The 71,909-nt window shown below is 33.8% G+C and overlaps 6 protein-coding genes and 1 long non-coding RNA gene across 10 annotated transcripts; 6 read left to right on the top strand and 1 right to left on the bottom strand.

Moving 5' to 3' along the window:
• Positions 1-4,713: 4,713 nt before the first annotated feature.
• Positions 4,714-18,619, top strand: LOC101219823. 2 transcript variants are annotated; one of them, XM_031881877.1, is made up of 4 exons: positions 4,714-5,019; positions 17,208-17,315; positions 17,905-17,969; positions 18,119-18,619. In XM_031881877.1, exons 1-4 carry the CDS (start codon positions 4,729-4,731, stop codon positions 18,264-18,266), a joined length of 612 nt encoding a protein of 203 aa, XP_031737737.1. In that variant the 5' UTR covers positions 4,714-4,728; the 3' UTR covers positions 18,267-18,619. The 2 variants fall into 2 exon arrangements, with proteins under 2 accessions (XP_031737737.1, XP_031737738.1); XM_031881878.1 differs by having other exon boundaries at positions 17,905-17,964.
• Positions 18,620-19,140: 521 nt separating this feature from the next.
• On the bottom strand, positions 19,141-22,567 carry LOC101219582. The gene is made up of 9 exons (XM_004145633.3): positions 22,318-22,567; positions 21,772-21,803; positions 21,477-21,561; positions 20,945-21,154; positions 20,393-20,515; positions 20,254-20,311; positions 20,085-20,158; positions 19,526-19,614; positions 19,141-19,437 (listed from the first exon to the last, which is right to left on the bottom strand). Exons 1-9 carry the CDS (start codon positions 22,420-22,422, stop codon positions 19,368-19,370), a joined length of 846 nt encoding a protein of 281 aa, XP_004145681.1. The 5' UTR covers positions 22,423-22,567; the 3' UTR covers positions 19,141-19,367.
• A 4,286-nt stretch (positions 22,568-26,853) lies between these two features.
• On the top strand, positions 26,854-27,854 carry LOC101220058. The gene has a single exon (XM_011653272.2). It carries the CDS (start codon positions 27,039-27,041, stop codon positions 27,429-27,431), a length of 393 nt encoding a protein of 130 aa, XP_011651574.1. The 5' UTR covers positions 26,854-27,038; the 3' UTR covers positions 27,432-27,854.
• Positions 27,855-29,787: 1,933 nt separating this feature from the next.
• On the top strand, positions 29,788-30,783 carry LOC116402507. Its single transcript, XR_004214905.1, has 2 exons — positions 29,788-29,887; positions 30,430-30,783. It is a non-coding gene; the product is annotated as an uncharacterized LOC116402507 (long non-coding RNA).
• A 2,291-nt stretch (positions 30,784-33,074) lies between these two features.
• LOC101220297 (alpha/beta hydrolase domain-containing protein 17B) lies at positions 33,075-37,635 on the top strand. 3 transcript variants are annotated; one of them, XM_031881873.1, is made up of 6 exons: positions 33,075-33,922; positions 34,542-34,578; positions 34,683-34,919; positions 35,001-35,048; positions 35,744-36,266; positions 37,268-37,635. In XM_031881873.1, the coding sequence occupies exons 1-5, from the start codon at positions 33,621-33,623 to the stop codon at positions 36,224-36,226; spliced, it is 1,107 nt and encodes a 368-aa protein (XP_031737733.1). In that variant the 5' UTR covers positions 33,075-33,620; the 3' UTR covers positions 36,227-36,266; positions 37,268-37,635. The 3 variants fall into 3 exon arrangements, 2 of the variants coding, with proteins under 2 accessions (XP_031737733.1, XP_011651575.1); XR_969030.2 differs by having other exon boundaries at positions 33,078-33,922; positions 35,744-36,285; XM_011653273.2 differs by lacking the exon at positions 37,268-37,635 and having other exon boundaries at positions 33,077-33,922; positions 35,744-36,456.
• Positions 37,636-49,877: 12,242 nt separating this feature from the next.
• LOC116402456 (putative protein TPRXL) lies at positions 49,878-50,231 on the top strand. Its single transcript, XM_031881705.1, has one exon. The coding sequence runs from the start codon at positions 49,878-49,880 to the stop codon at positions 50,229-50,231; it is 354 nt and encodes a 117-aa protein (XP_031737565.1).
• A 10,437-nt stretch (positions 50,232-60,668) lies between these two features.
• Positions 60,669-62,994, top strand: LOC101210034 (UDP-glycosyltransferase 74E2). The gene is made up of 2 exons (XM_004145674.3): positions 60,669-61,378; positions 62,004-62,994. The coding sequence occupies exons 1-2, from the start codon at positions 60,725-60,727 to the stop codon at positions 62,787-62,789; spliced, it is 1,440 nt and encodes a 479-aa protein (XP_004145722.1). The 5' UTR covers positions 60,669-60,724; the 3' UTR covers positions 62,790-62,994.
• The last annotated feature ends 8,915 nt before the right edge of the window (positions 62,995-71,909 follow it).

Genomic DNA, 71,909 nt, shown 5'->3' on the forward strand with positions numbered 1-71,909 from the left:
ATATAAAAAATGTGACTTTTCCGATTCATTAAAATGTGTTGCATCAAATTAAGTATTAGATCATATCCGATTCATTATTATTGATGGTTCAAACTTCAAAGAAAGATAAAAGATAATATTGGTTTTTTAGGGTTTGAGAAATCCAATGCAATAATAATGCATTCTGATGAAACAAAAGCCCCCATGATTTGATTCATCATGGGGGTGAAGATGGTAACTTGAAGCTTACTTCATGAAAGTATCAAACAAAACCCATTTAATTGAATTAGAGGGGTATTGATGAGGGGGCAAAAAGCGAAGTTATGGAATAGTTTTGTCTGCTCAGAATATCACCTTTGCTTCTTCTAATCATTCTATCTCAGCTTTAGTTATAATTATAATTATAAATTATTATTCAACCTTTTTCTCTTTACATTCACTCACATATATATATATATATATACATCCTTTTATTGTATAATGTACCCTAATCTGCCAACCTTTTTAAAAATATTATATTTATACTATTATCTTAGTGAATTTGTTAATTGGATTCAATGTGTACAATAATGCTATACTAAACCCACCTCAAAAGTTCAAATGGTGTACTCCATCATTCACTAGCCATTTAAATAAAATGGAAGGTAGGTGTTTTAAGAATAGAGTAGTAGAGTGATTTTAATGGGCTTGAATGGTCCTTTTAAATGTTTTCTTAAACTACTTTTAAGTAAAAATATGATTTTAAATAAAAAAAACACCTTTATCAAAATTTTAGAATACTAGAACAGAAATTGCATTCAATAACAAAAAAAAATAAAATAGAAAATTGAACACGATTTTAAATCATATAAAATATAGCTTTTAATTCTTCTTCTACAATTTGGGCTACTTGAAAAACTAGAGATATCTCCAGATTCACATGTAGAGACAATAAGCTCTCTTCTTCTTCTTCAATTTTCATCAGTTTAACATCAGATTTAGCTCAAGTATGCTTCATAAACTTTGTTACAATTTGAGTTAGTTTTCAAACCTAATGGATCTCACCTTCTTATTCTTCTTCTGTAGCTTGCAATCAATAAAACATCAGGGTTGTGTAAGCTGAAACCAAAATGGCCACATATGGGCTTTGAATTGAGTTTTCTTGTCTTCTTCAACCATAATTCTCCAAATTTCTTCTTCTTCTCTTCTCCAATTATCCCTTGATTTCTCTCTAAAACTTGGATGAATGGCATGAAAAATGGGTTTAAGAATGGTTGGCGGTGGACTTAAAAAAACCCATTAACTCACTTTTTTTTTAATATTAATTCTCTTTTCCTTTCCTCTTTTCTTTTGCTTTTCTATAATTGACTTCAAATATTAATTTCTAATATGAACTTTACTACTCCAAGTTTAAGTGAACCAAAATGAATAGGATGGTATAAAATTTATATAACATGCGAATGATGGTATCATGTACAACGAGTTTACATATGAAATAGAAATAGTAACCACTAGATGTAACTATGTTAACTATTTAGATTTCTATTTTATTATGATAACCTATGTAACTTAGTCTTAATCTTGAATGTATCATGAACTTCTGTTCGCGAGAGATGTCCTTTGATTTGTAGGAGTGAGAGTGACTAAATTTCCGACTCAACAAGCTTATCATTTTAGGGACAATATCGAATGGGGAGCTAGAATTATAATCATATAAGATGAAATTCACTTATTTTTTACTTTAGGATAAATAGATTAACGTTCCCTTAAATAGTGTCTCTGACACTTAACAAAAAAATTCTACCTTCTCCATGGCACGTGAGAAGTTTCTGTTTATTTGCTAGACCATAAACAAATTGTTCAATATATGAGCATTGATATTTAAAGACTTACACATAACCTAAGGGTAAAATGGTAGTTTAATTTGACCCATATGGTGTTACAAACATTGGTGAAGAACTAACTTACTGTTATTGATCTATATACGTGAACGCAGAAATATATCTACAGTGAAAAGAGTTCAATTGTGAGTCTTTAGTAGAGTGTACATGTAAAGATCCAACTCTTTATACTAAGTTGAAGTCATTACTACTAAAATAAATAAAGATTTATTTTATAAAAAACTAAAGAAAACACTAAATCTTTCAAATGAAAACCTCAAACACTCATTTATAAATCGTGAATAAAGTATATAGAAACACATTGTAGTTTCCAAGTGTAGATACCAAATTCATTGTAAATTTAACATACTTCCACAACATTCCATAACAACAACAATATTCCACAATAACAATGTGATTTTAGGGTTCCCTCTCTTCAACCATTTGTCAATTCATTAAAAAGTTCATCAAAGACACATATGTCATCAACCCTAAATCTTACAAGAAGCAAATCGAACATGCCAAAATAGACATTGTAGTTTACAAGAACATTTAATTTGAAGATCTTCAAACATGCCAAAATTTGAAAGCTTCCAAATCCATTTCGAAATTCACATTGTACTTGCCAAATTCATTTCCAAACTCCATAAGTTTAACAATGCATCACCCACAAGAACGAAACAAAAAAAAAAAAAAAGGAACAAAAAGAACAAAAACAATAACAACAAAATCAACAACAAGAAAAAAAACAACAACATTTACACATTTATGAGAAAAGAAATTCTATACCAAAAGGTGGTGATGGCGGCAAGACAAGGAGGAAACGAGTTAGGGGAGAATAATATACATAGAGCATTGGCAATCACAAAAACAGACGTATTTAATATTATTTCTAAACCATAAACCAAAATAAAGAAAAAAAAACATATCCTTACCAGTGAGGGGCGATGACGAGCGACTGACGTCTGGCTCACAAGAGGCGACGATGGAAGGCAATGACAAGCGGCAGTAGGGCTTCCTCTTTCTTTTACAACCTTTTTCTCTCTATCTCTCTTGTTTTGTCCCTGAATAGAGTTTTTATAGGGAAACTTCCGACGCACCACGATAGGCGTCAGAAAAAAGAAAAAAATTAAATAATTATTGTCTTTTGCCCGATGCCAAACATGTGTATACATCGAAAGTTGTGTGGCTATTCCCGATGTGTAGCTAATGGCGGCGAGAATGCCCTCACAACGCCCAACATTTTACATGTGGCGTCGATGAATAGTCAAGTTCTCGATGCGCACCTTACGGTGTCACGAGAGATCTTATCTCTCGGTGTTTCAAATCCTATTTCTCTAAATAAGTGTCGGGATATTCCCATTTTTTGTTGCATGTTAAGTTAATAAAGAGAAGAAGTTGCTTGTTCTACTACATTGTTTGGTGCTTATTAATTAGTTGTTTTAAAATCTTAAGTAAATTAAGTTGGTTGTTTAAGTTATTCCATTGCGTTGTGTTTATCTAAGTTAAGTTGATTGATTTTTGACGTTGGAGTTATTTCGCTTATTAGGCCTTTAGTGTTTGATACATGTTGAGTGTCTAGGTCGCATGCCTCCACTAGGTCGCGTAAAGTGACTTTTGGGGCAGAGCATGACAAATTCATATGTTGCCTCCTCTCCTTGTCCATCATTGCAAGCTTGGTGAGATAGAATACATACAACTTCATCTCATCCTCATCACTCTCAAACTGAAGGGTTGGGTAATCCTTGTCCAACGCAGACCCATTTATGTTTGTCCTATCCCCAAATATAACCTTCTTAATTTAAGGGCCTATACCTCAACCCCTTTATAATGTCAAAATCCTCTCGCCCTAAGAAGACCTTATCACCCAGTAATTTAAAAATAATTATGTTATCTCGTCTCTCCTCGACCTCTCTCTCAACAAAATGTAATGACATAGAGGTCTACTGAACACCAACTTTACATCTAAGAAATATACAAAGACGGTTTTTCTAAACATATAAAGTTGCTCGAGTGTTAACTTATTTTTTATACTTGACACGATCTTCGATAGATGTGAACAACACATCAAGTTTGCAAGGATAAGGAGTCAGAATTGCAGATTTTGGTGATAAGAGGCATTTGCAAAACAGAAAAAAATACATAACAGAAAATGATAAGTACTCTTTTGTTCTAAATCTCGGTGTCATCTTAGGTCAATCTCAGCTGAGAACAACATGAATTGATCATGGCACCTGAGCAACATTGCATCGGGATGTCATAAGATAAGGGTTTCACATGTATTATGTGATGTATCTCAAACCAATCTCAAAATCATCTTCGAGACTACAACACAAAATACATGTGAAATGGAACAAATCTCGAGACTCATTCAACCAATATTGAGGCACTTTCATCAATCTCGATCGAGATGCTTCATCTGCACGTACGATCCAAGATTGATGAAATTGTCGAGATTCATTTAAGAAAACCATACACATTAACTTAAAATAATGTTCTATATCCAATTGCAACAGAACATCTACTACATATTTTTCCATCCACTCAAATTTATCAGAAAACACTATAACATAAACTAAAAACTAAATCCTAAACTACGAAATCGTTCAAAGTAATTCACCTTCAGATATTTAATTTTGAGATAACTTCTTGAAATTTAAGGGAGCAAAAATCAGAGAAATATCTTCAATTTTGAAAGCAAACTTGTTTAGTGTCGATCAAAATGAGTTTAGGGTTGAAGACTATGAGAATATCTAACATTTAGTCTTCGAAAGTCGAAAGGTATTTTGTCACCCGATAAAACTCTTTATTTTGAAATTTAAACAAAAACTGATAGTGCTAATCTAATTATGTTGAAAGAATTTTTTAAAACTACCTTTTTTTTTTTTTAATGCGGCTACGTTTAAGATGTAAAACTAGAAGTGAAAAACGGAGCGGTAACAACAGGGAGCGGAGCGGTGAAAGTGTGCTAATTCACATAATTTACCTAATTCGTACCTCGGACTCATCGGCCCATGGGAAACGGAGCGGTAACAACAGGGAGCGAGTGACGCTCGAGGAAAGGAAGGAGCTCATCAAATGCAGAGAAGCCATGCTGCCTTTGCACAGACTTTTCAGGACGATCCATACAACCCTCGATGCTCCTCAAATTACCACGTTCGCTCTTCATGCACCCAAATATGTAAGCCTTTTCCCCACTTATTTTCCTACTGATTTCAATTCTGCTTACCTTTCTCCTTATATCGATCCATTCTTGCCTTTCGATTTCTGGGTTTTTGTCGGATTATGATTGGTGATTTGGTATTACAACTCTCCATTTTATTTCGTCTTTCTGGAGTCGTTCGTCGCAATCTGTGATCGCTAGTATCAACTGCTCCTGCTTTCTCTTCTGGTAAGCTCCATCATGTTAAGGAAAGGGGATTAATAACTGGCCTTCTTATTGGCAGGTTAATATCCTAATAAGTTTATGTACTAGAAATTTGACTGCCCCGTTTCTTCCTTTTGCTAATGGGTTTTTAATTTTGGATACTCCCATTTCATTAAGAAATCCGAGGCATGAATTAGGTGGCTGCAATGTTAGAAGTTCTGTTGGTGTGCAATTTTTCTTCATTATTTTAGTGAATGTGCTACCGGCCTTGCGGCTAATTTCTTAGATTGGAAACGTACTGGGTTACTACTTAGTAGACTTCTTATTATTACTTTTTTTTTTTTTTTAAATTAGGAAAAGAATGGGGGCTGCCCAATTTACACAATTTAATGATAGATAAGTAATTGACAAGAGAAGAGATTGAGGTTCTTGTTCTTTATCAGTGACGATGCGAGTTTCTTTCGAGCCACATAGACCACAAGAAAGTCTGAATAAAGTTAAGACGAAGGATCTTCTTTTCTTTCTTGAATGGATGCCCAATGAACATGACTGAGAGAAGACCCCAAATTTCATTAGGGAAGTAGGCAGTCTGCCAACTAAAAGCCACTAGAATTTGTTCCCAAAAAAAATCTAGCCTTTTTACACCATATGAAAAGGTGACCGTGTTTCCTCATCATTTTTGCCAAGAATGTGGCAACTAGGAGAGATATTAATCCATGGAGATCTTCTTTCCGGCTTGTTGTGAGTTATAAGGCATGAGTTGTTGAGTTCTCTTACTGAAAACTTCAGCTTTTTAAGAAAAATTCATTTCCAAATGGAAAGATATAGGTCTTTTTCACCGTGAATGATCACCAGCTGAGGATATTAACTTGGATAAGGATTTTGATGATAGTTGGTGAAAGTGCTGAGAAGGCATTTTTTTGTAAAAGCTAGCAAGGAGTTAGTTGTTAGGTAATAAGTTTGTTAATAACTTGTACTTCATTCTTCTATGAAGAAAATCCTCTTCCCTCGTTTGGAAGGAGAGTTCATTTTGAAAGTACTCTAATAATTGGTAGTACATCACTAGTGGCATCAAAGCAATCCAAGACTTCTTGGATGGCCCGAAGAAAAGGAAACCAGCCGGGTGGTGGTAACGCTCACCAACCAAAACGTGGAAGAAACCCCAATCCTCTCACTAAGATATTCAATGTTGTTATACTTGTAGATTAGCAAGGAAATTAGGTTTAGAAAAATGCGTAACTTATTTTTTTAGCCAGTCAGTTTATTTAATTTAGATATTAAAAAATATATAATTGTTAAATTAATTTTATTTTAAAATTTTATACAAATATATAAATAATTTTCAATCTTTAATAAGTTATTTTAGGAAAATTAGTTGTTTTAAAGTTTATTCTTTAAATTTTATTTGCTTATATATTTAGAACTTTTATAATTTTGTAATTCATATTATTTAATTTAGATAGTACAACAATATATTTTATATTTATATAAATATTAGATTACAAGTTTAGTCTCTAAAATTTTAAAACTGTATTTAATAAATCTCTAAATTTTAATTTTGTTTCTAATTGAGCCTTAAAATTTAAATTTAGTAAGCTATAGACTGTACACTATTTAACAAAGGAATCGAGGAATGAGTCCTCGGGAGGATCCATTTCCTCCATGGGGTCTTCACCTGATGATGCAATTCAAATAGCTTAAACTTCTATAACCTATTGTTCTAACTAGTTTAACGTTATAGTTTACTGTTATATTTGTTAGAACCAATGTTTTTAAAGGCTCAAGGCGCACTAAAGCGCATTGGTCATTTGGAGCCTAGGCGCAAGGCGCAAAAAAAGGCACAAGCTTTTTTTTCATAAGGTGCACTATATATAAAAAGAAAAGAAAATATATATGTACACACATAGGAGAACAACAATGTATAAAATATAAGTACCCAATATAAGTAGCCTAAACAACAAAACATAACAGAAAACTACCCAGTATTCAACAAGTCAACAATCAAAATAAAAGTTCATCCCTAAAGATCAAACTCATCATCACTAAATTGATCCTCGTCTTCATTCACTCCTTCGTTAGACTTATAGACATCATTATCTTCTTCTTCCCAATCGAAGTCATCTAAATTTACTTGTTTGCGTTGCGTGGTAGACAAGCATGAACATGAAACAATAGTCTTTGCTCTAGAGGTACTAGCTCTAGAATAGAATGATGGTTGCTTTGCTCTGGCAGCTCTAGAAACATCACCCCACGTTAAAGAATCATCGTCGAATACCAACTCATCATCCTCCTCAGAATCGTCATCCTATCTTCCAATCAACCATTCGTTACTATCATCAATATCTTTCAAGGAGATGGGGTCAACAATATCTCGTAGGTTGTATCGACGTTTTAATGCTCTGTTGTATTTGATGAACACTAGATCATTCAAATGACTTTGAGCAAGCCTATTTCGTTTCTTGCTATGAAGTTGAACAGTTAGAAAGTTTCATCGTCAGTGAATCAACAAATTTTGATTCTCATTCTCAATGTACTTAAGGAGAGGAAAGATAACCTCTTCAAACGCACTCCAATTACGCTCGCATCCAGAAGCACTACAAGTAAGACCTAAAATTCTCACAGCAAACTTTTGCAAGTTTGGAGTTGATTGTCCAAAATTATCCCACCATTCCACTATAGGCACAAACAAAAAAAATATATTAATAGAAGAACTTGTTGCTAGTATCGTTGAGTAATCGTTTAGTTGAAATTTACCTGGAGATATTTTGTCCCTTTGTCTGATTGCTAAAGGTTGTCCGAATAATGCTTCAGCTCTCTTATACTTGCTTAGTTCTGCAAGTATTTTGTCTTGTACTTCCAATGAAGCAACCATTTTTGTTATGCATGAGTAGAGTCCATTAACTATTTCATCATCCTCTTGGATATTAGGATTCGAATAATAGAATGACAGGTTTAAATAATACCCCGCTGCATGCAGAGGACGATGCAACTGAAGCTCCCATCTTTTATCAATTATGGTGAAAATGTCCTTGTATTTTTCTTCATTATTATTGAAGGATTTAGCAATAACTTTCTTAGTTCTATCCATAGCCTCATAAATATATCCATAGGTGGCTTCTTCTCGCCATCAACCAATCTAAGAACTCGGACTAGTGGGCTTGATACTTTAAGAGCGAAAACAATTGTAGTCCAAAAACTAACCAACAAAATAGTCTGAACTACTCTTTTCCCTTGTTGCTCCTTACTCCATATTTGCTATCCTTCCAATCATTTGAAGTAAACATCTTCCTCAGATTATTCTTTTGACGATGTATACTCGATAATGTAATGCAGACAGTAGCAAAACGAGTCTTAGCTAGTCTAACTAACTCCTTTTGGTTAGTAAAATGTCGCATCATGTTTAACAATCCAGGACGAACATATATGAAATTGCTAATCTCCATGCCTCTTTTCAATGCTTTGCGAATATTCGAGATCTTGTATATATTCTCCAACATCAAATCTAAGCAATGAGCGGCACATGGAGTCCTTATTAACTGTGGTTGCTTTGCTTCTAACAATCTCCCTATTAACAAAGAAAATAAGTACACATTTAACTTAGAACTCAACTAAATCTAACAAATTTAGGTTATAACTTGTAAGTAGTCTACATTCTTACCTGCCATCACATTTGCTGAGGCACTATCTGTAACTACGTGTACAACACTTGCTTCTCCAATTCGGTCTACAAAATTGTCAACTCAAACGTCTTCTTTTCATCTTTCACATAGGATGAAACATCGATGGACTCAATAAACATGATGCCTTTAGGACTGTTAACTAAAAAGTTAATTAATGTCCTATTTCTTCTATCGTTCCATCCATCAGCCATAACACTGCATCCAACCTTGGCCCACTATGCCTTATGGCTACTCATCAACTCATTTGTTGCTTCTAATTCCTTCTTCAAACATGGAACTCTTAACTCATGATAAGATGGTGGTTTCAATCCAGGACCGAATTGCCCAATTGAGTCAATCATAGGGGCAAAACTATCATATGTGCAAGCATTCAAAGGCATTCGTGCATCATAGAACCATCGAGCAATTCTTTGGATGGTGTGCTCTCTCATTTCCTTCTTGTATGCCGCATTTAACGAAGTTTGTTTTCCTTTGTCCTTTCTATTTTGAACCAAGGTTTCTGGGTTGAGAGTAAAAAATTAACCCATTGGACCTTTTTGCCTTGGCTTCTTCAAGCTCGGGCCACTTGGTGTTGCTCTGTTGTTTACACTAACATTCCCTTCATCCTCATCCTCGATATCGTAATCTTCTACATCAATGTCCAGAATCAGATTTCTTTGTTCTTTAATCTCTTTTTTCTTGGACATGTACTCTTTAATTTCTTCCTTCACGTGATCCGGACATTTTGTACAGGCGGTGACATTTCTATAACCACCAATGAGGGGTTGTTTCATTCTATATACCCCTCCTTTTGTTACTTTTGAACAAAATCCACAGACAAACGTATTTATATCTTGGTCATTTTGCAATTGACCATATTTTCACACCGGATTTTTTCTCGAACTTTCATCAGCCATCTATGATCTAAGTTATTAAAATAATTATTCACAAATTATTTTTTTTAAAAAAACAGATCAATATTTTATAAGAAAAAACAGCAGCTTTTTAACTCTGCTGTTTTAGTTTTTTTTAAGAAAAAACAGCAGCTGTGCTAAAAAGAAAAAAAAAACAGAAGCAATATGTGTTAAAAAGAAAAAAAAGACAAAAGGTATTTATGCTATTTGTGTTAAAAAGAAAAAAAAGAGTCAAGGTATTTGTTGAAGAAGAAGAAACCTTGCTGTTTTGCGTGAAGAAGAAGAAGGGTGGCCGATGGTTTTGGGAAGCTTCCTTATCTTCTCTTTTCCTCTGTTTTTGCACCAAAAAACAGAGTAATGGCAGCACCAAATTGATTTGTTGAAGAAGAAATCTTCACGTTTTGTGTGAAGAAGAAGGGTGGCCGGTGGACCTTACCTTGCCGAAGAGATTTGTTGAAGGTCGGCGCCGGCGATAGAGTTTCTTTGAAGCAGAATAGAAAAGGAACGGAAGTAGATGAAGAGTCGTTCGTTTTTCGCACGCGGGAGGAGAAGCGTGAAGGGTTGTTTCTTCACTTTCACGTAATAGGTTTAGAAAACCTATATAATAATATTCTTTTTATAATTAAAGCCCAGCCCATTAGTTACAGAAGGGAGGCGCGCGCCTAAGCCCACGCCTAATGCGACTTGAGCCTAGGTGCGCCTGAAGGGAGGCGTGCGCCTAAGCCGGAGCTTTTTCAGAAATCGCTCCGCTTCTTCTCAAATAAGCTCCAAGTGGGCGCCTTAGTGGATGGACCGATAGAAGAAATAGAACATTAATTAACTTTTTAGTTAACAGTCCTAAATGCACCATGTTTATTGAGTCCATCGATATTTCATCCTATGTGAAAGATGAAAAGAAGATGTTCGAGTTACTTGACAATTTTGTAGACCGAATTGGAGAAGCAAGTGTTGTACAAGTAGTTACAGATAGTGCTTCAGCAAATGTGTTGACAGGTAAGAATGTAGACTACTTACAAGTTATAACCTAAATTTGTTAGATTTAGTTGAGTTCTAAGTTAAATGTGTACTTATTTTCTTTGTTAATAGGGAGATTGTTAGAAGCAAAGCGACCACAGTTAATAAGGACTCCATGTGCTGCTCATTGCTTAGATTTGATGTTGGAGAATATATACAAGATCTCTAATATTCGCAAAGCATTGAAAAGAGGCATGGAGATTAGCAACTTCATATATGTTCGTCCTGGATTGTTAAACATAATGCAACGTTTTACTAACCAAAAGGAGTTAGTTAGATCAGCTAAGACTTGTTTTGCTACTGTCTGCATTATATTATTGAGTATACATCATCAAAAGAATAATCTAAGGAAGATGTTTACTTCAAATGATTGGAAGGATAGCAAATATGGAGTAAAGAGCAACAAGGGAAAAGAGTAGTTCAGACTATTTTGTTGGCCAGTTTTTGGACTACAATTGTTTTCGCTCTTAAAGTATCCGACCCACTAGTCGAGTTCTTAGATTGGTTGATGGCGAGAAGAAGCCACCTATGAGATATATTTATGAGGCTATGGATAGAGCTAAGGAAGTTATTGCTAAATCCTTCAATAATAATGAAGAAAAATACAAGGACATTTCCACCATAATTGATAAAAGATGGGAGCTTCAGTTGCATCGTCCTCTGCATGCAGCGGGTTATTATTTAAACCCGTCATTCTATTATTCGAATCCTAACATCCAAGAGGATGATGAAATAGTTAATGGACTCTACTCATGCATAACGAAAATGGTTGCTTCATTTGGAGTCCTTGAAAGATATTGATGATAGATATTGATGATAGTAACGAATGGTTGATTGGAAGATAGGGTGACGATTCTGAGGAGGATGATGAGTTGGTATTTGACGATGATTCTTTAATGTGGGGTGATGTTTCTAGAGCTGCCGGAGCAAAAGAACCGTCATTCTATTCTAGAGCTAGTACCTCTAGAGCAAAGACTATTGTTTCATGTTCATCCTCGTCTACCACGCAACGCAAACAAGTAAATTTAGATGACTTCGATTGGGAAGAAGAAGATATTGATGGCTATAAGTCTAACGAAGGAGTGTGAATAAAGGCGAGGATCAATTTAGTGATGATGCGTTTGATCTTTAGGGATGAACTTTTATTTTGATTGTGGACTTCTTGTTGAATACAGGTTAGTTTTTTGTTGTGTTTTGTTGTTTAGGCTACTTATATTGGGTACTTATATTTTATACATTGTTGCTGTGCTATGTGTGTATATATATTTTCTTTTCTTTTTATATATAGTGCGCCTTATGAAAAAAAGTCCGTACCTTTTTTTGCGCCTTGCGCCTAGGCTCTAGAGGATCAATGCACTTTAGTGAGCCTTTAAAAACATTGACCTCAATATCCCCTGTTGCATCGAAAACTTTCCCTCGGCTTGCTCTTCCTGGCTTCCCAACTCTTCTATTATCTTCTTCAATTTACTGTCATTCTCTACTTCCTCCTTGATTATCTTTAGATCAATGATTGTTGGAGCAGACAGATTGCACAAATGGACTGTTGGAGGCATTCGGGAAAGGGCGTTTGCTGCCTTGTTTTTCAGCGCTGGTTTGTACATATCTTCGAAAGAACATCCAAGCAACTTTGCTATCCACTTTTGATATTGTGGCTGAATCACCCACGGTTCCAAGAGAAGCTTTATTGACCTCCGATCGGTTTTAACCACGAATTTTGTCCCCAACAAATACGGTCTCCATCTCTGGACTGCCAATACGACAACCACTAACTCTCTCTCATAGACCGGCTTTGCTCTATCCCTCAATGCCAAGGTATGGCTGTAGTATGCAATTGGGCACTTTGCTTGAATCCACACTGCCCCAATGCCGTACCTTGAAGCATCTATTTCAATCTCGAATGGCAAGTTGAAATCCAGCAAAGCTAACACAGAAAGTGTCATCATGGCATTCTTCAACTTCACAAAAGCTTCCCTTGCCCTCTTTATCCACTTAAACGCTCCATTCTTCAATAGTTGTGTTAATGATGCTGCCATAGCTCCATATTGATGCACAAACGGTCTATAATAACCGGTCAATTCCAGATATCCATGTACTTCTCTCACATTAGTAGGATAGGGCTATACAGCTATTGATCTTATCTTCTTCGGATCAACCTCCACCCCTTGACCTGAGATGATATGCCCCAAATATTCTACCTTTGCCTTCGCAAAACTACATTTCTTCTTATTCGCAAAGAGCTCATTTTCCCTTAGGACGTCCAATACCAATTCCAGATGTTGCTAGTGTTCCTCCAAGTCTTTGCTGTAGACAATTATGCCATCAAAAAACAATAGCACAAATCTCCTTAAGTAAGGTCGAAAGATGTTATTCATTAAGGATTGGAATGTTGACGGTGTGTTGGTTAAGTTGAATGGCATAACCAAAAACTCGTAGTGCCCCTTTTGTGTTCGAAAGTCCTTCTCAATATCCTCCGCATTCATTCGTATTTGATAGTAGCTTACCTTCAAATCTATCTTAGAAAGCATACACGCCTCATTCAACTCATCAAACAACTCTTGAGCGCTCCATAATCTACACATAAATGCTAGCTCCCGTCCTTTTTCTTAAATAACAATACCGAGCTGGAATAGAGACTAATGCTCGGCCTTATTACACCGGATGTGAGCATTTTTTCCACCAATTTCTCCATCTCTTCTTTCTGCTGGAATGCATACCTATACGGCCTTACATTGATGGGATCGGTTCCCTTTTTCAGGTGTATGTGGTGTTCTATCTCCCTTCTTGGAGGCAGCCTTTTTGGCCAATAAAAAATGTCCTCAAACTTATCTAGGACTGCTGGCACAGACTCTTCCACCATGTAAACTTCATCAATTCCATAAAACTCGGCCATCGTCACCCCTGCCATCAAAGCTCTACACTCTATCAGGAATCCCTAGCTGAAGGGGTTAATGTGATCATGGTGGTAGTTGACCGGCTGAGTAAGTATTCTTACTTTATATCAATGAGACATCCGTTTTCAGCTAAGCACATTGCCTCCATATTCATCGACAAAATAGTAAGCAAGCACGACATTCCTAAGTCGATTATCACAGACCGGGATAAAATCTTTCTTAGTAATTTTTGGAAAGAACTGTTTGCAACTATGGGGACTATTCTAAAGAGGAGTATGGTGCTTCACCCACAAACTGATGGGCAGACAGAAAGGGTAAATAGATGTCTTGAAACTTATCTGAGATGCTTCTGTAATGAACAACCAAAAAAATGGGATAGACTGATTCCATGGGCAGAATTGTGGTATAATACCACCTTCCATGCATCCACCAAAGTGACCCCTTTTCAGACGGTATACGGTAGACCGCCTCCTCCCCTGTTATCCTATGGTTACAAGAAAACTCCTAATAATGAGGTTGACACACTGCTGAAAGAACGTGACTTAGCCATCAATGCCTTAAAGGAAAACCTGTGTGTAGCCCAGAACAAGATGAAGAGAACAGGATGAAGAAAATGGCTGATCGAAATAGAAGAGAGTTAAAATTTAAGGTAGGAGATGAAGTCTACTTGAAATTGAGACTTTACCGGCAACGCTCCTTAGCTCGGAAGAAGTGTGAGAAGTTAGCACCTAAATATTACGGACCCTACAAACTTATTGAAGAAATAGGAGCAGTTGCGTACAGATTGATGTTACCCCTGGAAGCCAGTATCCACAATGTGTTCCATATTTCTCAGTTAAAACTAAAGCTGGGTAATCAACAAGCTGTTCAACACCAGCAACCTATGCTAACGGAAGAGTTTGAGTTACAATTATGGCCAGAAACAGTGTTGGGAGTCCGTTGGAATCAGGAATTGGGAGGAAATGAATGGTTAATCAAATGGAAAGGGCTGCCGGACAGTGAAGCAACTTGGGAATCTGTTTTCCAAATGAACCAACAATTCCCTGACTTTCACGTTGAGGATAAGGTGAACCTGGAACCGAGGGGTATTGTAAGGCCCCTATTATCCATACATACAAAAGGAGGGGTAAAAACGTAAAAGCTCACGCAGCATAAAAGGGGAGAATATTAGGAAAAGAACATGAGAGTGGGGCCCACGGGGAGGAATGAGAAAAGAGCTACAAATAAGGCCTTATCGGGATTGGGGGCTAGGTTAACTTTTTGTCTTCATTGGGTCTGTAGAGGCTGCTAGGTCTAGGAAAGAATACTATCCTTTCCTAGGGAGGTTTGACATGATATTATCATCACGTCAGAAAGCCTCTTAGATGGACCTTCCTTTCAAGCTTCGCCCGCAACCGTTCCTCTCAATGTAATTGTCCTCATCGGAAAGTTGGTATTGCCTTTATTATCATTGTTACTCGTAGCCATATTACACTTGGCACTAGTCGAAGGATATATGGGAAGTTTCCCTCCAGAATATCCCGAAAGATTTGCCTCCTTTCTTATAACTTCTCGATTCTCCACCATTTGCACCAACCTCATCATCTATGATCATCCTACTGGTTCACAAAACTCCACTTTGGCCTTTATCCACGGAAGTAATCCTCCCATAAATGTTTCCTCAACTACTTTCTCCTCTAAATTTGGTAATGGTGCCACCAATTCATCAAATAGATTCCTATACTCTTCTACAATGGATTCTTGTTTAATTTTAAAAAATCGGCCACAAACCGTTCCCTCTCGAATTGATCGAAACCGTATTAACAACCTTTCTTTCAAATTCGACTAGTTGGTAAATTTTTCCCTCTCTTCTTGAGATCGATACCTATTTAAGGCTGGGTCTTTGAAGCTAATAGTTGCTACAATCAATTTTTCGAAATCAGTAAGCTTTCTTGGTGGTTGTTCAATGAACTGTGAATTCCCTTCAAAGAATATTCAACGTACATCAAGCATATTGTTGTATTTCTTGGAGAGAGGGTTCTTGCACCTGAGCATTTCCTCTGATCGGGTGGGTAACTCTTCTTCCCATCATTCTAGTATTCCTCGCTTTGTTACCAATTTGGTGTACAAACCAAAACTCTAATTTTGAATCAAAATGAATCTCTTCCTCTAAATGAGGAGAGAGGACTTTATTTATAGTCAAATTGGTACAAACTAGTAAAATAACAACCAACTAACTAACTATTTTAACTTGCTCTTAATTCCTGTACAAAGAGCTTCTCTCAGTACTGAGTTCACTATTAAGCCGATGGATTATTCCATAAATTACTCACTAATACTTCTTTCTTCTATGTGATAGGTGATAGCAAACTTGGAGGCAAAATTGTCTTTTAGACTAATTCCAACCATATCAGACTAAATCCGTATGCCATCTCCTTTCCTCACCTTGCTGATGATGTGGTCATAGACTGTTTCTTTATCCTTCTCAATGTATTTTCAGGGTCCCTTTGAGATTAATGTAGTTGCTCCCACTGGCCAAAAGGGCAGGCGCCATATTTCAAGGCAATCAACTTCCTCCAAAGGGCTGAGTTTTACTTATGAAATCTCCAAACCATCGACAAGGAAATATTTTTCTGTTCTAGATTTGTAATCTACTTCCATTAGAGCTTGGTTTTCTTCTCATTCAAGATTGTGTGTACCTCCCTTCTCTTTGTTGCCCTTCTACTCAAGAAGTTTCAAAATAGCCTCCCAATGGAAGCCGAAATCTTTGTGGTTGTAGGAAAAAGGGATAAATAATAAATCGGTTGGTTGGCTTAGATTGCTTGAGAGTAATGTGACCCCTTTTAGAAATCTGTATGTCTCCAAGGATTAAACTGGACCCATGGCAGCAATGCAGGATTTTCAGAGCCTGTAGATGTGTGGGAGCAGATTGATGCATGTGGTAGAGAGGGGGATGTTTGCTAGGAATGGGGGAAAGTACACCAAGCTTGGTAAGAGGGTTAGGTACTGCACTGATACAATTGCCTTTGCGCAGCTCTGTGGCACAGTTTTGATGGAGCTGGTACAGTTTGTGTGGGGGAATAGCTATTGGATTTGGGCAAGTCATAAAGGCAAAGCCACTTCTTTGGGAGTGCGCGCATGTGTTAGAACTCCAACAAGATTTGTGGTATTTTGCGTTGGGTCCACTACAAAAAATGGGTTGATTTGTACTACCAAAGGACGAAGTAAAAGACAGCAAGGTTGATCCTAGAGTCTCACAAGGATCGAGTCGACATGTGTTATCTTGTATACTTCAAAATTTTGGAAAGGTTGCCTGTCATAAAATTTGTTGAAAATGGGTGTACATTATATTTGTAGCTTTGGTACTTATTTGTAGATACGCTCTGTTCTTTCGTCACAAGTTGGTTAGGACTATAACTTGCTTTAGAAGTTGATTTTACTGAATGTTGTCATGTGTTATTATACTCGTGATTGTGAATATGGTTTTTTTCTTTTTCCTATTCACTGTTTACTATGTTGCAGTTCACTGAATGCTTCACTTTCAGGTAGAGGTTAAATTTGCAGATGGAAGTGTGTTCAACTTGTCAGCTGAGTTCTTGAGAGTATATAGTCCAGCTGCTGATGCTAAAATCCGGTCAATTGGGGGTGAAAAGGTACTATAGAAACAATTTTTTGTTTCATTTCTATCTAAAAATTTGAACAATCCCTTAAGGGGTGTTTAAATAGCCAAATTGGAATGGTGGGATGATTTGTAAGAGCGGTACTTTTTGAGTGACACTCCCTTTTAATATTTGTGGAAAACTATCTAATTCAACGAAGTATAGTTTCCAAGAAAACTGGATAGATGGATGCTACGTTTTGGACTAATTCTCTTTGAGCCCTTTACATTATGCATTTGGTCTCGACAACAACTAAGGCAATCCACGAGAGACTGCTTTTATAAGTACCATTCTGAAAGACATACCGCATGCCCAATACGTTCTACAACTTCTACAGCATTAAATATTGCAATGCCAAACTAATCTCATTAAGTTTATTTCTTAAAAAAAAAAAAAAGAGGTTTATGTGTAAGTTGGTTCAAACATCCACACAAGGGTTTGACCAACTGCTGATTTTGTAGAATTTTATGTTTAGCCTAATTCGCACAACCCAATGCATCTACTGATTTTTTAATATCATATGGAGTATTGTCTGCTTTTTTCTTTTATCAGATTCAATTACTAAATGCATGTTCGAAACCAGGTAATCTCTGGACGACGTCATGTCGGTATTATGTCTGCTGAACCAGTTGGGAACTATGGGGTAAGGTACTTATCACTCGTTAATATGTCTCTGAATTTTACCAATCTTTTGGTATTGACTCGTGGAAGAATTGAAATCTTAGATCAAAACATAAAGTATGGATGGTATGAACTGCCTTTTCTTGAATCTTTACATATCTGTTGCAATTTTCTAGGATCCTTTTTGACGATTTGCATAGAACTGGGATTTATTCGTGGGATTATTTTTTTCATCTTGGGAGCAACAAATTCACTCTCTTGAGAAATTATGTTAAAACACTGAAGAAGCATGGGCTGAGCCGAGATCCACCAAAGAGAAAATGATGGACAAATCAACTGTCTCCAACCACGAACATCGTATTCAAGATAATCATTGAGTGTTTGGGTCAACTGACAAACTCCTTGAAGAAATCATGCAACAATTAGATTGGTTTGAAAAAATAAGGCAAGCTGTCTCAGTACTGGCTGATGAAAAAGATTCAACTGTTATACTAGGCAACGAAAAGAATTTTCTTAGTTTTCTGTTTCAAATTTTACCTATAAGCTATATGCTTCTAAGAACCTGAGCGTGAAAAATAGACATGTTGCTGTAGCTCCTTGCTAGATTATCTAATGAATCGTGTTAAATTATCATTTCAACGGTTTCATTATGCCCATGAAATATTTTGTTGTCTTTATCACTAGCATTGTTCATTATTGATGATGTGCATGATTATACGATAAGGTGGATAAATGATTGGAAGAAGCTAGTATATAAAATAAATGATTGTAAGAAGCGTTAACAGTTTAAAGGAAGTTGGGGTTATTAAATTAGATTTATTCCTAGTTATTATTTTCCATACTAGTATTTCATTTTCTATGTCTCTATTTATTTATCTAATATTATGAATTATTCATTAATTTAAAAAATTCACATGGTAAATTTAACTATAAATCACTTAATAATGTTGGGACTTAAACACATAATTCCCCAACCACTATTTGATCTCATCTTAAATAAAAAAACTCTGATCTCATCTTAAATCATCACTTGATAAAAAAAATTTAACTGATTGAATGCAAGTTTAGTTAGAAATCACTTAACATGATCCTAAGATTATTATATGATTTTTTGTTATAATTACTGGTTTATCTTGTTCGTCAATATTATTTATTTAAAGACAGAAATAATGATGTGCAAAATAATGGATGAACCATCAGTGCTGAAGTTAACCTTCATGAAATGGTTGATATTTCTCAAACAAATGTTATATGATACACAAGATCTCATTCATCTTTAGGAGTTGAATCTGTATTGAAAATTCTACAAGTACAGATGAAAGGAAACCTTAAACGAACAAGCTTTGCCCTCTTACTCTTCCTCTTAACAATGTGTTGAAAATAAATCAACATAGTGTTATTATTGAATGAGCAAAAAGGTTCTATCTAAGAAGGTTTTTTCTTTCTTCCACTTTGTGAGAGACGCTTCAGCACCTGTGGTCGAGTTCTCATTCCCCTGTAAGACGAACATGAACATTAAATCAAAGTTGAAGATCCTATGATGTAGAACACACTGTTAAGAGAAGGTAGGTGAAGGAAGATACCTGTTATACAAGTAAAAGAAGACGTAGAAAAACATAACAAAAAGGATCGTCAAAACTGAAATAACAATGTAGAACACACTCCTCCGAACCTGCAAGCACACAGAAGAATACATTTGACAAAATGAAATTTCATCAGAGATTTTCAGTAGTACAAGTGCCAAAAGAAAAAGGAATACAGATATGCAATACACGTCAATCACTCTCTAGTTTGATTCATACAGAAAATGTATTCGTGCAATATGGTTTGAACTATCTTCCAGCTGATTGTTACAATACAAAATGACTAGATGAACTTAAAATGATCATTGAATAAATCGATGAAATGTAAATTTTAGATGGCTCGACCAAAAAGTTTCTACTTTGCGTTTTATGTGATATAGTTCATTGCCAACATAATGCACGTTGATATTATGATACACATATCTTAATGGTTAATCAAAATAAGAGAAAACAATGCTATAATATGAATATTGCTCAACATACTTGCATCATGTGCTAAAGAAACTGAACTAAAGGAGTTTTACATGTGTGTGTGCATATTTACAATGAAACAACTTACCTGTCGACCTCTGGAGAAAGGTTTTGGCTTTCCGCTACATGTGTGTGCATCACAGAACTGGTGCAAGAAGAATTCTACCATTTCAATAACACCAAAAGTGTTCTATTAGATAAATGATAGAAGTAGTGAAAGTTGTCAAATGAGGGGAGTGGAAAATTCCTAAACCTACCATGAAGATGACTGGCCAAAGCTCCCTCATCAACAGGAAAACAGCTGTCAGCAAGGCCCTGCAATGAATTAACAAACGTTCAAAGGTGGTAAATTGAGAGGAAATAAAGAAGAAATCGATAGGAATCTCCTGATGTCACCTCACACATATGTTTATTTCTTGCTGCAGCAGCAGGATTGCATTTACTTTTCTGTGATACTGCATCAATCACATGGTCACAGTGCAATGCACCACAAAGATCTGCCAAGCATCTATTTCGACTCTGGATTAAACATGAGCAAGATAATCAACGTACTATATCAGCAAAAACTGAAGCAAACAAAGCTTTTTCTAGTGCTAAGAGATATGCCCCTGAAGTACAAGGAAGAAAGGACCATGCAAGCCATCGAACTTCTGAAAAGAAGCCTAAACATATTTTTTAAGTAAAACAAATGTGGGGGTGGGGATTTGAACCTTCCAAAGGAGAAGGAGCAAATGTCATAACCAAGACATGTTTATGTCGGCAAGAAGTCTGAACATATTATAGCCTGAGGTCTCAATCTCATGTTATGTCCACTTCTCCAAGATTATTGACTAGATACAGTGAACTAATCAAAGCTCACAATTTAATAGGAAAGTTGTATAACGATCTTACACAGCAAACTAATTGTCATTACTACTGTTGGAAGTTGAACCATGGACAGCAACTCACCACATTGAGCAAATTATAGTGTCGATTGTCAAAATGCTGATCGATATACTTTTCTTCGTAGAATCTTTTTCTACAATATCCACACTTCCAGTCATTAAAATCTAGATGGCTCTTGTGCTGTTCTTGATCTCTGAACATGTCATTATCAGGGTGAAGCCTACACTTAGTAGAAATCTTGTATTTCTTTTTTTCCACAAAGGGCATTAGATACTGCGTCAAGAGAAAAACATTCCAATTTAGTTTAAAGTATCATATCATACGTACCAAACATGTCAAGCAATCAACAATTACTTAGTTATAAAGACTTGTGAACTCAAATCCGCTAACATGTCTCTCATTGGGCCTAGATATCTAAGGCTTTTGTAACTACCCCGTGGACTTAATATTGTTAAGTTGAGGTCCTTTCTTGTAGTGGTTTTCAGGAACTGAATTTCATTGTACTCTTTCATCATTTCTCAATGAAGTTGTTTGTTGCAATCAAGAAACAATTAGTTAATTATAAAGACACTCCATCCAAGTGTTGAATGAATACCTCCTCAATTACTTTCCATGCCGCTCTACTCCTTTCTCTCGAGCAATGTACCTCATGAGCATTGTTCCAGTCCTGCTTCGGAGTACTGAACATCAACTCCAAACCCCAAAAATTAAAATTTATCATCATAACTAAAAGGAAAATACACCAAAGCATAGCATCTACTTGGAATAAGCTATTGTGTTGACTAGGTACAGAATTTCAGGTCTGTCTAAAAGCATTGAGACCAATACTACAAACTAGAAAGAGAGGGGAACAATCAATCACTGACAATATAAAGAAACAAACACATTACCTTTCACTGGCAGAATCTTTAGAATTAGAACCCTGGGGGAAAATGACAACAAAGCAGAATGTCATACATAGATTAATGTTGCAATCAACCATATAAAGTAAGCAAATGAAAACAAACATAAACTCACAACTTTGCAGAGAAGTAATGATTTGACTTTCCCTCATTTCTTTTAGTTTTAACAAACAATTCCAGTGGAACAGAACATAAGAAGAGATCCAAAATATAATGATTGGTTGAGAAAACTTCAAATATTTTGATTCCCACATGAATTAACAGAACCCCATTCACATATTTTAATTTGACTTCGTGCAGAAACATTGGGAACGCTTTACAACAAATTATCTAGTTAAATAGACAAAGTCGTGAGGAAGCCAAATCAAACTCTAGAGTATTTAAACTGAATCATTTCTGTATAAAATTTTCCAATCCATAGTTATTTTACTAAATCAAACAATGAAAATACACCTGAAGAAGAATGGATGGAGACCCATGTAGCAAAAATTGAATCTAAGAGAGGGAGTTGAATTGATAGGCGAAAATAAGCACCTGATTCAATGATTGAAGAGGAAGAGTGGAAGAAACTGTGTGGGGTCGCAAAGAAAGAAGAAGAGAAAAGATGAGAAGTGCAACCCTTATGGATCGCCTTCCCATCGTCGATGTATTGAAACCTCCACCAGCTGAATTGAAACGCAACCGATTCCGAGAGGAAACTAGAAAAAACCTCCGAAGACAGTGTGGGTCATTCCTTAATTTTAGAACTACCAGGGGAAATTTTGTAATTCTTTGAAAAGATGTTACTTTGGTTCGGTAAATTGAAGATTGTTTAATACTCTGACAAATACGTTATTTGAAATAGTAAAATATTTTCTAAACTTTTCCTATATTATATAAATAGTTTTTTTTTTTTTTTTAATTTTAAATTAATAATTTCAAAAGATTAAGTTACATTAATTTTTTTAACTTGGATTTAAATCGAAATTGAACTAAGATTTGGATTCATATCAGACACCTATAAATCAACCCATCAACAACCTTTTCTTGGTTACCATCTTTGAGCTGCACCGCCGGAATAGTTTATGAGCGGGGGGAAAGAGTAGAAAGTGAGAGATGGGGAGAAAACACAGTGGCAGATTCTTAAATTTAAACAAGAAATCAATACAAGATCAAGCATGAAGTTTCAAACAATATTACATTCATTCAATCATTAAAAGTGAGAATTCTCAAGAAAATACATCTACAATCCTATTCCCAATAAAAAAAGTTTATCTTAGTTCTAATCATTCTTTTGAAGACCTCAAGAAATTTGTTGAACATCAACGTAATCTTAATGAATTCTATTACAGATTATGGCAAAAAGTGAGGGAAATAGCCTTTTATATTCAGAAAAGGATTGAAATGCACGCACAAGCATTCATCAGAGTTTAGAATGCAGTGGTGCTTAAGGCGGTTAAAGGGTAGTGCAACAACGCTTCATGTAGGAAAATTATGCTCAGGTTAGAGTTTTTGCAGTGCAACTGCGATCCAATCTTGCACAATGACGCTCTTCAAGATGGTGATTTCGGGTCTTTAGTGCCATGGTGGGTGCAACTACACTCCTGCTCAATGTCTTGTGTGATATGAATTCAACCATACAACTTTTACATGTGTCCGAAAGAGCAATTACAAGAAGCAAAAAGCAAAGAAGATTCAAGAGACTTTCACACTCACTTCAAAAGCTAGCAAATTCACATCAAGCGGTAAATAATTTTGAGGAAAAAATTATATACAATGTTAGTTCAATAAGTCAAAATGAGAATAGATTAAATATGACTCCAAAAAAATTCAATAGTTTAGAAAACAAACGACAAAATAGTGTGCAGATTTTGTAAAGAAAATGTTGATAATTATGCACTACATGGAAAACGTGAGTCAAACCATGTCAAATGTTCACATAAAAGTTGTCGCCTTCTAAAAAATTTATTTTAAGGCTTTTGAAAACTTTGTGCATTTCTAGTTTTCCAATTTGACTTATAATTTAGCATGCAATCTCATTTTAAGTCTATAGTCTTATTTTCTTCAATTGACATTAAAGTGTATTAAAATGACTTTTGAGCTTCCACCCCATGCACGATCACTTAATCTATAAGATGGATTATAATGCTCTTGAAGATGAAGACTATCAATCTTAAAAAACTTGTACGTATTCAACCATTTTGGTGTTGTGATATCTTTTCAAGTCTTGCTTTGGATTTGATCAAATCAATTCATTGGATTAGTCTTGATCAAGCTAATTCTAGAGTGGATTGTCTTAGGATATAAGAGCAGCCATCGTAGATTCTAGGTTTGATCTATATTAGCTTTCTTTGTGAGTTTCTGCAAGGATTTTAGAAGGAGTTCTAGCTTTGCATCTAATAAACACGGTGGGTGCTTATCATTAGGAAACCTTTTTGAAACTCTATTATGTGAGCAAGCTTTACCCCAAACCTCTTTTGTAATTTTTTCTAAGTTCATCTTATCATTCACTTTCAACAATGAGGACTTGCTTGTTCTTTTGGTTTATATATGTGTGGACTCAGTGTGTGAAGCGTATTGAGTTTATAGTTGAACTAGGCGATACGTCACTGAGCATGTTCACAGCATGCAAGAAGCTTATATTGTGTGATTGGTTCTATGCGATTAGTCATTGGTTATGTACAAGTTTTCCTATTGCTTGTCCAAGTGCAAGCAAAGTAGTAAGTTTACCTAGATGATCCAGGGTCAAACACAGGGAATTGATTTAAGACATTGGTTCTAATATTTACTTACCATCTAGGCGGTATAAAGAATCAAAGAAGAAAGAATATAAAGAATGCAAGAGTAAACTAAATTACTTATCTAAACCTAGAGAATCTACAAAGAGGGGATGAGATGGTGAAATGGGAATGCGAACTGAATATGTGAACTAACTAGTATGCGAGAAAGAGTCGAGGAATATCTATGCATTATAACACGATTAAGCAACGTGATAGCCTTGATGCGGTATAACTTACTCAACCAATTTATAACTAAGGTGTGCTCCTCTCGAAGTCATTAAACGTCACACATGGTCACCTCTAGGGATCCATATGACTAAGTGTGATTAGCCGACATATATCTAAAAGAGTTCACTTATGAGACATATAGAACTTCACGATTAAGGACAGCAACCTCTCAGTGCCTAGTGCCCACACTTGTTCACCTTTCAGGATACAAATGATGGAAGTTGTCTCGCAAAGGAAGAGAACTCTTCCTTGCTACTTATCCTCTCGAGTAGTTGGCAAATTACGCTAGCCAAGCAATGAGAATAGCTCAACTAACGTGATAAGACGATAAGCGAAACTTTCTATCAAGAACTTATCACCAACTTAAACTATCAACACATTGACTGGTGGAAAGTACATAAATGATGAATTGAAAAGGTATAAACATGTAATATATATAAAGAATGTAGGCTTTCGGTCATTGTATAACATGAACAATATGCATATTACACAAATAATATAAAAAGGAAAGACAGAAGATTGGGAATGAATACAAATTAAGGGAATGAGAAATGGAACCTTAACCACTCAGACTCTAAGCTCTCACTTACAGTATGATCGGAAAAGAAAAAAATAAAAAACTTTACAACTTTTATTATTTGGCTCATTCAAGCCCCCATCAAGGTGGCTCATTCGAGCCTCTATTCTTTGTTGAAGGAGTTCTTTTATAGACAACTTTTGGCGAGAAACTCTATTCTTCTTAGTATGCCAGCATCGATTGCAGTCGTGGAACGTCACCTCAACTCTAATTACCATTCTTGTCTTCTAGTAAACAACTTCTTGTGTTGTGATTTGGTCTTCTCGCCCGTTCTATTCGAGAGTGACTCTTCGATTTGCTAATTTCTTCTTTTGTTTATAGACCCACATTACATCATTCCACTAATCAGTTTTTTACCGCTTAGTTTCAACTAATAACAGATTAACTATCTTGGCAACTAATAACAGATAATAACAAACTAACTATCTCATTACATCATTCCACCCCTAGCATCAAACTCGTCTCGAGTTTGTCATGAAAGTTGAAATCCATCCGACGTTGCCTATCTTTGAGAAATTAGTTCTACTTTGATTTACTTGCGCCAGATGGATTCATTTACCTTTGAGAAATTAGTTTTACTTCTCTATTTACCGTGTTTTCAGGTGGACTTTTTGGGCTTAAGTTTCGTTGGTCCATAAGTCTGACCCTTAGACCCTAATGGATTTGAGTCTTATTTAGCTAAACTAAGGACATTTTTTGGGCTCATATTGGACTTTAGCCCATATAATAATATTTAATTTGACCAAAGTAATTAATTTCATTCAAGGATGATCATGATGAAAATATAGCATCAAGATTAGCCAATTTATGCCCTCTTTCTCAATCTTTTATTGGTCTCAAATTCAAATGTTTGTAATTTCTCATTTGTCCCAAATTCAGATATCGGTAATTTTCTCATTAATTTGAGAAATAACGTGACAATTTGTGATTGGTCCAAAATTTCTCATTCAACAGTGTCTATATTTATTTGAATACAACATAAAATGGGATATGAATCAATATTAAAAATTAACAAAATATCCCAAAAAACGGAAAGAAGGTAAGTTTTTACGAACTATTTTTCTTCCAAGATCGCGTTCATAAATCATAATAATAGAAAATATATGATCTTTTTAATAAAAACTAGAGATCTTCTCAATGAAGGCAATCTTTTAGGAAAGTCTGGTTGAAATTAATCACAAGATCTGTTAGTAAAAAATTAGGAGATAGTTTAATAAAAGTTAGGAGATCTCTTAGTCTCAATATCTAACTAGAAGGTCGTGGATTCAAAATATAGTGACCACCTACTTAGAAATTAATTTCTAACGTAGTTTACTTGACATCCAAATGTTGCATTTTCAGACAGGTTTCACACGTGAGATTAGTGGTAGTGGTCCGTGAGAATATGGGTGATTTGTCCCAAGAGGAGAAAGAATCATTCAAGAAGGAAAAAGGAAAAAAGCATGACAATAAAATTTTTTAGAGTAATAGATATTCTCTTTTATTTTTAGGTTATTCTGTGAAATTTTCACCCAAAAAAAAAAAAGAAAAGAAAAAACCAAATTTACTCAACTCCGTCTGATCTCCTTAGGGTTTTGAGGAGCTGGTTATTCTCCTCCTTTCTGCTGAGTTCGCTTCTCTTTTTCATTCCCGAAGTATTCTACGTAAGGCATACAGCTTCATTCAGTTTCCAAAGCCTTCCCTCTTATTCAATGGCGTCCATGCTTCAAAATCTCATTAGAAAATCGCCACCCACGAGATTAATTGCTGCTTTGGGTGCTCAGACCTCACAAAATCTCTCAACACCCTTCATTCTTCACCAGCCCCTTGATTTTGATAAGAAACCAGATGCACATTGCCATTCTAATATAAACTCTGCTTCTACTTCGAATCCGTCTCATTTTTCCCAGTTTTACCCTAGTTTTCCATTTGGGCTTTGCTTGCCCCAAATCTCCTCTACTGGGTTGCTTCCGTTCGAGCCCGATTGTGTTGAGCAAGACGATTCTCGGAAGTTGTGGGCTGATAGCGTGAAGAAGAAGAGGAAACGCAAGATGAACAAGCATAAGTATAAGAAGCTAAGGAAGCGGCTCCGAAGACAGACATAGTTAATTCATTTGGTAAGACTATTTTTTTATAGTCTTTTAGATTGGGCTGAATGAATTTCTTTCTTTATTGTTCTCTCGAGGCAAACGCTTTAGAGATAATTGTTTGGCAAACTTTCCACAGAGCAGATTTGCTTTTCATTTTCCGGAATAAGTTTGGAAGTGTTCTGTTAACTTGGAGTACAAATAATTCATGTTAGTAAAGTAGTGATTCATACATTATGATTAGGGTTCATTACAGATTTTGATTTGATTTTGCTTTTGTTTTAAGATTGATACTAATGTAAGATGAAGGGTTGTTATCCAATTTATTTCCACTGGATCTGTGTAATGCCTAAATTTTCTGGTATACGATTAGACCTTATGGTTGTAAAGAATCAAGCTGCATTTCTGCTGGCAATATACTTGTTTTTATACTTTATTTTATCATCTATTAATCTATGAGCCTTCAAGTGGGTTCTTCTCGTGTATGTCTGTAAGTGTGCTCTCTCGGAAAATTTGAAGAAACCAAGTTCTTTTGATGTGGCTTTATGCTCTTTTATTGGTGGCATGGAGAGGGACGATGGAATATTGATATGTCCTTCAGAATTTTTCTTTATGACAAGGGCAGGGTTGCTGAAACTTTAGACCGTGCAAATCTTTCATTGAAACGGATTTGTCTTCTGATGTTGGACTTATGTTTTTTGAACGACTACCTTTTGCCTCTCGTCTTACCTCTATTTCAGCTCCAATCCCCATCCCTTCAAAACAAACAAAAAGGAAAAAACAGGATTATATTTGGACTTTTTTATTTCAACTTTAGTTCCTTTTTCTATGGGATCTTGAAATTGATTGCATGGGCATATCTCCGAACGCAAGGAATACAGGCCAATGTATTTGAATTAGTTTGCACTATGATGACTCAGTTTGTATCACTGTATGCAAGGTGGAACAAAGTAACAGGTTGTTCTATTCGTTCTTTTATAGATGAAAATGACTTTGGTTTGTTCTTCTTGCAACTGTCTTTGTCTAGCACTCTGATTGGCATTCATATTGAGTTACATGTAACTCATCTGGAATCATCGTAAGTAACAGTCTATAATCTATTTATTGAAATGTTTCAGTAGTTGAAAATTGAAATCTTGAAATCTGACTGGTTGGGTAAATAATAAATATCACTGAGGGGGCATTTGTGGCTCCGAGTTGGATATTATAGTCATTGGGTTATAATAGTTAATGAGTTATTGTAGTTAGTGTTTGGGGTGCAAATATTTTAGTCCGAGTTAGAATAGATTGTGTTTGGAGTGGAAATTATTTTTGTTTGGGTAGGAAATGATAAACACTGTAGCAAAGAAGAAAAATGAAGAGTGAAAAATAGTAAATACTATAGCAAAGAGGATTTTGAAATAGCATTTACTCTACTTAATTGTAACCTGTAGGTTGTAAATATGTGTACGCACCACTGATATTGTTGTTGCCCCAAACATGGAGTGGGGTATAATAACTCACTCCACCAACTTCTAGTTGGTGTCCCAAACGGCCCCTAAGATTCTAAAAGTTGATAGATGGAAACACATTAGATGAGCGCTTGTAGTACAAACATTGATTCACAAGCTGGAAAAGGATGTGATAATGTAGGAAGATGCACTTCCATTGTCAGCTAGGATATGTTACTTGAGGTAGCAGCTACACACCTTGACACCTCAATGATCTGATATGAGTTTTGAAATTGAGGTAGAAGCTTGAAATTCGGTAAATCATTTCTTGATAGGTGTGTTAAGGCTGTGGTAATTGGATGATGCACTTCCATTGTAAACTAATATTTGTTAGTTGAGCATAAGCAGATTTCATGTGATCAAATATGTTCATCAATTTTGATATTGAGAGAAAAGCTCAAGAATACTCTAGGTTTAAATATTTTGAAAATTCAGAACCAATTATTGCTGTTGGGTGTGTATTGATGTAATTATTGATAGGATATGACAACAATGACCTGATATGCTTTGGTTTTCTATCTCTTGCTGTGACATATAAATGAAAGATTTCTTTTCCAGAATGTATTGTCCCTTCTTGCTTGATATAATCAAAGAGGGCTTGTCCCAATCACTATGGTATGAAATAGACCATATACTTGTGGCCTCCATCTTTTCATACTTTACGACTTGGCAACTTTGTTTCTTCTCGGCTGAATCTGATATGGTAGAAATATCATTTTACCTGCTGAATGGCCCCTGTAAAGCTGGTCAATTTGTTCACTCTCTTGATAAGAAAGGTTCTGATACATGTTATTAGACTAAAAAAATTGTTTGATTGGAACTAAACTGGTATAGCTGCTAAAACCAATCATCGTTGTGCTCGATGTATTTTGTGAACCCTGGACCTTCAGAACCAAGCAAAGAAATCTGTGAGGCAAATCCAGATTCTCTGCCATAGATGGGGGACATACCTCATCATCCCATCACTACAACAAAAAAGAAGAGGTAGGATCAGAGAGACCCACAACTTCTTTTCTTCTATTCTTTTACATAAAACATGGGACCCCCACTCCCTTTATTCTGCCCATAGCTTCATTTCTACTTCCTCGTTATTTTCCCCTTTATGTTTAGTTGTTATTTAGTCATTTTCAAACATAAGAGGTTGATGTTTGCTTTATGATCTTGATTTGAAGCTTTTTCTCCTTAATTTTGGGTCCATGTATCGTGGCTGACATTATGACATAGATTTTTTTTTTTTTCTAATTCACGAAGAACTTTTTGTGGGGTGTGGAACGAATTTATTTTTTGAATTTCAGGAAATCAACGTTATTTATTAGTTTTGACAAAATTTTCATGTAGTACATGCATATCTCATATCAAGATCTCTCCTAAGTCTTTTCTTATATTGTGAATTAAGTTTGATAAATTTAGCTGGTGAACTTTTTGATCTCTATGATTTGGAATAGAGGAAATAATGATTCCCTTCCCATGTGCCTATTGTGAATTGTTTTCTTCACTGTAATTGAGAATAATTTTTACCATTGCAGCAATTTTGATCAGGTTGCTGCTGATGGGACTTGAGAGGTCAGGAAGAGACTCTTCTTCCCCCACAGACAAATTGATATGTTTGTGTATTTTCTTAGTTGAACAATTCTTGACCGTTTGAATTTGCTACCGAAACAATCAACTTGAAGTATTAAGCTTGAAATGGAAAGACATGTTGATGAAAAATATCGATATGATTGTCTTTGATGAGATTCAAGAAGAGTAATTGGACTAAAATAAATTATAGTGAATACACAAGAAAAGGAAGAAAAAGTAAAAAGGGGAAATATCACTTCATTCAACAGCATTGTATGGCTTCATGATGTAAAACATAACATGTTCTAAGTTCCTTCTCAGACAATTGTACTCTTTGAGCAACAGCTAACTTCACAGGGAGACCACTTGATGCTAGAGAGCTTAATTCTCTAATTGTTCATCAATTCTTTTCATTAGTTAATAATTTTGATTTAGTTAAAACTATTGTAACATGATAGCTTAAATTACCACTTTAAGCTTTTAATGTCAAATTGATTTAATTTTACGTTATACTTTTGTTGTTACTACCATATAGCTCAGTTGATTAAAATATAGAAAATAAGTGAATATTGTCTTATTGTTATATTTATAAATATTTCTAATTAAGAAATATTGTTATATTTATAAATATTTTAAATAGTTTCTTTTAAAATAATTGTTTCATATTTGTATTGGAATTAAAATCTAAACTATTATATTCAAAAGTAAGGGGCTAGTTTTCATAAACAATGAAAAGTTTCCTTATTTTAATCTTTGAATGTTTTAGAATAGCTTTTGAAAAGCTGGAAAGAAGTGTTTGTTAATGTGCCACTCAATTGTACAAAATCTAAATACATATGAAAAGTAAATTAGTGAAAGATTATCAAAGGTTGGAAGTGAGGTTGAGAGAAAGATGGATAATCTGTATGATTCACAAATGTGTCATGTGTTTATATTCATGTATGTATTTAGATTTGTTCGAGTGTGAACATTTTCACCTATGAATTTGAAGGTAAAAATCTATTAACTTTATGAGTTAAAAGTAAAAGACTATAAAATTTAGAAGTATAAATGAAATAAAATCTAACGATACTTTTAATAATTAAAGTTAATAAAAAGTAAGATTTATTAAATTTATTTTAGAGATATTTTTAAAATCCAAACTCTACTTAGTCTATTTATATATTTATATTGTAAATAGTTTTAATATTTTGCTACCATTTTTCTTTAATTTAATTTTAGTTACTTGTTAATTTAATTCAATTAAAGATTTAAATTAATTTATTGATTAACAATTGAGTCATGACTATTTAAGGTCAAGAATTGAAGAAGGTGAATGATTGTTCCATCAACATTTTAGAAAGTTTATCAATTGAGCATAATAAACCTTATTTGGGGATACGTTGAATACAAACACTCATTTCATTTATATTTGTTCATTATGTCAGATGAACATAATTATGCCAACAAAAGTTTTGCTCAAGTGATAGTGTATGCCAAGGGACTAAGAAGTTTTCGATTTGAAATCCTTGATTCTCAATTTGTACTATGAACATAGCTATTACCTCTGTATTCTTGTGGCAGAGACTCTGGTTACTGTGTAGAAGAGCTAGCAACAAAACTATACAAAATTACTATAGCTTGAATTAGGAATCATATAATTAAGCATAGACATGAAATTGAACCATGTTTAAATTGTACTAAATGCAGAGGGCAAGACAACCAAAAATAAATTTGATTTTGATTTTTAAAGGAAAAATTGAAAAAAAAAAAGAATTAGAAAGAAATTTTCATATCAGCTTCCACATCGACAAATGACAAACACCAGTTTTAAAAAAGAACATACACCTCTTGTTTTGTTAATGAACTAAAAAATACTGTAAAGATCTTTGGTTACCAGAAAAAGTGGGATCCAAAATCTTGTCAAGAGAAGAGACAATTGTGTTTCTCAGCTTCTTAATCCCCAAACATTCATCCACAAAATTCTCTCCATTTCCATTCCGTTTATGATTTTCAAAAGCTTCTAGCTAATTTAACAACAGATCATAACTTGACGTGAGGAGGTTTGGGTACAAACCAGACTGTTGAAGGATCCTTGGAATTCCAAACAAGAGGAAGTTAGCCACGACTCTCCTGACTATTTTCAAAATTTTGTTATAGTTTAACCGGTTAAATTAATTTTCAATATAAAAAAATTGGTATCTCAAACATTCATATTTAATTTTTAAACATTGATTATCTTGAATATAAAAATTACTGGTAATATTTATAATATATAACAAAATTTTATAGCTTGATCAAAGATGAACATCGATAGACTTGTACATGTTTTTATCAATGAGTGTCCATAAGTGATAGATAAATTTTTTTGCTATATTTAAAAATGGCGGTCGAGAATCTCACATAGGTTTAAAATCCATAGGTTTAAAGTCTGCATATTTAATATAACATTCTAACTAAAGGGAGTAAGATAGAAGTAGTGTACCTTGATTTATTCAAATCCTGTAGGGTATACAATATTCCTAAATGATAATGCAGATGTACTCGTATTCGATAGAACTAGTTATACAATATACTTTGGATTGAGACGATAAATTTATAGCTCCTCTTTCTTAGAGTGTGTGTATCTATCTATATATATTAGTAGAATGATTGATCTGATTTTGGAAGGGCAGTGATCAGATGAATAACATGAGAGGCACGATGAAGTTGGAGCCAAATGGCAGTGGCCATTTCTTGACCAAACCAAGCATCAGCAGAGCTCTGCGTCCGCCATTATTTCCTTTCACTCCCACCACTCAATTCTGACCCTTCAAATAATTCAACATCCTCACCCTTCTCTGGACTCTGGTCCACCATTCTCTCTCTCTCTCACTCTCTCTCTCTCTCTCTCTCTCTCTCTCTCTCTCTCTCTCTCTCTCTCTCTCTCTCTCTCTCTCTCTCTCTCTCTCAAACATATGGGAGAGAAGTCTTCATTCTTTGAAGAATGTGGTAACTGGATCAACATCTTCTGCTCTCTTTCTCCACTGTCCTTATAAACTAACAAATCTTCTGGAAAAAGAAAAACCAAAGGAATGTCAATTTCAATTTCACTCCTTACCACTTAAGTAAAGGACTCGAATTTCGTTTCTTCAGTGTAGAATTTGAATTTCTTTGTGGGTTCTGAGCCGGCGGCGATATGGGTGGCGTTACTTCTTCCATGGCGGCCAAGTTCGCCTTCTTCCCGCCCAACCCACCTTCGTATAAGCTCATCACCGATGATCTTACTGGGCTTTTGCTTCTCAGCCCTTTCCCTCATCGGGAAAATGTTGAGGTTCTGAAACTACCCACTCGCCGGAGCACCGATATCGTTGCAATTTATGTCCGGCATCCGATGGCGACTTCGACTCTGCTGTATTCCCATGGCAACGCCGCCGATCTGGGTCAAATGTATGAGCTCTTCATCGAGCTGAGCATTCACCTACGTGTTAATCTAATGGGGTACTTCTTTTTTTTCCTCCCCGTTTAGTAAGCATTTGAATTTCGCACTTCTTTGTTTCTGTGCTCTCTGTTTTGATATCTTGTTCTATCTGTTTAGGCCTTTTGATCTTCTCTCATCTTCGCATTCAGTTTTAGGAGATTTTGATTTTGATTGCTTGCACTTGTTTAGCATCAACATCGAAAGCTTAAGTTCTGATTCAACTTTTTGTGAGTTATATTTTGATAGATCTTCCAATTATGTGGGCGTCATTTTCTTTATGTTCGTATCAGTTTATCAACGTTATCATCATCCTCTTAATCAAAGTTCCAGAGCTTTATTTTTGGCTAATTTAGAATTCTGGATAAGTTGATAAATCAATGCAGTTATGCAGGACAGAGAAATGGTACCCTTTGCCTTGAGGAATTAGTTAATTTGTAGGTTATTTCAAGCACATTCCGAGGGTAGGAAATGCTGTGAATCCATTCCCCATATCTTGATTTTCTGAATCTTAAAAGCTCGTGAAGCTTGTCTTATAAATATGGAAATTCGTTCTTCTAGTCTGCTGCTGTGCAATCTATAATTAGACTGAAACAATCAAAAGCAACTGTTCCTAATACTGCTACCTTTTCCTTCTTGCAGGTATGATTATTCGGGTTACGGTCAATCATCTGGAAAGGTGTGTTGAAATTTCCTTCTGATCACTGAAACAACACTGTATTCTATATTAATACAATGATAGAATCTTTCAAGTCTCATCTGAGACCTAATATTGTGTTGCAGCCATCTGAGCAAAATACATATGCAGATATTGAGGCTGCATATAAGTGTCTTGAAGAAAGCTATGGTACCAAGCAGGAGGATATCATCCTATATGGTCAATCCGTTGGGAGTGGTCCAACTTTGGATCTTGCAGCTCGACTTCCTCGGCTAAGAGCTGTTGTTTTACATAGTCCAATACTTTCTGGGTTAAGAGTCATGTATCCTGTAAAGCGGTCTTACTGGTTTGATATTTATAAGGTAAGATTACATTATTTTTTTTGGTTTTCATATCCATGCGATGTGTAGTAAATGGACTCTGTTCTCTTTGTCTGTGTGCAGAACATCGATAAAATTTCTCAGGTCAATTGCCCTATTCTCATCATTCATGTAAGTATGGGTCTTCAACCTATTTCCTCTTCATGGCTTTGTACATTTTTATTTATCATGAGGGTTATGGATATGATTATGTTGCATCAGTGGGTTTAATATGTTAAGTATTTTGGTTTTCTATCTTCTTTAGTGTCATTAGAAGTTTGGCAATAGGAGGTACTTGCCTTTTTGGCTGTTAATTTGTTTGATGCAGTGCAAAAAGATTAAATATTGTCTTTCTTTCCTGCATCTTTGTGTAGAAGAAGAGGAAGTATCATCTCTTGAATTAGTTGGTTCAGTTTTTAGAATCACATACCATGAAAACATCAGTGAAATTAACTTGTACAGAAAGAGTAGAAGGGACCCAAAGTTCAAACTGAGACAGATGTGACAAACCAAGTCTATCGACAAGTATTTTTCTGTTTGTCCAGGGCACGAACTGTATTACCAAATGATTGACTTTTGCCTACACTTTGTTGGATACTGTCTTTATGATGACACAATCTGGGCATTGCCAAAAATGACGGATATTACCAAATTAGGAACATGGCAGACCTTAGTTTTGATTTGGAACATTGAGAAGAGTCCAAACTTCTCCTAAAAGTTTCTGTGTAATCTATCTAATGTTCGAAAGCTACCTATTTTGTTCACAAGTTCTGTGCAAGTATCCTGGATAATATTAAAGATTAAGAGATCTTAACATCATTTTGCAGGGAACTTCAGATGATGTGGTTGATTGCTCACATGGCAAGCAACTTTGGGAACTCTGTAAAGAGAAATACGAACCACTGTGGCTAAAAGGCGGAAACCACTGTAATTTGGAGCTCTATCCTGAGTATATCAGACATCTAAAGAAGTTCGTTGCAACAGTTGAGAAACCTCCCTCTCAAAGATACAGTGCCAGAAAGAGTACAGACCAATATGAGCAGCCACGGAAGAGCACAGATTTTTTCGATATTCCAAGGATGAGCACGGACTGGAGAGAAAAACCCCGGCGGAGTACTGATCAATCAGAGAAGCTGAAGAATCACTCAAGTGCTACTGATAAGTTAGAAAAGCTTAGACTCTCCTTTAATCATGGGGAAAGGTCTCGTAGAAGTGTTGATTGCCATGAAAAGTCACGGAAAATTGTCGACCACCAGTTGGAAAGAGCGAGAAAAAGCGTTGATCGGCTTGATAGAATACGGACTGGGTAACTTTTCCTATAGATAGATTGCAAGATTCATGGAATTGAAGGTGCATTTGCAAGGAAAAGGTTCATTTAGTTTTGCTTTCCCCTAATTTTATTCTCTGCTGGCTGCTGCTTGTAGTTTGGCTTATCACAGCCTATAATATATTTAAACCATCGTGATGAATGAGAAAAGGTTTTGTCATTAAAGAAAAACTGATTTCTTGACACAATGAGTAAATATTTTTCCCATCTGCAGATTTTCAAGTCTTATTGAGAAGCCTAATTCTTTAGTTTCAGCGTCATTTATCAGCTTTCTACAACTTTGTTTGAGCTTTGTTCTCAAAAAACGATTCACTTCAGAACAAAATGAATCATAACTGAAAGGAAGCTCTTTTGTTTGCCATCGTTATAGACTAGGAAGACCCAACAGGCTTGAACAGTATTCGAGTCGGAGGAAGCCTTAGAATTGGCACTTAGCATAAGATCTCCAGCATCTTACCATTCCTCCCTTGACTTGGATTAAAATTAGGTAATCCTAGAAAACCAAAGGGATTGATAACGAATGAAAGAGCTAATTCTCAAACATCAAATATATATCCAAATCCTAATAGTCCATGGATCTTTCAACTTTTGCTCAAAGAAATCATCTATTTGTTATATTTAGAGCTTACTTTTTTATGACTTTTTGGGTTGTGTGCTATCTTATGGGTCTGGGGTAAATGAAATAGCAGGGTGTTTAAGGCAGTGGAAAGAGACCTTAGTGAGATTTGGTCCCTTGTTTCCTTTCATGTTTCTTGGTGGACTTCAATTATGAAAACCTTTTGTACTTATTCTATAGGTGTTATTTTGCATGGTGGAGTCTGAGGTCCCTTTTTTCTTGTGTGTTTTTTATGCACTTGTATTCTTTGATTTTCCTCAATAAAACTTGTTCTTATTAAAAAAAGAAAACAAAAACCAACATGATAGAGGTTATATCCACATACTGAGTGAAAGAAACAAAGTACCATGTATCATGTGAGTTCTTTGGATATTGAATATAAGTACTCATTATGTTGTATCTTTGTAGGTACGAAGACAGGCTAGCAAGATGCTCTGAATTCAAAATGTAGAGATGATTATTACAGAGAAGCTATAGTCAAAGGTTGATGATGATGAGAGGTTTATTTAATCCCAAAAATTGTTGGGAAACTGATGACATTTTGGCTTTTGGAACATGGGAAGAAGAAGAAAAAAAGAAAAAAGAAAGGAGCATGCTTTGATATGAGGAAGACTTTGCATTTGCAGGAAATAGGCGCGAGGATTTGACTTTTTGTCTAACTTTCTTTCTCTTTATTCAAAGCCTTTCTTCTGCAGAATCTTATATGATGTCTACTCTCCCAATACATTACACAACATAATGCAATGCTTTCGAAGCATGCCCCTTTTTGGCTGTCATTTGACCTCTTACTTCTTCCCACCTTCTCCTCAATATAACGCTCTCAAAAGGATTAACGGTGTTCCGTTTTCTTTGACACCACAAACCACCATAATTAATTTAAACTTCTCTTTTTTTTTTTTTGACAATCGCACTAACTAAAAATTTACACAAAAACACGTGTCGACAAATCTCTCTATTTCCATTTTGACTATTACATATCAAACGTTCAAATTGATATTAATAATTGGATTAAAGTTCAATTAACCAATGGAGTCCAAACCTAGGTAAACCTATGCATTTACCATCAAGAACAAGTTGCAAAATCCTTGCGATAGATTAACGCCGAGAACATGCGGCAAATCCCTCAAAATAAGTGAACGTTCGAGAACAAGCGACAAAGTATCTAAGACAAGTTTTGTTTCTTGAGAGAACAACAAATGATCGCTTATTAGAGATTGTATTTACAAATTAATACAAATACACTGTTTATTTTCAACAAACTCAAGTTTTTTTTTTTGGAAATCTCCTCCAAAATTACCATAAGTCAAGTTGATCATTATTTACAAAACTTAAAAGAGTGATACGGTTTGCAATTAGTTTGAAGAAAATAAATAGGATAATTGTTTTAAATGACAAGACCGTTGAAAATACCAATAAATAATATTAATATATAGCAAAATTTTACTATTTATTATTAATAGATACCGATAAACATTTATAAGTGGACATCATTTATTTGACGATATCTTTTTCTTTAAAAGTTTGCTCTCTTCATGCATAGAAAAACGACCACCTCATTTACAAATATAACAAAATGGTGCAAAGTCCATTTTGACATTTGACATTTTTATATTTGAAAATATTTACAATAGTTTTATCATTTACGCTTAAATAAATTTCTAGTCTTTTGTTTTTCTTTGAAATTTTAATTAATAGTAATAAGTGAACAAGTATAGTGAAAACCAAAAAAATAGTGAAATGCTAAAATTAGGAGAGGTCCAAATTTAGGTTTCTTCTTTCACCACAATTTGTTTTCTTCAACCCCTAATTTCTCGCTCATGTTTTTTTTTTTCAAAGTATATATAGTCTCTCAATCTACCTTTTCTTCTTCATCGATCCCTTCTTTCTATCTTCTTTTTCTTCAATATCATCTCTTACATTAATTTATCATAATGGCTTACCAATCTCTTGCTTTCTTGGCTCTCATCATTGTCGCTGTCACCGGTGTTGTTGCTCAGGGTCCTACCTCCTCCACTCCAGCTCCCACCACCTCCTCCACTCCAGCTCCCACCACCTCCTCATTTGATTCCTCCACTCCCTCGTCTTCATCTTCACTTGATTCAACCACCACCACGACCACCACCTCCTCCTCCTCCTCAGGTTCCTCTACTGGTTCTCCATCAATATCAGTGGCTCCCGGATTGGCACCCGATTCCTATGCTCAATCACCAACGACCGCGGCATCTCCCACCGGTTCTTCTGCTGAGACTTCTCGCTTCTTTACAAATGGTTTTTTTGGTTGACAGATTTACAGAGAGGAGATTCAAATCTCCAACTTTTGATAGACACTAATACTATTTTAATCATTTGAGCTATGCTCCTCGTGACAACGTAGAGTCACAATTTTACTTTTCTCTTTTATTAAGTTTCGTTTCAATCCGATAAAATAAATAAAAAGAATTTTCATTTATTGCTGTCCAAGTATCTTTAATTCCAATGTTTAGATTTGGACTCGATACACGTATTAGCAATTTTAGCTTTACGAGACAAACGTCACAAACATTTTTCAAACTCATTATTAGGCATACTTGAATCAAATTTGCCCAACGACCTGATCTATTTAATTGTTTTCCAAATTATATGGTGTCTCACATTCTCAAAATCTTAAGCCTTAGATATCACTAGGCCACAAACTTGTTAAAAAACTAACCCTTGTTTAAAAGCCATGTCATAAACCAAGGAAAAACCACGGTGATAGAAACAATTCTAAATAAATTTTATGCTAGTGTTCCAAAACTTCCAAAATCCCTATTGGGTTTTAGAAAACGCTTCTATCCCTCAAAAGAAAGAGAGAACTTTCCCATATAAGAACATCAGGATGAAAAAGTGGAGATCAATAGATTTCCTGTTGTCAAAGAAAATGTGAATTGTTGAGAATTCATGAGTTCAGTGCCAAGCACCTCCAATCTTCGGAGTGAGTAGTACCTAATTGAAACAGATCAAATTCTCTAAGAATTAAATCTGTTAAATTAGATCAAGGAATACCAAACATTGTTTAGGAATAAAACTTGCCAGATTTTCTCCAACTCAAAGCGAAATGGATACAAGTGATCAATTAAATGTAGTTATTTCAGAGTCAAAGTTCAAGCTTGACGGAGCGAATCCCTTCGAAAGGAATTTATGTCTAAAGCAAACCGTACTGAAAGAATTGTCTTTTCCAAAAACTACTTTGAAACTGAAAAGAATTTGTTCCGATCAAGAAAAGTATTTTAAGACTCTTGAAAAACATATCACATTTTTTAGATGGTTCAACCAAAGGAAAGACTCTAACCATCTTTGTACAATCAAAGAAAAAAATATTGAAAAACTCAAAGTGGAAAAATCAAAGTTGATTATCTTCAAATGGAAGATGTTGAGTTCAAAAAAGCTTCTATAATCAAAACGTTATAGTAAAACCCTCTCAAATAATTAAGGAATTCGAAGAGCACAAGGCTCCCACAAGTAAGGAAATAAAAAACATCCGAGTTTAAAATAATCATTCTAGCATAATGCTTTCTTCAATTGCAAACCTAATCCAAGCTAGAGGAAATTATAAATCAAATCCTCCTACTCTTGAAGAAACTCCTAACCTTTTCCAACCTTTAGAAAAAGTTAATATAAAAGCCAAAAACAAAAACTTTTTGAAGAAATTAATAGTCGCCTAAGCAACTTAAAGGGAGAGAGTTCAATCAATGTTCTCTATGAAGATGATGTAACTCAATTTATGGAAGATTTCAAAAACCTCCCTGTTAATAAAGAAGAAAAACAAATCAATAAAATAAATTTATGACATATTAAATAGTATGTTAACTTGTTCTCCTTGCTTATGAATCCAATGATCTTTCAAATGGAGAAGTTGCTAAACTACTAATCAATGGGTTTAGTAGAAACCTAAAAATTATGGCGGGGTCATGCCATAACCAATGAACAAAAAGAACCAAATAGAAATCATAGGACGAAGTTAAAAGGACAATTAAAACTGAAGTTAGAACTTCAACAACTCAAGAGGTAGAAGAAGAATGAGAGGACGTTGTTGAAACTCTTCTTTGTACAATTAACAGACATTTCAGGTCTAGGAAAGGACATTGACATAGAAAACCAAAGAAAAATAATCAAAAACCTAAAATGCTTTTCTTAATATGGATTTAAGAAAGTAAAAGAATCGAGATCTTCATAAAAAAAGAAATCATTTAAAAAACTATAATATGAGACCCACATATTATAAAAAATCTAGAAGATATAACAAGCCTAATACGAGTAAGAGGTATCACAAACATTCAAATTACAAATGACCAGTTGAAAAATAGTAAAAAGAAGCTCAAAGATCTTTTTGTTACAAATGCTAAAAGGAAGGACATTATACCAATAGGGGTTCACAAAAAAGAATTCATGAGATAAATGAAGAAAAATATACTTTAGATTTCTCTTATATATATGACTTTCAATTGCAAGAAATGGCAGATAACAAATTCAGAAATTTCAAATAAATCTTCCTTAGACAAGGAACCAAAAGCATGTGTTGCTGTATTATTTAAGATGATACATGTTTTAAAAAAAAAATCTCAAATAAAGAAAAATAACACTTAAGAAGATGTAGATTTAGGAAAATATTTTTTAAATGAACTAAATTCTGAAGTGAATCTAACTTCAAGAATAACTTTTCAAAAATAGTACTGTTTAATAACTCTAAAAATAAAATATTTAAAATTTATTTTGAAAGCACCATCAGATTCAAAGTGTAGATCACAAATTTACTCAACAAGGTTTAATACCCACAAAATATGTTGAAAAAAATTACAAAGGTTCATACTAGAACAAATGGTAAAAGATTAAATATCAAGTTCAAACTTTCAAAAGTACATGTGTGTAACAAACAACATTGTTTCAAAACAATTTTTCTTTTAGTTAAAGTTTGCGGAAGACGAGACACGTGCAACCGAAATAACAAGATCTATTTTACTCTAGTTACATCTAAACAATTTAGAAATTAACATGCATATAGTACCCAATTAAATGAAATTAGGGTTAAAAGTGAACGTACCTTCGTAGCTTCATAATTCCTCAATATCTCCTCACAAACACAAACTTGGAACCACCACTAGGTTTATATGCTATTCATCGCACTTAGAATCGAATTGTGGGACCCAATTATGTGAAGGAATTAAGAGAAAGATGGAAATTGGAGGAAGTTTTTATTTAGCTTGAGAATTTGAGAGAGGAAAAATAATTTGGTATAATTTTTTAATTAAAAAACACCAAAATTAGCAAAAGAATTTATCTTTTATAACCTAATTACATGCAAAAATGCATGTAATTAGTTTATAAAATCTCAACACCTAACATTCCACTAACTATTAGTGGAATTTAGTGAGATAGGTGTCTACATCTCATATAGCCACTTATCCAAATAAGTGTTAGTGCGATTATTCAACAAAATGTTTAATTTTTCCACTAACTTTATGGTTTAAGGACAATACGGTCATTTGACCATTTAAATCAAAGCCAAACTTTTGACTTTTTCAAATCAAAAGTCAAACTTTGACTTTTTACTATTTTCTTTGTCTTCACTAATTCTGACCTCTCGAGTATGAATCTGCATTCATTTTTTTAAAATCCAAATCACATTTAAATAGAAAGTTATTCAAAGTTAAAAGTCAACATTTTGACTTTTTACAACTTTGACAATTTCCATTAATTCCAACTTCCGAATATGAATCCATATTCATATTTTTAATATTTAAATCATATTTGAATTCAAAGCTCTATCTCAAACTGATAATCATTATGTATTATTTTGAGTTGGGATAAGTTAAAGTGTGAATATGTGTTGGGACAAGTTGGTTAAGGAGATCAAGTTAAAAGTTTAAGTTAATATTATGGTAGAGTATCTATTGCAAATCTAATAAGTTGATGTGTTTTAGGTGTCATGCCGCCATGACATAGCAGACAGCTAGGCAGCAGTAGGACAAGACACAAGGCTCTACTGAAAAGCAGTCTGAATGGGCATCTAGTACCCCCAGAAGTTAGACTGAGTCAGAAGAAGAATAATATCGTAGATTTGCCCAAAGATTTGTTGAGACTTTAGGAACAAGATCAAATCCAAGAGATCGTAAGAAGAAGTATGGCATAGAGCAGTTTAAAGCTCTGGGTGCCACGAGCTTTGAAGGATCAACGAATCCAACAAATTTCGAGTTATGGTTAAATATGCTGGAAAAGTGTTTTGATGTTATGGGTTGCCATGAGAATAGGAAGGTCAAATTAGCAACATTTGTATTAACCAAAGGGGCTGAGGGAAGGTGGAAATCCATTGAATAAGACGTAGTGATGCAAGTATTATGGATTGGAAAACATTCAATAGTATCTTTGAGGATAAGTACTACCCTAGTACTTATTGTGAGGTTAAAAGCGATGAGTTTCTGAGGTTGAAGCAAGGGTAACTATCAATGGCAGAGTATGAAAGAAAGTATACTAAGCTTTCTCAATATGATGAGGTAATATCCGCGTCGGAGAGCGATAGATGTAGACACCTCGAGAGATGATTGAAGAAGGAAATATGCAGTCCTGTGACTATTAAAATTTAAACCCTAAAACTTGTAGATTGTAAATATAATCCAAATCGTTATCAATAAAGTATTGTTATTATAATAAATGTATTATTAGTTTTGTCTTAATCAACCAAATCAAATATACTCTTTAAAAAAATTGTCCAAATTTGACTGTCCAAATTTAAGTGATTAAATCTAAACGATCGTCTTTCAAAAAATCTTGTAAAAATTCGTTTAAATTGAGATTTGATGGTTTAGATTTGGGAAGTCAAATCTAAACTATCGTCTACGAAAAATACCCAAATCAAAAGATCATTTTCCAAATACTAAACGATCATTTTCTAAATATATTATGTGTGCTAGATGGCAATTAATCGGGATATTTTTGGAATTTTTTATTGTGAGCCTGTTGGCTTTTTTCGTTTTCAAAATTGTTCTTGTAAATATTTCATCGCTTTGTTATATGTTAGAAAAGAACTAAATAATTTCTAGTATTTTTTTTTTTTGAAAATCTAATTCATAATAATCAGTGAACGAGTATAATGAAAAAGAAAAAAATAGTGAAATGCTAAAATTAGGAAAGGTACAAATTTAACTTTCTTCCTTCACCACAATTTGTTTTCTACAACCCCTAGTTTCTCGCTCATGTTTTTTTTCACTTCCAGTATATATAGTCTCTCAATCTACCTCTTCTTCATCATCCATCCCTTCTTTCCCTTTTATTTTTCTTCAATATCATCACTTACATTAATTTATCATAATAATGGCTTACCAATCTCTTGCTTTCCTGGCTCTCATCATTGTCGCCATCACTGGTGCTGTTGCTCAAGGTCCTACCTCCTCCACTCCAGCTCCCACGACCTCCTCCACTCCAGCTCCCATGACCTCCTCTTCCTCTTCTTCATCTTCACTCGACTCAACCACCACCACCACCACCACGTCCTCCGGTTCCTCTATCGATTCTCCATCAATCTCAGCGGCTCCAGGATTATCACCCGATTCCTCTGCTCAATCACCAACGACCGCAACATCTCCCTCCGGTTCTCCTTCTATTGAGACTTCTCGCTTGTTTTCAAATGGTTTTTTTGGCTGATGGATTTATGGAGAAGAGATTCAAATCTCAACTTTTTGACTAATATTATTTTAATCATTTGAGCTATGCTCCTCGAGACAATGTCGTCGTCGAATCACAATTTTACTCTTCTTTTTTATTAAGTTTTATTCCAATGTAATCAAATAAATAAAAAGAAATTTCATTTGTTACCGTCCAAGTAGCCTTAATTCCAGCTTTTAGATCCAGACTTGATACCCTAGTGTTTGCAATTTTAATTTTACACAACAAACGTAACAAACACTTTTGAAACTCATTATTATGCATAATTGTAATCAAATTTGACCAACAACCTGGTCTATTTTAACTGTTTTTCTAATTATATATACATAGTGTCTCACATTCTCAAAATCTTAATCCCTGATATTACTAGCCAAGACTTTGAAGAAGGTGTTAAAAATGTAACCCTTGTTTAAAAGTCATGTCATTAACTAAAAAAAATATATATTTTTTTGTTACTGTTCCAAAAGCTTTAAAAATCCCCATGGGATTAATTTAGACAACACTTTTATCCCTCACATGATAGATAAAGAACTTTCCCATATATAAGAACATTTTATTGTCAAAGAAAACATGAGTTGTCGAGAATTCATGAGTTCAATGCCAAGCACAAGAACATCGTGATGACAAAGTGGAGATCAATGGATTTCTTGTAAAAGAAAACACATGAATTGTCGAGAATTCATGAGTTCAATACCAATCACCTCCAATATTTGAGATGAGGGTGTACCTAATTGAAATGGATCAAACTCTCTAAGAATTAAATCTGGTGGATAAGTTGGGAAGAAAATCTCCTAAATTTCCAGCTCAAACCAAAATGGATACAACCCAATATACATATTTATTTTCAACAAACCCAATTTTTTAGAGATTTGGTCCAAAAATTACCATAAATCTTATTTACAAAACTTGTGATACGAAACTATGTTTTTTCAATTAGTTTTAAGAAAATAAATAGGATATAAATGTTTAAAAGGACAAAATGGTTGAAAATACCAATAAATAATATTTATATATAGCAATATGTTACTATTTATTATTGATAGACACTCATAGACATCTATAAGTGTACATCACTTATTTGAAGACATCTTTTTCTTTAAAAATATGCTCTCTTCATGCATGGCAAAATGACCAACTTATTTACAAATATAGCAAAATGCTACAAAGTCCATTTTGTCATTTTATATTTGAAAATATTTACGTTAGTTTTATAATTTACCTTTAAATAATGAGTCAATTTTTATAAATATAATAAATTGGAAAAATATTTACGACATATGTAACAAAATAAAAAAACCTAATAAGTTGGCCATTTTTTTTAAAATATTTCAGGTTTGCCCTTCATTTTCATTGTATTTGGATGATGTGACAAATATAAAAGATCGTGAAAAAAATAGTTGGGATATTGGATAGTCAAATCTAAACAATCGTGTAAAAAAATCTTAAAAAATCATTTAGATTTGACTGTCCAAAATTAAACAATCAAATTTAAGTGTCCAAAATTAAACAATCAAATTTAAGCGATCGTGTACAAAAAAAGCCAAATTTAAACGATTGTGTACCAAATAATCTTTAATAAAATTGTTTAGATTAGTCAAATCTAAACGATCATGTACCAAATCTAAACAACCGTTTTCCAAAAACTCTTGCAAAAAAATCGTTTAGATTTAGAATTGATTGTTTAGATTTGGGAAGCAAAATCTAAATGAACAAATCTAAACGATGTCTTGAAAGAATAACCAAATCTAAAATATCATTTTCCAAATACTAAACCATCGTTTTCCAAATATATTAGGTGCGTTTGATGCCAATTAATCGGGGAATTTTTTTTAATTTTATATTGTACGCCTGTGAGCTTTTTCTGTTTCTTAAATTGTGTTATACGGTGTAAATATTGGTCGCTTTGTTATATTTTAGAAAAGATCCCTAAATAATTTCTAGTTTTTATTTTATTTTAGTTAATATAGTAATTAGTGAACGAGTATAATGAAAACGAAGAAAAAAAAAATTAGTGAAATGCGAAAATTTGGAGAGGTACAAATTTAGCTTTCTTACTTCACCACAATTTGTCTTTTTTTTCACTTCATGTATATATAGTCTCTCAATCTACCTCTTCTTCGTCATCGTTCCCTTCTTTCCATCTTCTTTTTTCTTTTTCAATATCATCTCTTACATTAATGGCTTACTAGTCTCTTGCTTTCCTGGCTCTCATCATTGTCGCCGTCCCTGGTGCTATTGCTTAGGGTCTTACCTCCTCCACTCCAGCTCCCATGACCTCCTTATTTGATTCCTCCTATGCCTCGTCTTCATCTTCACTCGATTCAATCACAATCACCACGTCCTTAGGTTCCTCTACCGATTCTCCAGCAATCTCAGTGGCTACAAGATTCACACCTGATTTCTCTCCTCAATCACCAACGACTGCAACACCTCCATCTGATTCTCCTTTTGCTGGGACTTCTTGCTTTTTTCAAATTGTTTTTTTCGCTGATGGGTTTATGGCGAGGAGATTCAAATCTCAACTTTTGGTAAATACTTAAAAACTGTCAAGTAAACTTTCCTTATTCTTGACACTAGATTACTTGACACGTTGAAAAGTGTCAAGTAAATAAATACTTTACAGACAAAAAACGTTAAGTATTGCCAGTTTTGTAGTAGTGGTAGGACTGGAAGAAAAATTTTCAGATTCTCCAACTCAAACCAAAATGGATACAACCGAAAATACATATTTATTTTCAACAAACCCAATTTTTTTTAGAAATTTGGTCAAAAAATTACCTTAAGTTGAGTTGATCATTATTTACAAAACTTAAAAGAGTGATACGAAACTATGTATTTCCAATTAGTTTTAAGAAAATAAATAGGATATAATTGTTTTAAATGATAAAACGATTGAAAATACCAATAAGTAATATTTATATATAGAAAAATTTGACTATTTATTATTGATACATTGATAGACATCTATAAGTATACATCGTTTATTTGAAGATATCTTATTCTTAATTTAAAATTTTGATTTCTTTATGCATAGCAAAATGACCAACTTATTTACAAATTTCGCAAATGGTACAAAATGCATTTTGTCATTTTGACATTTTTATATTTGAAAATATTTAAGTTAGTTTGATAATTTACCTTTAAATAATTAGTCAATTTTTATACATGTAATAAACCGGTGAAATATTTATGGCCTGTTTAACGAATAAGTTGGCCATTTTTTTAAATATTCTAGGTTTGTTCTTCATTTTCATCATCGTCTTTCTTCTCCTCTTTCTTTCTGCAATATTTTTTTCTTCTTTCCATCGTCTTTTTCTCTTCTTCTACAATTTTTTTAAAAAAAATTCAAACCTTTATTTGGTTGTTTGGATCGTGTGACAAATATAAAAGATTGTGAAAAAAACATAGTTGAGATATTGGATAGCAAAATATAAACGATCATGTAAAAAAATAGTCAAATATAAACGATCGTGTATTAAAAAATCTTTAAAAAATCTGTCCAAGTTTAAACGATCAAATCTAAGCTAGTTCGTGTACAAAAAATAGTCAAATTTAAACGTCCGTGTACCAAATAATCTTTTAAAAAATTGTTAGAGATTTGGCAACCCAAATTTAAACGATTGTGTACCAAATTATTATTTAAAAAATTGTTTAGATTTAGATTTGATAGCTTCCAAATCTAAACAATCATTTTTCAAATACTAAACTATTGTTTTCCAAATATATTACGTGTGCTAGATGCCAATTAATTACATCATTTTTTGGAATTTCTCATTGTAGGCCTATGAACTTTTTTCATTTTTCAAATTGTTCTATACGGTGTAAATATTTTTCCACTTTGATATATTTTAGAAAGGACCCTAAATAATTTCTAAGTCTTTTATTTTAATTAGTAGTAATTAGTGAATGAGTATAATGAAAAAAAGAGAGTGAAATGCTAAAATTAGGAGAGGTACAAATTTAGCTTTCTTCCTTCACCACAATTTGTTTTCTTCAACCCCTAATTTCTGGCTCACGTTTTTTTTTTAACTTCAAGTATATATAGTCAATCTACCTCTTCTTCATCATCGATCCCTTCTTTCTATCTTCTTTTTTCTTCATTACCATCTCTTACATTAATTTATCATAATAGCTTACCAATCTCTTGTTTTCTTGGCTCTCATCATTGGCGCCGTCACTGGTGTTGTTGCTGAGGGTCCTATCTCCTCCACTCCAGCTCCCATGACCCCTCAATTGATTCCTCCTCTGCCTTGTCTTCATCTTCACTCGATTCAACCACGACCACCACCTCATGTTCCTCTATTGGATTATATAAAATAATTTGGTTCAAATTGATATTAATAATTGGGTTAAAGTTCAATTGACCAATCAAGTCCAAACTTACAAAACCTAGGTAAACCTCTTTAAATAGGAGAGCACTCTTCATTTAAAGTGTTCAAGCACGCATTTAAAAGTCGAACTCAAGCGTATGCATTTACCATCAAGAACAAGTTGCAAAATCCTTGCGATAGATTAACGTCGAGAACATGCAACAAATCCCTCAAAGTAAGTGAACGTTCAAGAACAAGCGACAAAGTATCCAAGACAAGTTTAGTTTCATGAGAGAACAAAAAATGATCGTTTATTAGAGATTGTATTTACAAATTAATACAAATACAATGCTTATTTTCAACAAACCCAAGTTTTGTTTAGAAATCTCATCCAAAATTATCATAAGTTAAGTTGATCATTATTTACGAAACTTGAAAGAGTGATATGAAACTATGTATTTGCAATTAGTTTGAAACAAATAAATAGGATAATTGTTTTAAATGATAAAATTGTTGAAAATATCAATAAATTATATTAATATATAGCAAAAATTTACTATTTATTAGATAGACACCAATAAACATTTACATTTATAAGTGGACATCGTTTATTTGAAGATATCTTTTTCCTAAAAAATATGCTCTCTTCATGCATAGAAAAACGACCAACTCATTTACAAATATAGCAAAATGGTACAGTAGTTTTATATTTGAAAATATTTACAATAGTTTTCTCATTTACGTTTAAATAAATTTCTAGTCTTTTGTTTTTCTTTGAAATTTTAATTAATAGTAATAAGTGAACAAGTATAGTGAAAACCAAAAAAATAGTGAAATGCTAAAATTAGGAGAGGTCCAAATTTAGGTTTCTTCTTTCACCACAATTTGTTTTCTTCAACCCCTAATTTTCTCGCTCATGTTTTTTTTTTTCAAAGTATATATAGTCTCTCAATCTACCTTTTTCTTCTTCATCAATCCCTTCTTTCTATCTTCTTTTTCTTCAATATCATCTCTTACATTAATTTATCATAATGGCTTACCAATCTCTTGCTTTCTTGGCTCTCATCATTGTCGCTGTCACTGGTGTTGTTGCTCAGGGTCCTACCTCCTCCACTCCAGCTCCCACCACCTCCTCCACTCCAGCTCCCACCACCTCCTCATTTGATTCCTCCACTCCCTCGTCTTCATCTTCACTTGATTCAACCACCACCACCACCACGACCACCACCTCCTCCTCCTCAGGTTCCTCTGCTGATTCCCCATCAATCTCAGTGGCTCCTGGATTGGCACCCGATTCCTATGCTCAATCACCAACGACCGCAGCATCTCCCACCGGTTCTTCTGCTGAGACTTCTCGCTTCTTTACAAATGGGTTTTTTGGTTGACAGATTTATGGAGAGGAGATTCAAATCTCCAACTTTTGATAGAGTACACTAATATTATTTTAATCATTTGAGCTATGCTCCTCGTGGCAATGTCGTCGTCGAGTCACAATTTTACTTTTCTCTTTTATTAAGTTTCGTTCCAATCTAATGAAATAAAAACGAATGAGAATTATTTTGATATAATTGAAATTGTTAAAAATCGATCCAAATCTAGTGTGATAAAATTAGGGATTTTATATGATTATTGTACCCATATATATATTTTTTTTTTGCAAAAATTTCAACATTTCAATTAAGATATCGACTTAAAAACCTTCATATATATTTTTCACGATGTAACCATTGTATTTGAGGTTAGACAAAATATTATTGTTTCATACAAACAGCAAAATCACAAAATACTATTACATCGGTGGAATAAATGAGTTTAACATGAAAAAAAGAGAGAGAAAAACAGAAGTAGGTCACAAAAATATGTACCAGTACCCGTAGGGTTGATGTAATTTCTGATGTTCACTTCTTAGCTCCTATTGTTGAACTGCTGATGGGACCAAAGGACAATCACTTTCTCTTACATAAACAAAAAAATTATATTGTTGAATACTACCTATACTACTAGGTAGCAAGATTGAATCAACAGGAAATTAAAGTGAGAAGGTAAGTTTCATAAAGTCCATAATACTTAGTTATACTAATGGAGAATCCCCCAAATTATACTTATGGTTCTAGAATATATAACTCAATCAACTCAAATACATGACCTACTCTCGTGTAAACTACTAAAAGAATTTGTTGATATGAATTTGATTCTTCTTCAACGAGGAAAGACTTTATTTATAGAGGGGTGATATTATAAAAGTGAATTATTTGAGTAATTAACTAAACTAGCTAACTAAACAATCTTTTATTCAATAGCTGTCTTTTATTCTATAGCTAATTTGTTTACTGCTTAACTACTAATTTCAACAGTAAGCATATTCTTAATTATTAATTAATTAAGATTCTCATCCTAATCAAACTATGTGTAGATTAACGAAGAACTAAAACAGTACATCTTCTAATTAGTGTAATCAGACGCATTAAGATCCACCGCTAGGTTGTGAGACTTAACTAATAAAAATGCATATTAAATTAAGAAGAATTGTAAAATATAACAAATTTGATAAATTATTTATAACATACACCAAAATTTTCAAATTTTATCAATAATAGACATTGATAGACACTGACATGCTTTTATTAGTGGGTATTGATAGATAGTGATAAAAGTTTATCAATTTTTATAATCGATAAAATCTAAAATTTTAATTTTTTTTGCTATTTTTAAAAATGTCATTAATTAATTGATTAATCTCTATATCCTCTATTGATTGCAGATTAATTAATTGTTTAATCTCTATCCTCGGTTGATTAGCTAGAGCACCGATGCGCTTGTACGGCGTTTGAAGACTCGAGTGAAACCTTATAAAAAGCGTTGGCGTGCTTCACTACAGCACAGCTGCAATGCCGCAAATTTGACCAGATTGTCGTTGCGGTACCCTACAACACGATAAATATACCTAAACGTTGTTGCACTATGAAGTTTGATAAAAAAAAATCCAGCCAGCGATTGTGCATTTTTCAAGTTGTTTAAAACCACCATTTCCAGATTTCTCTCTAATAATTCTTCTTCACATAGAACTCAAAAACACTTTAATTTTTTTTTTTTTTTGTATTTCTCTCTCAATAAAGATTTTTCTTAGTCTCATTCAAGATTCTTCAAAGATAATGAGAACTAATGATAGCACCAGAAACATGCTAGGGTTTCTAGGGTTAAAAGTCCCAAGATAACCATACTTATGCATTAGTTATTTTATTTTGTAGGAAATAATGATATAGGGAAACCAAGGAGTCCAATGCATAAAAAATGACTTAATTTCGAGTTAAAATGAGAGAGAAAATGTAAAAAAACATAAGCGGCAAAATCTTAAATAAATGGACATGGACGCCACCCCGTCTGAGCGTCGTGCCACGACACTGAAGACACAAGAGCTCCATAGTTTGGCAACGTTATAACGCCCACTTCAGCATCACAATGCCAAGTGTCACAATCGTCGTAGCATTTCAACCTTGAGACGGACAATTATGCGGCACTTATTCTAACTCGATGAACAAGTCCGTCGATCAAAATCTAAAAATCGCAGACAAAGTCGATGTATGATGTAACCTTCCTTTGCGTTCTTGGGAAATTTGTTTATAAAATGCGAGAAAGAAAAAAATACATTGAAATCAATGTTATAATATGCATTAAAAGACTGTCAGTTACAAGGAAAAATAGTTGCTTGCAAAGAGTATAATTAATGCTTAGGCGGGGATTCAACTGGTATGCCTCCCCTATAGTCCATTTTAAACATTTTCAGCTTTGGTAGACTTTCATATGAAAATGTCGAAACGTCACACTCAAGCTTTATGACTTAAAATGAAAGGCAACTACCTAAACTAGATATGAGACTTAAAGATAAGATAAACTAGGGGTATTCAGAGCAAACGGCCATAGGCAATCACGCCTTGGACAAGTATGACCGTGACAAACTCCCCAACTTAAACAGTCGTCGCTGACAAGTTTAGAAGAATAGAAGTTTCTCACAACTGTCTATAAAAAACCTCTTTCTACACCATTCATAATATCTTGCCAGAATTGGCCAAACCCTTGAGAGTGGTGGAAAGGAATAGCTAGCCTTTCCACTATCTGTAAAAATATTTCTTTTTCTTCTCCAGCCAGTCTCTGAGTGAAAGCTTAGAGTCCAAGTAGAGAAGAGTCTATTTTCCATTTCCTCTAACTTGTAATCTTCATTTATGTATTTTATATTTTTGTATTTCTTTTGCAATGTATTTGTGCATATTGTATAGTGGCCAAAGGCCTAAATTCTTTAATATATTGTATTTTATACCTTTTCAATCCATCACATCTTTGTTATTCATCTATCAATGTGTTATCCGTAGTTTAGGTATGTGGAGCGTTTTTGATAAAAAGCTTAGCTTTGAATTCTTATCGCGTTAGCTGAGCTATATTCATCACTTGACCAGTGTATATCACCAACTACTCGAGAAGGCAAGTAGCAAGGATATGCTAATGCACGAAAGGAAGAGTTTGAAGACAAATTCCACCTTAACGAGATAACTTTCATCATTTGTGTCTCGAAAGGAGAACAAATGTGGGTGTTTGGCTCTGAGAGGTTTTCACCCTGAGAGATGAGCTTTATAAGTCTTGTAAGTAAAACGTTCTAGATATATCTCGCTTAACCGAGCTTAGTCATTTGCATATCGAGAGACAAGCAAGTATGGTGTTTAAGACATTGAAGGGTGCTCGTCTTAATCATAAGCTAGTTAACTGAGCTCTATCGCATCAAGTCACCTAGTAAGGAAAAGACTTTTTCTCATTATTTCTCTAGTATAAGTTAGTTCACAAGTCCATCTCACCTCCATCCTAACCCACATTTACAGATTCTCTAGTGTAGATAAGTAGATATAGTATAAACTTACATTTCATCACATTGTATAGATAATATTTTTATATCGCCTGAATGAAGAGTAAACTCTATAACTAAGCTTTATATCAATTTCCCGTGTTCAGCCCTGTATTACCCAAGAAACCTATTGTTTCGCTTATATTTGGACAAGCAATAGGACAAATTGTATTAAATAAGGACTTAGTATTTACTTCCAGAGGCGATACATAGTGAGCATCTAGCATGCAATGACCATGGTCAATGATTCATCACGTAGAATTAGTTAACACATTTAAAACATTGCACAACACTATCCATTAAGTTTGAATCTATCAAGTAGAAGGCGAGGGGTCCAAGTTGAAAGTAAGGCATTCATTTGTAGTTGATGAAAATACAACTACATGATAAGGACACATGGGATTCAAAAGATAAAATAAGTTCTAGGTTTGGGTTGGCTAGATTAGGAGAAGTTTAAATTAAGTGTGACCATATAAGGACATGTATAAATAATTAAGAAGGAGTTAGTCAGATTAGAAAAGGTTAGTGATGAGTAATCTGATTTTGAGAGTGGTATAAATACAAGGGAACCTTATAACCGCAAGTAAGTAAAAGATTAAAAAGATAAGGATTGAGAAAGGGGATGCATAGGAAGAACGCATACTGGAGGACCAAACTTGGTGAGCCGTCAAGATGCTGAACAAGAAGAGTGAAGAAAGAAGAGAAAACTAAGCTAGTTCAGGAAGTAACTTTTCTTAGAAAGAAAAGTTTTTTCACAAAGATCGTTCTTCTTTAAGTTATGTGTTACTTAATAAGCATGTTATTTGCGAGTTGTTACGTATGTTTGATTGATTACACATGAAGTTATTTATGTAAATTGTTTGATATGTTCTTTTTAGACCATTGGTGTTTACCTACTTCTAAGCTAACTCTATGTGCACATGTGAGTGTAAGGGATGCCAGGTGTTGAGTATACAACCTAGGCTAATTAGTTGTAGCTGGTTGTGTGAGTTTTCCTATATTTAGGCTAATTTATCGAGCAATTGATGTTGAACTTTTTGGGTTATCTTGAGAGCTATCAGTGTGAGTTTGCCACTCTAGTAGCCTAATGTTGATTATGTTCAACATTTAGGAATGAAAGATAGGAAAACCTAATATGGTTTTGGCAAGTGATGCCTAGTGAGGACTCATTACTAGATGAGTGCTTAAGGAAAGAATTTTCTTTTTAACTTTATGTGTTGTTATATTCCTCCACAAAGTATTTTCTTAAAATTTCTCACTTACTAAATATTTGGCTTATGTTTTTAAGTGCTCCCTCCCTTAGGTAGCATGGAGTTTTCTCAAGGGTTCTACAAAGCTGTTGTTACCCTTGCGTAATTGCGCTCTTAAGAATTTATGTTGCATTGTGTGTAAATGTTAAATTTAAAGTTTGTTTTGATTTCTAAGGCATTTGTTGTAATGAATTTGTTGTGAGTAAAGTTAAATTATGCATACCATATTTCGTGTTGCTTAACTTTGTGTTGAGCACATACCTAGCTAGTTTAAACAATTTAAGGTTCTAGTAGGCATTGTTGGCATTCCTATTTTGAATGTTGGCTTCGTTTACATCACATATCCTATTGAGTTTGTATGAGAAATTATAGGAAGAGGGGTGATGAGTTAGGCTTGTAATTTGTTGTCTATGTTGAATCGTATTTTACCCTATCAACCTAGAGAGAAACAGTAGTGAATATATTGTTAAATGGTGGAAAGTAAGCACTCATCCTAGCTTTGTCCTACAATTTAATGTGAAGTAGATAACATGTCTAGTACGGGTTTGACTTCTCATGTTAGCTAACTTGATACTTAAGACCATTGACTTGGGTTTCGATCAATTGGGCTAGGCATAGATAAAGTATTTAAATCACAAGTGATAATTCGTTGATCTTAATAGGATTAAGTGACTCCATTCCTCTAAGCTATGACATCTTGGTTGTTTACACATCTATGTTACTTTTTAACACTTTATCATGCAATTTAGTTTTCATACGAAAACCCTTATTTTTACTTCTTTTAGTCACACCCCACTCCGAGCACTTGCTTGCTTGACCTGAGGGGTGGCGTGAAATCAACTAAAGCCGCACACCTCCGAAACAACTTTAACTGACACATGACATCAACACTTGAATCCTTTAAACAACGAAAGTCTTTAAACTTTGAAATGCTTTTTAAACATGTAACCCATCTTAAATGCCTTTTTTATAAAAGATAAGACATATAAATATATAAATATAAAAATACAGTAATACTTATAGAAAATCTATTCCTTTCATTATTAAAAACTATATTGGTCTGACATCAATATGTTTGGCACGCAGATCTACAATTTGTATCAGAAAAGAGGGAAAATGTTTTGAAAGAATAAGTCGAAAGACTTAATGAGCAACAGTGTTGGAAAAACAGGTTTTCATAAACAGTTTTGATGTAAAATCGAAGCTTAAATACATTTATCAGCAAGCAATCATTTCATAATATGAATCTTGAAACATTGAAATCTTTTGCATAACTTTTTTAAGACAGTCGTTCATAGCCACAAACAGTATTTACCCCTTTGTCTGAAGATAGGAAAGTCGATAGGAAGTTATCCCCGTCCTTTAAGGCATAATTATATACCCTTCCTGATGGTCCATAAACTAAATGCTTGTAAACTCTACCATCAATATGGAGTTAACCACATGCATACAATAGATCCATGATATATTCGAGCATCGATAAAAACATTTGAAAAAACATTGAAATATTTCCTTGAAAGTTTTTAAATATTTCTTTGATCATGAAATTATAACATAACTTGAAATATCATTTCAATGAACATTTATATCATGACTTGAAATAATAATTTGAAAATCATAAATAACTTTTCAAATTCATGAATAACTTGAAACCATATTTAATAAATAACATTTAAAACATTTTGTTGCTCACAAGCTATTGCTGGTAAGGCTTGAAATCATATTCAATAAGTACTTTAGAAATCATGGTGTTACTCAGACAAGCTATTGTTTACGAAATTAACTTGAAATCATGCTTTATAAATCATTTTAAAACCAATGTGTTACTCACAATCTTAAGCTAAATGATGAACAACTCGACTAAATGATGAACAACTCGACACAAACACCATATGTAATGAGCTTCCCCTAGACATTCTTCGTTCACTTCCTTCAAAAGACTCAAAGACTTCTCCTCCAACCAAATCAAAACCTTACCCCTCTTCTTTGCAAAAGAAGAGGTTTGTTAAGAAGCTCATTTTGCCCAAAATCCAAAAATAACAAATTGCTTTGCTGCCTTCTTCCAAACTACGTGATGACCCAATCTTACCTACCCGCAAATGATTTAGTTCTTCCTTGTATTGTGGAAAGATAATGTTAAACAAAACTCCCGACTTTATGATTTGGATAAAGGGAAAACACCACCATTATTGCCTCCATCGGATCATACCAAAGCCCTTTCTCAAATTGATAGAGAAAAAGATGAGCTACCTAACCAAACATATGAGTTACCTTTGGAGCAAAACCATTCATTGCCTCCCCTGGAAACAATGATGTGACCAACAAAAAAAGAACCTAAGAGCCTTTTGTTGGAAAACAAAGTTGATCATCATTATTGTGTCGTGTCGAACCACTACCTTGAAAGCAAAATTCAACGCGACCTCAGTGCTAAATTGCATATGCTAATTGCTCCCCAAAGTTAACACAACACCCTTCTCACTCGCAGGAGTAAGAATGAAATCAAAGGAAAAAATTGTTCATAGAAGAATTATGTTTTTTTTTTTTCATTTTGCAAGAAGGAGAACTCAACACCACAAAAATATTTTCTTTAAAATATATATATATATATAATGGTTTTAAAATTATGAAATATATTTAATAATAATTATTATTAATTTTCAACTCAAACATTAATTATAAATGAGTACGATGGTAGTCATTTCCAACGATATCCCACGAATGACTACTATTGTATTCTAGTTAAAATAGTAATACAATATTTTATCTGAGTAAAGAAAGAATATTATAAACTTAAACATCAATATCTTTCAATTTGAATTGATGTATGGTGAGTGAGGCTACAATCTAACTAAAGAAAGTAAGTTACCTTTTGAACTTTCAATAACTACGGTTGAGACCCCCATAACACGTTTTACTTCTTAAATTTTCATTGATTTGGCTCACATAGAACATCGGGTCAACGTGAAAGGGCTAGAAAAAGACGATCCTTAAACTTTTTCATGGACGGCGGCCACACCTTCACAATCATGTTTATTGCTTCATCAAGTCTATCACAATAAACCACTCAAAACTAAGCTATGAAGACTTCACATGTAGTTCATATCAAGACCAACTTCATCAAGTTTGTCAAAGACAAACCACTCAAAACTGAGCTATGAAGATTTTATAGTTATCCATCAAGTCCATATTGGAACCACTGAAAGAAGGGCTATAGAAATTTCTAAGGTTTTAGTTTCATCCATCAAATCCATTTAAGAACTACCCACATGTGGCTATGAACCATGAAGTCTACCATAGTAGGCCACCCAAAAAAGGGCTATGGACCATCAAGTCTATCCCAATAGACCACCTACAAAACGGCTACAAACCATCAAGTCTATCAAAATAGACAACCAAAATAAAGGGATGTGGACCATCAATTGTTTGAGTCTCATACTTATTGAAAATCCTAGAATTACTCACCTTGTTAGGCCTTTGAAGAGATGATCTACAAAGTTCCTTATACCTCACATACTTCAAGAAGATAATTCTTTCATTCATCTACCATTTCGCAACTCCATGTTTCAGACAAATATGTCTTCTTTTGCCATATATAACACACTATTCTCGACAATACCCTATGACAGTGTATGAATCTTAATACATATATACTGATATAGAGGTCCCCCACAATATTACATCTTCCATTAGGCTTCTATGTCATTCATACTAATGTCCCCATACACTAGTACATTTCTCATTAAGAACACACCCACTAGTACAACTTACTTACTTCGTCATTTTAAGTTACTTGATTTGCATACACTACCTCATGGTTAACAATTATTACAATGAAAACTAAAATCTATTGTAACCTTAAGATCTCTTAATAAATGACAAAGAGCAATAAAATAATCTTAATCAGGATTATGTGTGTATATACACTCAATCTTCCAACAACATATACAATAACATGGTTGATACAATTAATAAAAAAATGGAATACTTTCTATAATCTTTGCATATTCAGATTGAGAAACATTATCTCATTTATTTTCCTTAAGGCTATTACTAGCATTATAAGAGCACCATCAAACTATTAAAAAGTAACAATATTCAATGTATGGTAATTTATATAAATCAAAACATTCTCAATAATACTAAGCTTATCACATTAGTCTCACATAAATCTTTCACTTCAACATACAACCATATAATCACACAATAAACTGATCCAAACAACTTTTAATAAACACATATATTAATAACGCACAATCAAATCTATATAACTCTTTTGAATATCTTCAACAATTTAATGGAGAAGTTTTTCATTTATTTTCATACTTTTCGTGTAATATTCTCTCTCTCCTATGATTAATTTGTGTTTATTTTTCTATTGCACTCTATTAATTGTTATAATTCAATAATTTTTATGTTATCATTTTGTATTGTACGTCCTTCGTTGTTTGCATTGTATTTCATACAATTGTAATTAATTTTACATTTTATAATTTTTCGTGGTTTTAGTGAATTATATCTATTATTTTTATGTTAAATTCACTTCCATCCTATATTTTCATTTTAAGAAAAGAAAACATATCTTCAAATATATTAGTATCCTAGTTTGTTAGAAATTGATGCATGGTCTTCTATCCATACATTGTGTCTAGAGATGTCGATGGGTGGGGTGGGATGGGGCCCGATGGGGATGCCACTATGATCCCCATCATCATCTCTACCACTATCCCATTCTCCATCTCCACAAAATTTCCCCTTGGAAACTAGATTCCCTCCGGGAAATACTCTCCACTTTTTCTAAAAAAGGTTTAATCTCATCTATCTTTTCCAATCCACAATTACTTCAAATATACATTTTTAATGTTGCTTTCTTTTTTTATAGAATATTATCAATTTTGTTATTTAAAACAATTAAAATGTCAAATTCTCTTAGTTTATAAAAATAAAAACTCAACTATTAGAAAATCTACGTAGAAATCCATCCATAAAATTCAAACATCCCTACCAAAAAAAATCAAAGATCAACCCATAACTATTCTTACAAAACCTTCAACTACACCATATTTTTTAAGACACAACAAATAAATAAATAAATAAATAAATAAATAAATAAATATATATATATATATATATATATATATATATATATATATATAAACATGTGTGTGTATGCACATTTTTTTCCTTTAAGGGTGGGGGCGGGATATAGGAGTGGGGTTGGGGTAAGGGTCGAAAAATTTATTCTCCATCTTTGACCCTAAATAGTCAATGGAAGAAAAATAATCCCCACTCTTTCCCCCATTCTCCGTGTATTTGAGGACTCCCCACCTCGTTCAGAATGGGTCCCTATGGAACGTGTTCTACGGGTTAAATGAACATCTCTATTTGTATATGAATTTGTGTACGTGCTTCAATGGAGATAATCAAACATCTTTTTAACTTTGGGGGCATTTTAGTCACGGAGGAATTTGGACAAATTGATGTAATTGTTGGATAAATATAGGTGTATTTCAACCGGCACAATTTTCCAAAATCAATGAGATAATATAATATATAAAAAGAAACTATTTAGTTGAGTATAGAAAAGTAAAGCTTTGTGTGACGCATTCACTTAGCTCATTTGTCGACAAATTTCCTTGCATCCCAAGATCTTTAAATTCATTGCATCACTGACAATATAAAGCAAAACGAACTAAGGCATCTGATGATATCTCAATTTTACTCAAACGGGTGACTAAAAATGGGAGAGGATGAGAAACAGCATGGGGAAGTTCATGTAGTAGTAGTGGCATGTCCAACCCAAGGCCACCTTAATCCACTCCTACAATTCGCCAAATACCTAGCACATCAAGGCATCCATGTCACCATCCCCCTCACCTTAGCAAATCCCATTTCTTCTTCTTTTTCCCGTAATAACAATAACTTTCCATTCATTAACCTTCAACGAGTTTCTCTTTTACCATACAATGGAACTGAACCTGAAAGTTCCATGGGCCTTTGGGGAAGACGCCTAGCTTCCATTCGTTTACATCTTGTTGAGTTTCTTTCTTCTTGTGATCATTCTGTCTCTTGCATTGTGTATGATTCTATGATGTCTTGGATTCTTGATATTGCCAAGGAGTTTCGAGTTTCTGCTGCTTCCTTTTTTACTCAATCTTTTGCTGTTAATGCTATTTATTATAGTCTTTATAAAGGATGTCTCGATATTCCATTGGGGGAAAGATTTGTTTGTTTGGATCATGGGTTTCCTTCTTTTCGATCTTCTGATATCTCTACGTTTCTTTCTGATCCGATCAAACATGTGACGATTATCGAGCTCATGACTAAACAATTTGCTGCTTTGGATGATGCCGATTGGGTCTTCATCAACACTTTCGACTCTTTAGAACCACAGGTATACACTCATTTTCAATCAAAAGTACTTTGATGTATCGTCCCAAACGATACCATCTTCATCAATGACTGCCAGATGTGAATATGTGATAATTTTTTTTTTCTTAAATAAAATAAAAGAATATAAGCTTGAATTCTAAATGGGAGAGATCCCAACAAACTAAAAACACTTTTTAAAAATTATTTTCTTTTTGTTGGAAACATCAATAACTACCTAAAACTTATGGAACTTTGCTTATTTCGTTTTTTAAGGATTGACTAATCAAATGATATTTTTGTTCCAATTTTTGCCGTCAATGAGTTATATGACAAAATTTATATTATATATCAACATTTCAACCTTTCCTCGAAGGAAGTTGAAAATCTTTCTTATAAAACCCGATAAGTGAAATTCAATATTAAAATGTGGATGAAATGACTTAGCTTTAGTTGAATTTGAACTAACCTCTCTTACTTTGATATCAACTCAAAAGTAGATAACAAAACAAAATAATCAATAACCCAAAATAAAAACATATTCTAAAACTTATTTCAATGATAATCCAATAAAGTCTAATTATTATTTGAACAACACTAGTTTTTTTTTTTTTTGTTAATGATTTTTTTTTTTTTTTTGCCCTATGTAGGAATCTGTATGGATAAAAAAGCAGCTTCCTTTCATAAGTATTGGACCCATGATTCCCTCCATTTACTTGAATGGATGGCTACCAAAAGACAAAGACTATGGGCTTAGTTTGTTTGAACCAAATAATGAAGATTCAACAATGAAATGGATTGATTCACAAGAAAAAGGCTCCATCATTTATGTGTCATTTGGAAGTTTAACAGAAGCAAAAGAGGAGCTAATGGAAGAAGTAGCGTGGGGACTAAAACTCACCAACAGACCCTTCTTGTGGGTAGTTAGAGAATCTGAATTTCACAAGCTTCCCCACAATTTCATTGAGGACATAGCCGAGAAAGGGCTAGTAGTCAAATGGTGCTCTCAATTGCAAGTTTTGACCCACAAATCGGTTGGATGTTTCGTCACCCACTGCGGTTGGAACTCAACGCTCGAAGCGCTGAGCTTGGGAGTGCCATTGGTGGCAATGCCACAGTGGTCGGATCAGCCGACGAATGCCAAGTATGTGGAGGATGTGTGGAAGATTGGGAAGAGGGTGAGAATGGAGGAAGATGGACTTTGTAGAAGGGAGGAGATAGAGATATGTATTAATCAAGTTATGGAGGGAGAGGATTGTAAGGAAATTAGAGAGAATTTGAACAAATGGAGGGAACTTGCAAAAGCCACAATGGAGGAAGGTGGAACCTCAAACACAAACATAAATCATTTTGTACAACAACTTTTTAGGAAGACAGCTTTGACGGCTGCTTCAAATATAGTTCAGGAACATCACAAATATAGCAATAACATTTGAAAAAAAAATGCAAAATGTAGCAAAACTTTCCTGAACTATCAAAGATACTTCGTATTATCCCATCAAGTCTATCATTTTAAATGTAAATGTAGTTATACACTCGGTAATGGCTAGGGTGTAGAGGTGAGTGGAATATTGAATAAGAAGGGAAAACAGCCCACGAGAAAAAGATCATTAAGAGATTATTTTTTCCCTGTTAGTTCTATATTTGTGTTGGTTTTTATTCTCAGATTTTGAATGCGAGTCTTTTACACTCTCTTGGCAGACAAATAGGCTTCCTCCCACTGCATCAATAACGAAAAATAAATGAAAAACACAGAAGGTTTCTCCTCCCTCTATACAAATTTTCTCCGTCTCAATTTTTTCTATAATTATTCACAGGAGTAGTCTTAGAATAAAGTAAAGTTGAACTATTATCTATACGTTAGAGGAAGCTAAGCATATTTTTCGAGTGTCAATTTTTTTGGCTTAGCTAACCATATTTTTAAAAATATTGTCGAAGTTATGTTTGTTTAATTAAGATCGGGATGGAATCTTCATTCATTAGTTAAGACATATTTCATGTTAGTTGAGCTATATATACATGAATTTTGATCAAATTATTTGTATAAATTAGTAGATAAACTGGATGAAAAAATGTTTGTAAAAAAATTATGGACTAAATTGGAAAAAAAATCAACATTAAGACTTGAAATATATTTAATTAGTCAGCCTTTTGAAAATATGGTTGTAGGGTCTCTATTTATAGATTTAATGTACTAAAATAATAAAATATATAGTTATAGTAGACGTATTTAGTCAGGACTCAAACTATTAATTTATTACTATAAATAAAGAAAAGGAAAGTTGTAAGTCTTCAGTTTGAATTTGTGTATCCATGTCCATCCAAAGTATGGCTTTCCAGACCTGGAAAATGTGTTGTCTTTCTCTAAGCTTCCTTATCCAACCACGATCGCTGCTTCCAACCCATCAACCATTCATTTAACATATAAAAAAATCATCTATTTTCTCAAAATGTTTATTACCTCTCTTTTTTGTTCCAGTTAGAGATGAAAATGATAGAACTAAGTCATGCACAGCCGAAAAAGAATCGAATTTCTACCCTAATTGCCACAATTAACATGTAACCATAAACTAATCAAATTAGGGTTTTAAGAAATATTACCTTTGAAGCTTTCAAAAGGTTTGATATCTTCTTACCAATTCTAACCGAGACCACCACTAGTACTCAACTGCTATCCTCTAGACAAAGAACCGGGTTGTGGGACCCAATTTTGGTGTAGAAAGTAATGAAGATAAAATGGGATTGGAAGGTTTTTTTTTTTCTTTTGTTGAGATGATAAAAAATGATAAAAGAGGCAAAAGTTTTTCAACATTTGAAAACACTTCTATTTATAACCTAATTACATGCAAAAATGCATGCAATTCATTTGCCAAATTTCAACACCTAATGTTCTACTAACAATTAGTGGAACTTAGTGGGCTAGGTGTCTATATCTTATATAGCCACATTTCCCACTAAGAGTTAGTGGGATTATCAAACAAAATGTTGGATTTTCCCACTAACTTAGTCCAAGGGTAAAATGGTCATTAGATATTTCTAGTCAAAAGTTAAACTTTGACTTTTCTTAGTCAAAAGTCAATATTTTGACTTTTTACCATTTTGTCCGTCTTGACTAATTCCAACCTCCCGAGCATGAATCCGCATTCATTTTTCCAAAATTCAAATCACATTTGAATATAAGGCCGGTCAAAGTTTGACTTTTCAAAGTCAAAAGTCAACATTTTGACTTTTTACTATTTTTGACCAATTCCATCAATTCTGAGCTTCTTAGTATGAATCCGCATTCATACTTATAGTATGTAAAACATAAAGCTCTATTTCTAATTAGAAGACCGATGACTATATCACTATATTTATCGGTTTCCCTTTCTTCTCCCAATTCGACTTATTTCATCACACTGTTCTAAGTTTAATCCATATGAGCTAGCAGAGGAACCTAATGGACCTATAGATCATGGGCTCCAACGATTCAAGATTAACTAGCTAAACTCTTTTAAACCGAGTTAATCAACATTCGTTAACTAACGGGTCATTCCACTAAAGTCCCGTAGTTGCACTCCCCTCACTATAGATATATTTGTGTCCATTTGATAAAACCATAATCAGTAAGTTAATCCTTCACAGGTTGCTCGTAACCTTGGCTGGGTCAAAATACCGTTTTACCCCCAAGATTACATCTTGCTCCTTAAGTCCCACTAATCCACTATTGAACAATTGGTTTAAGGTTCAACCTATAAACTTAATCCCTCTCGGGCCAATGAGAGGGTGGGGCCCCTTGTTCAAGACTTGGATTCAGTGCTTAAGAGAACAACCTATCTACTAACCCTAAAGCGGGTAGGAGTGAATTCCATCTTGTACCCTATGTTCCCAGCTATCCACATGATCTTACCCCTGAAATGGGAGGCTTATTGGGCCAACGCTGATGAGCTGCCCTCACCTATGCAGATCTAAGGATAATCTCGTGTGAACAGGAGTTCATAGTTAACTCAGGATTAAGACTAAGTTACCTAGATCATCAATAATTGAGATAGTCAGTTTTAAACAGTAAACGGTGTTATAACGTAAAAATGACTAATTCATGGTTCAGTCTTATGTAAACATTTTACATAGGATGCCCCCACTTTCATGTCTCTACATGAACGATTAGGATCACCTCGTTTGTACTACAAAGTGGGCCGCATCCATAGTTTCTCTAAATAAGGCGCCCAACCTTTATTTCATATACTATAGACTATTTAGGCTATATACTCGAACTTGATCCACGTTTATGTTTACACATAAAGTTCAAGTTTATTCAAAAATAGCCTTGGAACTTGATTTATTGGATTTAAGATTATAATATTTAATTTCTCAATAACCACTTTATTGAACAGAATATGATTTACAAACTACGAGTTTTAGGACAAAAAATTCCAACAGAAAAAAGATCCATTTGGATTGAATTAAGAACAAAATATTTTTCAAGAATACATTTTCTTTTAAACACTCTTTTTAAAATGAATTTAAATTTAAGCACTTACATGTTTGGTTAGACTTTTTTATAACTGTTTAAATTTTGTTTAGTTTGTCATATACCAAAAATGTTTATACTTAACTCAAATTACCATAAAAGACTACTCAACACTATCAGCTAATTTCATAAGAAAATAAAAATGGAAAATAAATATATTTTTATTTTTTAAAAGAAATATAGTTTGAAATTAATGGTGCGATATCTTGAAACTAATTGTTTTAAAATTTTGAAATTAGTAAAGTTAGAATAAAAAAGGTTATTTTTTTCCTATTAAATCAACAACATTATTTTTTTCCTATTAAATTTTTTTTGGATAGTTTTATTTTAAAATTAGAAGAATATTGATATTTAAATTCATAATCAACATAATTATTTTTTTTTTCTTTTGAAAAAATAAGAGAAAAGAAAATTAATAATGCAACTAGAAATAAACACACACAGCTAATTTATTGTATTGTTTCAGTAATTATTGAAAATAAAAGAGAAAAAAAGGTGAGATATTTTTTTAACAATACTTTATTTTTTTCAAGTCCGTAATATTAATAAGATTGGAGAATGTAGTATGGAGGGCAGTTTTGTAATTTTCATAAATATAGAAAAAATTACCAATTTTTTGGTCAATCACCTAAATTCATTTTCTAAAAATTTGGTTTGAATGTTTTCTCTAAACTAAATTATTTTATAAATGAATTTCTAAAAAATGCATTATTCTAATTTATCAAACCGTGTAATTTTTTTCAAAATAGTTTTTTGACAAAATTAAACACTTTAATATCTCAACTAAACACACCCAAAGTTAAAAGCTAACATAGTTTTATTCATAAATTAGAGAAAAATGTTTTTCCTTTTTACTATTTGAGGAATGTAAAATAAAATTCATTAATTATATAATAATCATCTACATCTAAAATGAACACAACACACCAACAAAGATTCAACTAAAGAATCATGTTTTAGTTGTGGGAGCATTCAGATGTGTGTATAATGGTTTGAGCTACTACACAACTTTTAAATTAGGTTGTTGTATCATGAGAGGACAAACTACTAGAGAATATTTGTTGCAGCGGTGGTTGATATAAAGAGATCCACCATACATCATAGAGAACTAGAGTCTCCTTAAAGAGATCCACCATACATCATAGATATATTTGTGCCTCAACCTAATTGTTAGTCTATTTGTTTCTTTTAATATTAACTTTACTTTTTCCTATAAAAACTAAGAAGTAATATTTGAGGGTCGGGGTTCTAGTTACACCTACCTTTTCATAATCTATTTAGTTAATTCAATTGTTACATGAAAAGACGTTTCTTTACAATGAAACGAAAGAACCCATGATAAAAAAAAATTTGCTCATAAGTTCAAGTGCTTCAATTTTGTTTTTATATTTATTGAAGTAGAAACAATTATGAGTATAAGCAAATAAGAAACAAACCACTCATTCATTAACCTAAAAGTCTATAACCTTAAAATTCTTCTATGGCAACTTGCTCAATGGTATTGGCATGTGTGTCCTCCGTAAGTCGAATCAATCTCACACTCCGTTGTTGTACAAAAAAGAATCTCCTCCATTAAGCTTACTAAGCTAGGTGCCATGATGGCTAATCCGAAAGGGCTCACTCGCATATTATTCACTAAACCACTCGACCAAAGAGACTAGGGTGGTTATCCTGCACAAAGAAGTGATAACTTACAGAAATACAAGTTATTATGTCATTTTAGGTAGAATAATGAAGCCAAAATGCATAGCAAAAGTGTCAAAACACCTATCTTATGTTGAAAATTCAAAAAATAATTGAAAATGCATTCTACATAAGCCTTCATGCTTGTTTTACCGTGTTTTTAGTGTTTTAACACAAGATTATGAACAAAAGAAGAATCTAGCGAATCAAGCAAAAACTAGACGAGAATACCATATAGGACATGAGAAGAGGTTCACTAGGAGACAAAAATGGTAGTTTTAGCGGTGTGACTTGTTGGTAGAGGCTACTTTCAGTGTTGACACATCTAGAAGAATAGTTTCCCGCCTAAACGTTGCATGTAAAAAGATTCCTCCTACACCATTAAAAAAGGCTTGAAGGGGTCAAACCCTAGAGAAAGATGGAAAGGAATAGTCTTTCCACTGTCTGTAATGGTTTCTTCTTCTTCTCTGATTAGATTGTAAAGTGAAAGCTTAGAGTCTAAGTAGAGAAGAGTTCATCTTCCACTTTTCCTCTAACTTGTAATCTTTTTCTTTTTCTTTTCTTTTCATTTTTGTTTGTCTTTGTAATATATGTTATTCATATCGTACAATGGCCGAAGGCCTACATTATTTACTTTTCATCTGCCAATGTGTTAATCGTAGTTTAGGTTTGTGATAAGTTCTTGATAAGAAGTTTTGCTTATAACTCTACTCTTATCACATTAGCTGAGCTATATACATCACTTGACCAGTGTATATTGCCAACTATCTGAGAGGGCAAGTAGCAAAGATATGACTAACGCACGCAAGGAGGACTTCAGAGATAAACTACATCTTGGTGAGATATCTGTCATTATTTGTATCCAAACAGGAGAACAAGTGTAGGCATTAGGCACCGAGAGGTTGCTACCCTTAAACGCGAAGCTCTATAAGTTTTATAAGTAAACACTTCTAGATATATATTGTTTAGTTAGGCTTAGTCATTTGGATCCCAGAAGGAGACCAAGTGTGGTGTTTAATGACTCAGAGAGGAGGCTGTCTTAATCATAAACTAGTTAAGCAAGTTATATCGCAAAAGGCTTTCATATTGCTTAATCGCCTAATAATGCGTAGACCTTCCTTTACCCCTTTCTTACGTACAAGTTAGTTTGTATCTCCACCTCATTACCATTCCAGTACCCCTTAATCTCTAGTGTACATAAGTAGATGCGTAGTTTTAACTTCTATTGGTCATACTGTATAGTTTATTCTTTTATACCGCCTAATTCATAAGTATTATCCTATGTTTGACCCTGAGTCATCCAGGAAAAACTATTATTTCGCTTACACTTGGACAAGCAATAAAAAAATGTGTACTCAATGAGGATTTAGCTATTATGCGATAAAGAGGTACATAGCGATAAATAGGAAAAATTCTTATGCATTTTGGTTCCATTATTCTATCTAAAAGGCTATAATAACTTGTATTTCTACAAGTTATCACAAGCCTAGAGTTTATTTCATCCTGTAGATATGAAGAGTTCAGGTATAGAAATAAAGAAAGAAAAGGAAAAGTTAAAAGCTAAAAGTTGAAAAGAAAATGTGTTTTGCTAAGTTTATGTATGTTTTGCTCATGGTTTTCATTATCATGCTTTGTTTTAAAAGTTGTCACTCACGGGTTTTTATAGCTCAACTTTCAATGTTTAATTCCCTTATAGGTAGAGATCTGGTTCTAGCATCTATTAAAGCATTCACCTACTCAACTAGAAGTTGATTAGATTTTGTACGACCATTCCATACATGCATGATCATTTTGTAATTAAACTAGTGGAAGAACTAATTGTTGTGGTCTGTAATAGGCTAGTATAAGAGTTTGCTTGATTTATGGAAACAATGTTGTTTAGTTGAAAGTATGGACCTCTTTTATTTTGTCTATATAAGACTATTGAGCATATTGTCCAAAAGTTGGGTAAATATGAAGATGTATTGAAAGAAATTTAAATGATCGTTTTCAAGATAGACTTTTATTTACGCATCTTGTGTCTAAGTGTACTTGATTAGAGATAACTAAGAGTTACAGGTTACTCGGAGTTAACAAGCATTGTTAGAAGAAGAACGATGTCGGTTTGCTTCATGCCACATCTTGGGTCTAGTTAAGAAGTGCTCTGGGATGGGATGTGAAAATTAATCAAAATTTCAGAAAGCTTATGTAGAAAATGTCTCTTTAAGGTTAACTTGGGATGAGTGGTTTGTCTAAACAAGTCATGTCAATTGAGCGATTCCAATTGCAAACGATCCCTGAGTGAGTCTCCTTTTTAAGGTAGGACTACTAGACGAATAAGAAATGGAAAATGTGCTTAACAATTTGAAAGAAAGACATAAGGTCATTTTTAAGGGATCCTGAGCAGTGTTGATTATTTAGAGGCTACAGGGCTCAATACTTCAAATATAAGGATGATGTTTTTAGGTAATGTAGCTAAAATGTGAAGAAACAAGTTTGTAAAATAAAGTTTTTCAAATTGAGTTTTGAATTTTAGGTTATAAATCGCAAAAGGTGAATTGTGAAATTTCAAAGGATAAACAAGCAACATCGAGCCATGAACAAGCAAGGAGAATGAGGGCTAGGCGTTGAAGCTAGGTTGTTAAGGAGTTGTCAAAGTGATTTTCACGAACAAGCTAGGTGACAAAGTAAGTCGTGCACACTAGACAAGAGTTATGGCGACTGTGAGGTTAGTATTTGTAGGCGGATCACTGTCTGTGCACAAGGAAGGCAACAGAAGAGTGTTATCAAATGATAACTTATAGAAATACAAGTTATTATAGCCTTTTTATGTAGCATAGTGCATCATTAACGTGATATAAAAGAGGACATAATGCAAACCAAAGTAGGTCGAAATAGAACAAATGTGTTATGCGAGTAGCAAAAGGTATAATGCCTATTTATCATGATTTTTATTGTTTTCACATAGGATTTTAGAGAAAAAAAAGTGGATTTGCGAAATGAAAAACACAACAATGAAAGGAAATGATGCTAGGCAATATGAATCACTAGAAGTAGAGGCAATGTTAAAAAATAGTTGAAAACTGAACCGAACTAAAACTGAATGCATGTGGTTTAGTGCAGTTTTGTTTAAATTCAAGTTGCTTTTTATGTGGTTCGATTCAGTTAAGACATTAAACCGATTGTAAAGTCAAACCAAACTATAAGACAGTAAAATATCATATAGAAAGCGAAACGATTGTGTAAGAGGGTAAACAATCGTATAGATATAAAGCTAAACGATCGTGTAAGAGATTGAACGATCGTATAGAAAGCTAAATGATTGTGTAACAGGTTGAAAAATTGTATAGAAAGCTAAACAATCATGTAGGAGATTATACACACATACGTCTATGGTATGGGATGATTTAAAATCAAACCAAAATCAAAACGCATATTCGATTCGATTCTAATTTTTTTTACATAGATGTGTGTTTGAGTTCGATTTTGGATGAGATTTTTTTTTTCGTATTTTGTGGTTCGATGTCGTTTCAGCTTCGAACCTATGGAAGAGTTATACACTACAGATGTGTCTATGCATCTAGGTCCCTTGGCAAGGAAGAACCGTAGTATCATCGCTTCTGCTCTGCATAGGTTCCTAACCTCGTTTTTCCTGAACTTCATTGATCATTTGCATCATGACTCTCAATGTCCTAATCGTTCATTGCAATAAGTATGTACCCTCAATCATTCATCACAATGTTCAAATGACCTTTCCCGATCCTTGTCGCTTAGCTAACTGAAATTGTGCTTATCCTTAGCTCTGCGCGGGGACACTTCTATTGATGACTTCATGGAGGTTCTCATTTTCATTTGCGACCAATTGCATCCATTGAGATTCCTCTAGGTCATCATCTAAAATATACATTAATTTTGGGGTTGGTTCAAGCCATCACAGATTTTTTTGGTAACTTGAACCTTTTTACGCGATTTTCGGCAGATCATGTGATTCACCAAAATCAAATGCTTTGCCCAAACTCAAGTAAAATTCTACTCTAACATCTAAAAATTAATTTTCCGACAATGGCATAAAAAACATTGTTGGAATTTGTGTTTCGACTTAATAGTTTTATGCTTGTAGACTGCAATTGCAATATATCATCGAGTCTGGTCATCACGCGTAATATGCTCACCATCACTCTCTGTAGAGCATGCTTCAATTATAGGCAAAGATTCATGGGTCATGATCACAACATGTAAGATGCTCACTATTGGCCTCTTCATCGCTTAATTTCTATATCCTCGTTGAGTACAAGTTTTCCTACTACTTGACCAAGTGAAAGAAAATTAGTAGGTTTACTTAGGTGATCCAGGGTCAAACACAGATAATTGTTTTCAGACGTTA

The sequence above is a fragment of the Cucumis sativus genome, chromosome 3 (genome assembly GCF_000004075.3).
Source record: "Cucumis sativus cultivar 9930 chromosome 3, Cucumber_9930_V3, whole genome shotgun sequence".
In the NCBI taxonomy this organism is placed as follows: Eukaryota; Viridiplantae; Streptophyta; class Magnoliopsida; order Cucurbitales; family Cucurbitaceae; genus Cucumis; species Cucumis sativus.

Bases quoted from the DNA above. Each gene is read 5' to 3' on its own strand.
- LOC101210034 (XM_004145674.3), top strand. From the start codon at position 60,725: ATGGGAGAGGATGAGAAACAGCATGGGGAAGTTCATGTAGTAGTAGTG. The intron at 61,379-62,003 runs GTATACACTCAT...TGCCCTATGTAG, and splicing joins TCGACTCTTTAGAACCACAG to GAATCTGTATGGATAAAAAA.
- LOC101219582 (XM_004145633.3), bottom strand. From the start codon at position 22,422: ATGGGAAGGCGATCCATAAGGGTTGCACTTCTCATCTTTTCTCTTCTT. The intron at 21,804-22,317 runs GTGCTTATTTTC...ATTTTCCCCCAG, and splicing joins CTCTTCAATCATTGAATCAG to GGTTCTAATTCTAAAGATTC. The intron at 20,312-20,392 runs GTGACATCAGGA...AATTCATTGCAG, and splicing joins GAAATAAACATATGTGTGAG to GGCCTTGCTGACAGCTGTTT.
- LOC101219823 (XM_031881877.1), top strand. From the start codon at position 4,729: ATGCGGCTACGTTTAAGATGTAAAACTAGAAGTGAAAAACGGAGCGGT. The intron at 5,020-17,207 runs GTAAGCCTTTTC...CTTCACTTTCAG, and splicing joins CTCTTCATGCACCCAAATAT to GTAGAGGTTAAATTTGCAGA. The intron at 17,970-18,118 runs GTACTTATCACT...GCAATTTTCTAG, and splicing joins GTTGGGAACTATGGGGTAAG to GATCCTTTTTGACGATTTGC.
- LOC116402456 (XM_031881705.1), top strand. From the start codon at position 49,878: ATGGCTTACCAATCTCTTGCTTTCTTGGCTCTCATCATTGTCGCTGTC.
- LOC101220058 (XM_011653272.2), top strand. From the start codon at position 27,039: ATGGCGTCCATGCTTCAAAATCTCATTAGAAAATCGCCACCCACGAGA.
- LOC101220297 (XM_031881873.1), top strand. From the start codon at position 33,621: ATGGGTGGCGTTACTTCTTCCATGGCGGCCAAGTTCGCCTTCTTCCCG. The intron at 34,579-34,682 runs GTGTGTTGAAAT...ATTGTGTTGCAG, and splicing joins ACGGTCAATCATCTGGAAAG to CCATCTGAGCAAAATACATA. The intron at 35,049-35,743 runs GTAAGTATGGGT...ATCATTTTGCAG, and splicing joins GCCCTATTCTCATCATTCAT to GGAACTTCAGATGATGTGGT.